The sequence below is a fragment of the Megascapheus bottae genome, chromosome 23 (assembly GCF_031878675.1).
Source record: "Megascapheus bottae isolate mThoBot1 chromosome 23, mThoBot2.hap1, whole genome shotgun sequence".
In the NCBI taxonomy this organism is placed as follows: domain Eukaryota; kingdom Metazoa; phylum Chordata; class Mammalia; order Rodentia; family Geomyidae; genus Megascapheus; species Megascapheus bottae.
In genome coordinates, this window is record NC_143531.1 from 3763379 (window position 1) to 3832255 (window position 68877).

Here is a 68877-nt window from a genome sequence, read left to right on the forward strand (position 1 = left end):
ATAAATGTATAAATCTAAAATAGGTATAAGATTCTTATATATAAATATAATGTTTTTCAAATATAAAAGTATTTATATATCTATATATAAGTTATAATAGCATGTATTTGTGTATTTATAAATTTTTATAAGTTTAATATATCAATATCTATTTTACTTTTATTTTAGTTATAACAATTTATATTATAAATATTTTCAAATATGAATATATTTATATAATAATTCTAACTATACAATGTAATATATAATCATATTTAGAAATATATACTTATATATACATCATATATATGCTATATATACAATGTAATATATTTATATAAAATATATTTTTGCATCTTTCTTCCTGTCTTTCTCCTTACTTCCTTTCTTTCTCTCCCACCTTTTCCCTCCCCCCCTCCCTCCATCCCTCCCTCCCTCCTTCCCTCCCCCCTTCTTTCTGTCTCTTTCTCTTGCTTTCACTTTTTTATACTGGAGCTTGAACCTAGGGCCTGAGCATTTTCCCTTATCTGCTTCCCTCAAGGCTGGTGCTCTACCACTTGAGCCATACTTTCACATCTTACATTTTCTGGTAAATAGGAGATAAAAAAAAATCTCTCTGCTGAATCTGCCCAGGCTTTTTTGGAACCCAGGTCCTCAGATCTCAGCTTCTTCAGACTTTAAGATTTCAGTCATGAGCATCTTGTTCTCTGCTAAAGTCCATTTCATTTCATTTCAGACATGGAAATTCACCTATGCAATATACAATTACAAGATAATAGAAAACCAAGGGCTAGGAGTTAAATGTTTGACACTGAATCCTACATTGGCTGTTGATTTTCATTTGTCCTTTCTGAGCTTGATGATATTATAGTTCGTAAATTATTGAAAAAAATGAAGGCAGTATAGTATCTTTGAGTACAAATTTATATATTGATTCATAAAATCCCTCATCTTCCAAAAACCATAGGGTAGACGTGGGCAGTTCTTCTTGATGGATGAATATACCACCTGGCCATCTTCCTATAATTTGTAGGATTGTATAATCGTTCCCATGACACATTTTTTAAAGGTGAGGTATGTGGTGATTTTGCAATCGTGATGGCTATATTTGCTGGTGGTCCAGTCCTTGCCACAGTTCTGGAAGCCTTTTGCTTTCATCTGGCAGCTGGCTACCACGGTGGTTAACAGATGACTTTTAAACAGCTGTCACAAATGAAAATAAATGGAAAACAAAAGCCACCCTCCCGTACTATGTACAGACAACTTGCCAGAAGTTGAAATTTATCTTTCTTGAAGACTTCTAACAAACTTTTTTTGGGGGGGGGGGGCAGTAGGAGTGGGTGGTTGTTTTACAATTCAATAGAAACTCATAAACTCAGACAAGCTGGCTTTATATTTCCCATGGGGTCAACTCCCTAACATTTGCTAGTGGAATAACAGCCATTATTTGTTTCCAGATGCATTCACAATGTGTTAATTGCCTGCAGGAACTGGCTTTTAAACTACAGACAAGTCTTCAAAATTTTCAACCCCAAGATTGCAGTATGAACCTTCTGAGGTACCATGCCGTCTTTATAATGTTTAACCACCCTTTGGTGCTTAAATTGCTATTAATATTAAATAGAAATAAAAGGAAATAAAATTCATGTGTCAATTTGAAGAAAATAAAAACCTTTACATATTGTCGGTGGACAAATAAATTAATACAACTCTTATAGGAAACATTATTGAGGCTCCTAAATACACACACACACACACACACACACACACACACACACAATCAAAAAAGTAGTGAGGCTGGGTGTTGGTAGCTAACATCTATAATCCTAGCAACTCAGAAAGCTGCGATCTGAGGATAACAGTTCAAAGTCAGCCAGGCAGGCAGGAAAGTCTGTGAGACTCTTATCTCCAATTAAGCATCAAAATGCCAGAAGTAGCTGTGGCAGGAATGCTTGTCTTGAACAAAAGCTCAGGGACAGTGCTTAGGCCCTGAGTTCAAACTTCAAGACCAGCACACATTGGAAAAATGTCCTATGTTCTAAGGACAGCCCTTCTCTACCTTGTTCTCTTTTCATTTTTACATGACTAATTTGGCTATTACCCTGGAAATTCTGGAACTAAACTCTAACTCCATTGGAGTTTTCTCCATTGGAGAAAAGCCTACAATAAATGGCTTTGTCAGAAGGAGAATCCTGGTGTCATTGGCAGGTTGTATCTATTTGGTAAGGTAGAGGAATTGTGCTAGATTGTATCTAGGCCTTTGTGGGAAATTCATTTCTGAACTATGGCGTACATATCTGCAGATATGTCAATGGACAACTTGAACAGTTCCTGTTGGGTTAGTTAGCTTCCTTTTTCCTTCTGAGTAGTTTTTCCCCGTCCTATGAATGTGCCTTCCCTGAAAGACTGCGCCAGTGTTTAGCCTCAGTGTTTGATTGAAACCAGGCAGAAAGCAGGTTTGTGGTCTCTTATCATGTAACAGGCAGGGCTGGAAAGTTTGAAACATGGCTTGTGATGAAAACATGCATTTAACAGGTGTGTTCCTGTACTGGTGATGGACATAGTTCTCTTGCCTAGAAAGTGTCTGATATTTGTGTCTTTTATATGTATGTATGTATATATACATATATAGATTCCCCATGGACAGCTCATAAATAGAAGAAACAAGAAACAGGATGAGAAGTTGATTATGTTCGCCAATCAGTGTGAAGATCCTGAAAGGTAACAACAACATTTGTAATTATAACCTACCTTGTTCTAATTGTAAAGCTCTACTTAGAGCCTTGTGGATTTCGCTCAAAGATAAATCCAGTTAGAACATAGGAGAATGCGTCTGGGCTGGCACTAGTGAGCGGCTCATTCCTATAACCCTAGCTACTCAAGGACTGAAATCTGGGGATTATTGGTTAAAGCCATCCACAGCAGGAAAGTCTATGAGGATCATCTCCAATTAACTAGCAAGAAGTCAAAATAGACCTGTGGCTCAAGTGGTAGAGTGATAAACTGAGCAGGAAAGCTCAGGGAAAACATCTAGGCATTGAGTTCAAGCCCCAAGCCTAGCACCAAAAAACAAAACAAAACAAAAAAGGCATGGATTTGGGTGAAGCCATAGATCATAGATAAGAAAATTATGTCTTGCTACAGTATGATGCTGTCCTTTCATTGCTATCTGAGGGGCAACAATTATGATAGGTTATGGGAATAATTAGATTTTTAAATTCTCTGGTGAATTTCCATTGACACGCTATGGTAGTTTGGATGATTTGTTTACATGTGTACAAAATTTCTTCTAGGAACCTGTTCAACCTTACCAATAAGATGGAGTAGCTACATCTGTTTCCTGATTTCTTGAATCCTCAGCTCAGATATGATGGGATGAAAAGTTTAGACTCCCTTATTTTAAAACGTCCTTGCATCAGCCCATTTTCCAACGTTGTCCTGTAGATTTAGCCTGTTCTTCGAGAGTGCTTTCCTGATTTTTGGTGGTTAATTGGAGATAAGAGTCTCACAAACTTTCCTGCTCAGGCTTGCTTCAAACTGTGATCCTCAAATCTCAGCCTCCTGAATACGTAGTATTGTAGACATGAACCACTGGCACCTGGACATTTTTTAGTATATTTTAAAATGGATTATGCATTCAGGAAATTTACCTACGAAGGAAAGCACTTATGGTTCATCGCAGTGAAGTGGAGATGATTGCAGAAGAAGAAAACAGGAGTGAGTTCTTCATGACCTGGTACCAATATACTGGCTTTCAGATATACTTAAGGAGCCCGACTTTCTTTACATTCAAATTGTCCACATAGCTTCGTGTAAAACAATGATGGACTTTAAGGGGATGAGACAATAGTTGTGAGTTTAGTTCCCGTGAGCAGCCTCTCTGCTCCAGCTGTGGTATTCAACAGCCTAACATCTGCTCATCATTAAAACGCCCTTAAAATTCCATTGACTTTTTGTTGTTGTTGTTGATTTTTTGTCTCTCATAAAGGAAAGAGAAGTGTAAAGGACATTTATGGGGTGACAGGCAGATGTTTAGTCACAGCGGGACAAGTGGATATGGTAATAGGAAATTAAAGTGATCTCTTTCGTGACATTGTCAGAATTTTATATATAGATATATGCATATAAATGTTATACATACATGCAAACATGCATACATATATAAAATGTAAATACATTATAAATATCATATATTTGTGCCCAAGGATGATACTTCTTCACTTGAGCCATAGCTCCAGTTAAAGCTTTTTGCTGATTTTTTGGAGGTAAGAGTCTTTGCTGTCAGGCTAGCTTTGTATTACAGTCCTCAGATCTCAGCCACTATAGCTCGGATTACAGGAACGAGCACCTGGTTTCTTTTTTGCTTGTTTTATCCTTACCATTCCTTCTCAAATATAAATGTAACTATTTTGGCAACTTTGAGTAAAGAGCCTTTGATATAATTACTATCTATAAGGCAGAGAGGTTAATTCTATTGTTTTGTTAGATGTGGGCGAAATCTCTTCTGAAGAGCTGAATCAGCATTAAAAAAAATAACACAGAACATCATACATCATCATAGTTGTTCCCCAAAGGTTCCTAATTTATTTACAAGACAAATTTGTCAGTTTTTCAGAAATTATATTTTTTGAAATGAATGAATATAAAAGTCCCAGTGGATCTTGGTCATCAGTCTCATTAAATTTCTTCTCTTTCTGAACTAAGAGGGTAATCTGTCAGCCTTGTGTTTATATGTAATACAATAAATAAAATTAATTTTTGTAAATGGAGAAGTTTAAAGAGACTAAAGACAAAAGTCTCTGGGAGAACAGCTCTCCTGGGTTGAACAAGGGCTTCCATTTTCTGCGGCTTATTAGCTTGTACAGGAGGCCCAAACAGAGAGTTGTGGTGTAGCTTTTGTCTCGTCTGATTTGAATAATTCATGCTTGCTTAAATTATTGGATTCAACATAACCATTTCTTGTAAAGTTATCATGAGCCTGACTGGTGGCTCACTACTCAGGAGCCTGAGATCTGAAGATCATGGTTTGAAGCCAGGCTGAGCAGATAATGGAAGAGAATCTTATCTTTAATTAACTAACAAAAAGCTGGAAATACAGATATGTCTTCAGTGGTAGACCACCAGCCTTGAGTGAAAAAGTTAAGGGAAAATGAGAGGAATTAGTTTAAGAGAGAGAGAGAGAGAGAGAGAGAGAGAGAGAGAGAGAGAGAGAGAGAGAGAGAGAGAGAGAGAGAGAGAGAGAGAGAGAGAGAGAGAGAGAGAAGAGAGAGAGGAAGAGAGAGAGGAAGAGAGAGAAGGGGGTGGGGCTGGAGGGAGGGAAAGAGGGGAGAAAAGAAGAAAGAGAGGGGAAATGTCAGCAATTTGGGGGAAATATTGCTGGGAAGCACATTCAATCAGGATTTCTCCAAGAACTGACATCATTTGTATATCATTTACTTGCACAGGACTCTTACTGCTTCTCTGTATTGAATTTTGTGTCTGGAGATGGGGAACTTTCTGGCTTTTCTCTCCACAAAGTGGCTTTCATGTAAACTGATGGGGGCCGATAGCTTGCTGGGAGGTCTGTGCCAGGCCTGAGCAGACCACAGACAGTGAGCAGTCAGAGAATGAGTGATGTCTGTTCTTTTGTGCATGTGGCGACTCTTAGAGTCATTCTGTTCTTGTGGAATCAGCTCCTCCAGTCTGATGGTTAAATTTGCAGTTCTTTTAGTGCCATCCACTTAAGTGTCTGTGGCATGATTGTGAGGCAGTTTCTAACCAAGTCACATGATAGGAGAGATTGCGTTAGTGAAATTGTGGTTTTCAGGGTAACTTGGCAAAACCAAATGAACGAATCTCTCTGATTCTCTGACAGGAAGTTATATGAGTGCACTGAGGAAATAATGGAAGGACTTGGGTTTGGAAACTTCAATTGGGCTTTAGCTACACTGAGTTAAATAGACTTTGCTCTGGAAGGCTCATCTTGGGGTACAATACTGCTGGGAATGTCTGTTCAATGTGAGTTTGAACGCCAGTCCTGGGGCTTGAACTCAGGGCTTAGGTGCTATCCCTGTAGGGATTATTTGTGTCTTGTTCTTGCTTTTGCTCAAAGCTAGCACTCTGCTACTTGAGCCACAGTTCCACTTTCTGCTTTTTGATAACTGATTGGAGGCAAGAGTCTCACATACTTTACTGCCTCAGACTGGCTTGGAACCATGATCTTCAGATTTCAGCCACAGAAGTAGTTAGGATTACAAGTATCAGCCACTGATGTCTGGCTTGAAATATATTTTTATTCCTTACTTTTAGCTATTTCTATTATTGTATAATTTCTATCTGACCTACAATTGGAGCTAGCACTTTGCCTACTAATATACTGCTCTATTAGGTAGGACTATAGTAACTTTAATCACACATTGTTTCTAAGCCACTTGAATTAGAATTGTTTTTCCCGGGGCCGGGAGTTTGGCCTAGTGGTTAAAGTGCTTGCGTAGCATGCATGAAGACCCGGGTTCGATTCCTTGGTACCACATACACAGAAAAAAGCCGGAAGCGGTGCTGAGGCTCAAGTGGTAGAGCCCTAGCCTTGAGAAAATCCAAGGACAGTGCTCAGGCCCTGAGTTTAAGCCCAGGACTGGCAAAAAAACAAAAAAAAAAGAATTGTTTTTCCCTTCACATCTCTGTACTTAGACATTTCTACTTTTTCTGTTCTTATGGCTAATGTTTTGTTATTTTCTTTATGTTGTCAAATCATTTTTTTTTGGCCAGTCCTGGGGGCTTGAACTCAGGGCCTGAGCACTCTCCTTGGGCTTTCTCAAGGCTAGAGTTCTACCTCTTGAGCCACAGCACCACTTCTGGCTTTTTTTCTATCTATGTGGTACTGAGGAATTGAACCTGGGTCTTTGTGTATACTAGGCAAGCACACCACCACTAGGCCAAACTACCAGCCTCAAATCATTTTTTTTTGTGGGTCTGTGTCGGTAAGTACTGGGACTTGGACTGAGGGTACCAGCTTCCTGGGTATCTGGGATTTCCCTTATGAACCTCTGCCTCCTAGCTCAGTTCAGTGTTTTTTATGTCACAGAAAATACTTTTATATATTTAAAAAAATAAAATTTATTTTAAAGATCAAACTATTTGCTTATCTTCATTGTTTTCAATTTTTTCTTCACTATATCAGTCTTTATTTGTTTTAGAATATATAGGAAGCTGTACCTTGATACACAAATATAAACATTACCAATATAATTTAAATTAGTTTCATACCACTATCCTGTCCTTATTGCAGTATTTGAAAATAACACTGTTGGGTGCTAATATCCATCATCAGACCTCATATTTGGGTAATGTTTGATGTAGAAAGTCCACATTTATATCTAAATTTAGAATAGGTAACAGGCTATATAGAAAAGCAAGCTTCATGATCGGTTTGGTTTTAGGTTTTTCGTTTTGATTTGGTTTTTGAGGCTATTTCTTTGTATTGACTGAGCAGCCCTGAAATTTCCCATCCTCTTATCTCAGCTTCCTGTGTGCTGGGCTGACAAGAATTCATCAATGCATGCACCTTGAGAATATGATTCTTATAATTCCATTATCTTCTTATCCGTTAGATGTTTCTTGGCTTCTTAGGGAAAGAGAGCTGATTCGGGTAGATGGGACTTATCTCTGAAGAGATCTGCTGGTTGGATAGGTGAGAGGATTTAGCTCCCCTCCTGCCTGTGTAGTATTTCTCTGATGATCACAAATTAACCTGCCACCACTCTATTTTTCAGCTGGCTTTTTCTTTCCCCTCGAAAGCAGTTATTATCTTCTTATTATAAAGATCAAAGCACAATTTATTTATGTCAGTTCTTTGTGTGGCAGCTCCAAAAGGTACTGGTTTGATGAAGATGGCTTTCATGTTTGCAAAGCCACTGAAAATATATTTTTGTGTGTGTGCACATGTGCCAGTCATGGAGCTTGAACTCAAGGTCTGGGCTCTGTTCCTGAGCTTCTTTGGCTCAAGGCTAGTGCTCTACCACTTGAGCCAGAGCTCCATTTCCAGCTTTTGGGGGTGGGGAGGATGTAGTTTAGTGAAGATGAGACTTTCATGGACTTTCCAGACCAAGCTGGATTTGAATTGCAATCCCTAGATCTCAGCCTCCTGAGTAGCTAGGAATACAGGAAGGAGCCACCAGGTCTTAATAGCGCTTATATTTCAACATTTATATAAAAATCATCTTTTGAACATAAAGGTCAACGTATAAACAGTGTTGGGTAGCTATGTGCCTTCAGGAGCTTGGTAAAGAAAAAGACCTTCAGCTCCTCCTCTGTTGTTTGGATTAATGCGCCACTTTCACTGACAGACTCTTACCAAAAAGTGACCTGGCTTTTACTCATTCAGTTTGTGACACTCCATCTGGGCTTGGTTCCTTCAAAATGATTCTCCTGTGTCATTTTCTTTGTTGTCTGTCAGTCTGTCTTTCAGGCTGACACTCCACCCCTTAGCCACACCTCGATTTCTGGCTATGTGTTGGTTCCTTGGAAGATAAGAGTCTCATAGACATTTCTGCCCACGCTGGCTTCTCTCTTCAGAGCTCGGCCACCTGATTAGATGGAATGACAGGTGTGGTCAGGCCCCTTGTGCTTGATCTTAGTTTTCCTCACAAAGCCTGTGAGAACTTGACATGGCCAGCAAGGCTGGAATTCCAGAAACCTGCTGGCTGAAAAGCTCTCCAGGGAAATGACAACAAATTAAACCAACACAAGCATGTTGAAGAGCGGGCGGGCGGGGAGGGGAGGGAGACAGGGGACCTGGTAGCTGGCAGAGGAACTACCCTGATCATTACATCAGTCGCTCTGGCAGAGTTGACCACAGATGTGTTAACACTAGAGCTTCCGTGGTGGAAGAGTTTTCCAGTCAGCAATTTGTTGATGGTTACAGACAGCAGTAGAAACCTGCTGGTGGGGGGGGGGGCAGGGCAGGTGTTTTGGGGTCCTTTTGGCTTCCAGACATTGCTAGGGACCTGGCACCTGCTAACTGCCAAAATGCTGTGTAAAGATGAGAGATGATACTCAGAAGCGTGGAAAGCCCCTCAGTGTGATAGGTACAGACTGGGTACCGTTTTGAGAAATCAAGTCTAAATAAAGACTATTGCAGGCCCTACTCTACAGGTTTTGAGAAATCTTGGACTGTCACTATGCCTCCCCCTCTCTTTCCTGCTGGTTCTGGGGCTTGAACTCAAGACCTAGGAGTCGTCCCTAAACACTTTTGCTCAAGGATAGCACTCTACCCCTTGATCCACAGCTCTATTTCCAGCTTTGGGGGTATTTAATTGGAGATAAGAGATCTCATGTACTTTCTTGCCCAGGTTGGCTTCAAGTCATCATTGTCAGATCTCAGCCCCTAAGTGGCTGAAATTACAGGCATGAGCCCACCAAGCGCCTAGGTGTTCCTCTTCTTAATTTAAGATTACACAAAAAGGAATTTGTGATTTTTTTTTGTAGGAGTCATCATTGTATAAGCAAGCCTTTCTGTGCTGGTCTTCCTAAAGACCATACTCAGCATCGTTCAGTGTGGGTAGCATTATCTGGGAAGATGAACAAGGCAAGAGGAAATCATTTCCTGTGCTGGCTTCATTTGGGGAGCAGTAAAGGAAACAAGTGAAAGTTGTCATTTTGCCTTAACGGGTGAACAGCTGAAATGTCACATGCCACTCCAATATCCCCGGGTCCAGGCTTTGCACCTCTGAAAGGAGATTTTGAGAAGGGCAAACATGTCCCAGAACTTAGCTGGCCTTCCTGCAGGAAGAGGGGTTTCTTTCTTCTGGGTGTGGGCAGCCCCCCTCAAGGGCTAGCTAACCAACACCAACAGCACCCCAACTTTTACCTTGTAAGCCAAATAATCTCCTAGTCAGCTTCTAGTCAGCTCTCCTAAGTGAGCAGTGATCAGGCTTTATTTCCTTCTCTTTGGATCTTCAGGTACCCAAAGGGACTGCCTACCTCTTAACACTCTGAACTGAGTGTGCCTGGCTCGACTCCTTTCTGGGAGAATTACCTCTAGCTCTTCAAGCTTCCTATACTTAATCCATCCCAGTTGAATATGGGGCAAACTTAGAAGATGGATATCAATTAGTTCAGTAATGTACTAAATCTACCAGTTCTCAGCATGTCATGAATTTGAATCATTTGTTCATTCATTCATTCATTTTTGTTGCTGTCTTAGAGCTTGAACTCAGGGCTTTGAGTTTTTGTTCAAGGCTAGTACTTTAACTTAGTACTTTAGTAGAACCACAGCTCTACTTCTAGTTTTTAGGTGATTCATTAGAGATGAGATTCTCATGGACCTTCCTACTTGATCTAGTTACAAATTGCTATCCTAAGATCCCAGCCTGGCTCACAAGTGGGAATCTTTAATCAATGGTTGCCTGTTGTCACTTTTTCTTCCAATAACTGATTCTTGCTCCAGCCTGGGATCACTGGAGTTGTTTTTCATGGTCCTCAACTTGTTATCTCTCAGCTACAAGAGTAGCAAAGTTCCATGCTTTAACTTCAAACTCACTACCTCCCTTAATTTAAGAATAAATTCTGCTCTGTTGATCACAGTCAGCTTTGTACATGCTTCATAAAGCTGAGCACATGATGGAAAACACAAGTTCAAGCCTTTGGCCCACTGCCCAGCTCTATGAGGACCCATAGCCTTCCTTTTCCACGGATTTTCTAGTTTCACTTTTGTTGTTGTAATTGTTGGTTTGGTGATTTCATTTAATCTTTTCTTCTTTTAGGAGGATGTATGTGTGTATGTGTGTGTGCGTGTGTGTGAGACCCAGATACCCTTTCAAAAGATCTCTTTAAAAGGTTCATAGGTTAAATACCAATCTTTATTGTTACCTTAATTATTTGCATTTATTTAAAATGTATTTACTTCAAGGCTTTATGGATGTGTTGTGGAATAATATACCAGATACTTGGGTAGAAACATAGCTTCAGGCCCAGAGTGTGGCCTAGTGGTAAAGTGCTTGGCTAATATGTATGAAGCCCTGGGTTTGATTCCTCACTCCCACATACACAGAAAAACCCGAAGTGCAGCAGCAGCTCAAGCAGTAGAGTGCTAGCCTTGAGAAAGCTCAACACTAGCAGGCCCTGAGTTCAAGCCCCATGCTCACCTTTGAGAAGTGATTCTTTTATTTCATAATTTCTATCTTCTGTTGTCTCTGAATATTTTTCCAAATAAATATGGTGAGTTATTTTAACTTTAGGCTAGGGCAATCAGTCTTCCCAATCTTCATAGGCAATGATTTAATCTGACATTCCATCACTTCAGATGGGGCCAGGAGCAGGATGAGTGAGGGCTATCACCAGCTCTATGAGACAGTCGCTTTGGCTGCCAAGTAGTCTAGCTTACCTCAGTCTTAAGCATTGCTCTTTAAGCCTGATCATCACTGTATTTCTACAAGTATCAGAATTATAATTGTGTCAATATGAGAAAGAAGATCTATAAGGGCAGAACAAATAATGACATATCAAATAATTTATTATATAATTCTTCTATGATAAGTTCTTATATAGTTAAATGATTGTCATGTGAAATCAATGCTTTAGCATTTTTATTTTATTTTCATTGCCAGTCCTAGAGTTGAACTCAGGGCCTGTACATTGTCCTTGAGTTTCCTTTGTTCAAGGCTAGTGCCCTGACATTGAACCACAGCTCCACGACTGACTTTTTGGTGGTTCATTAGGGATAAGAGTCTTACAAACTTTCCTGCCTGGGCTCCTTTGAACTGCAATCCCCCAGGTTACTCAGTCTCCTGAGTAACTAGGATTTTAGTTGTAAACTATCGTCTCCCAGCCAGCATTTTATAATAGATGAAAAGACTTTAATGTTTTTGACATTTCACTGTGGAGTAATCCATTTGGTATACTTAGAAATAAGTAGAAGTAATTGTTTTGATAACTTTTGCTTAAAAATGCTATGATGTATAAAAAGAATTTAAACCATAGAATGTTCTTCAATATCCAGAGTCAAAGCATTGCATTTTGAAGAAAACTATTTAATGGAAGCAAAAATTCTTTCTATGTACTTTGCTTTTATCTGGACTTCCATTTAACATTACAAGGAAACCAGTCTTATATAAAGAGGGTTTTAAAATATTTGTTGAATCAAATGAGGAAAAAAAATCCCTCTGCAACTTTTTCCTGTAGAAAGTGTTAGCACTGGCCTATATTTTCAAGGGCAAGTTTCTATAATATGAAGATTTCAGCTGAACCTGTTTGGTGATGATGAGAAATTGAAAGGAAGATGAATTGGTGGCTATTGGGCCCTGAAAAAATAAAAACACACAGGGGTGGGGACTTTGTTTATTCTCTATTTTTAGCATTTGAACTTTACATTTTACATTTTGTGGAGGAAGTTTTTCATACCATTTCTGGAATTCTGGGTGTAAAACAAATGGACAAAGTACTTGGTTCCCACACATGCTAGCTCTCTGCTTTGTTTTTGAAAACTAAAACATATTCTAAGTCATCTTATTGTCCTATTGTCTTATTGTCCTAATTTCGCAAATCTCCAGCAGCATTTAGGTTTGTCCTTGCTGCATAAGGAAATGATTTCTTCATTGACACTAAGTATCAAATTGGAATTTACCTTTTAATTTGTGTGTGTGTGTGTGTGTGTGTGTGTGTGTGTGTGTGTGTTGACAGTCCTGGGGCTTGAACTCCTGAGTTTTTTTCCTCAAGTCTAATGCTTCACTTCCTGCTTTCCCTCCCCACTGGTTTGGTGATTAATTGGGAAATAAATTTTAAGTTCTTTCCCACCTGGGATGTCTCCTCAGCTCTTGGCCTATTGAGTAGCTAGGACTACAGACATAAATTGGGGCAGCTCAGCTAGTTTAATATTTGTAAGGGGAATATTTTCTTTTGTTGTTTGTGCTTTGGGATTAATTTTTATTTTTGTCTTCATAATAATTATGCCAAGAGATTTCAATTCTACATGCCAGATTATAAGGACAGCACTTTTGCTTAACTTTTACCAAAGAGTTTTACAACGTGTACAAAGATTATTTTCCTTACTCACTTTGAAGAAAGTTACTACAGAATTGTTTTGTGTGCATTTCCTACAAAGTTGTCATCAAAATCCAAATATAAGGCCAGGCTTTGGTGGCTCACGACAGTAATCCTAGCTACTTTGGAGACTGAGATCTGAGGATCACAATTCAAAGCCAGCCTGGGTAGGAAAAGCCATAAGACTTTCATCTCCAATTAACCACCAAAAAAAAAAAAAGAAAAAATCCAGAAATGAAAGGTGTGACGCAAGTGGTAGAGCACTAGCCTTGAGCACAAAGCTCAGGAAAAGCACCAGACACTGAGTTTATGCCCTAGGACTGGTATACTCAAACATGCATGCGCACACACGTGCACACACACACAAACACACAGAGAAATGCCAAATGGCAATTGGCTGCCAGTTAATTTCTCTATTTCTACCCCACTTTTGCCAATAAGCCTAACAGAATTGGGATTAAAAAAAAAGGCTTTTATTTTTTGCCAGCCCTGGGGCTTGAACTCAGGACTTGGGCACTGTCCTTGAGCTTTCTCAAGGCTAGTACTCTACCATTTCAGCCACAAAACCACTTCCAGCTTTTTCTGTGTATATGGTACTGAGGAATGGAACCCAGGGCTTCATGTATGCTAGGCAAGCACTCTACTACTAGGCCACACTCCTGGCCTGAAAATATAGATTTGATTCAGTCTCTTGTGTTGACTTTTCATGACTTTTAATTCCTTTGCATCTGGGATGGATCTTCAGTCCTGCCCTAACATTTAAGGCCTGCCACTATAGAAGGCTGATATTTTGTAGTGTGTTTCTCAATTATTTTGGTTAATGTTTCCTTATAATTATATTTAGGTTTTGCATTTTAGCAGAAATACTACAAAAGCTAGCATGTGTGTGAATGTGTGTGTGTGTGTGTGTGTGTGTGTGTGTGTGTGTGTGTGCCAGTACTTGGGCTTGAACTTAAGGTTATATCTCTTTCTTGCCCAGGCTGGGTTTGAACCTTGGTCCTCAGATCTCAGCCTCCTGAGTAGCTAGGCTTATTAAGAGTGAGCCAACAGTAGCTGACTTAAACCTGTATTTCTATTGCTACTTAATTTACTTTTGAAAGTGTCTCCATATAGATTATCTCTTTGGGAACTTCCTGTTTTCTGAAACAAGAATATCCTGGCTCATCAATTTCATATCAATGGGAATAATGCAAAGGAAAAGGATGAGTATGGATCATTATAATCTTTGATAAAAATCCATTAAACATGACATTTTATACTTTTTCTGATCTCTGATGGCAAGATCCCTTTCATCTTTGTGATAAAATGCAAGTCACTTCAGGTCAGATCTTTTGAATTAGAGGTAAGAAGTGGTTCAAAAATATGCTAAGTGACATGATGTTCATTTGTTATTATACATAGTGTAACTCAGAGTATTTAATGAGATTCACTTCTGGAAAGCTTTAACAGTTCAGAAGGAGAATTATTTGTTGTGGTTTTTAGGATATCAAATAGCCCTTAGCAATTACAGTTTAAAACTATCTTTATTAATATAGAAGTACTGGTGTTATCTACTGAAAGTGCAACTTAGAGAAGATTAGTTTGGTTTATGTTGGAAGAGGAAATACAATACATTTTAAACTTGTTTTACATTTTAAAAGCAATGAGCTATAATTCCAATCCACATGCATGCTACCTGTTTTAATCATCTTTCACAATTCACCTCCACATCACTGAACTCAAAAGTCAAGATGAAGACTTCAAGGAATAGCAATAGCAGAAACGGATTTCCAGCTGAACTGAATACAGACTGCCCTCTAGAGGCTCCATTAAATCAGTGCAGCATTTCCTCCAGAAAAACCTGCCTAATTAGAGCCAGGTAGAAAAAGATGAGTGAAGCAGACAGCCCCACTGCTCCAATGTGCTCAGGTTTTTATTCTCCACCCATCATCCTGGCTCCCCCATAAGAGGTTTGGCGTGTACATGTGGCTTCAGATTAGTGATTTACCTTGCCCCCCAAATAAGGAACACAAACAGGCATCCAGATGGAATGCAGAAGATGGAATAACAGGGTTCTGGTTTAGAACCTTCTTTTCGATCTTCTGGATGTTCATGTCAAACATGCAAGCACAGTGTTAGAAACTTCTTTGAACTGTTAAGCTGCGTAGCCTTGGGTAACATTTTAGAATTATTGCTGGGTGTGGGTGGCTCACATCTGTATTTTTGGATCTGAGGAACATGGTTTGAGACCAGCCCAGGGAAGGAAACTCTGTGCTCTTATCTCCAGTAAAACTACCCCACCCCCGAAAAAAAGCCAGAAGTGGAGCTAACCTTGGGCAAAAGAAACTTAGAGACAGAATGAAGCCCCTGAGTTTAAGTCTCAGGACTGGCACACACACACACACACACACACACACACACACACACACACACACACAAAGAGAAAAGAAAAGAGAAGGAAAAGAAAAAGGAAGAAAAACAAGAATTATTTTTCTTGCCTGAGAAGTATGCTATTTCTTCATAAATTTTTATTGTAATTAATAGAAGGGTTGCATTATATTCACCAGACAGAAGGTGCATTACTTCACAAACATTGATACCCTTTCTCATATCTTGGCCCACATTTCCCTCCCCCCACCCCCACCGCTCAGTTGGTTTCCCCCTTCCCTATCTTATTTCAAATAACCAAATAAGCATATATACAATATATCAGATAGTAAGGTAAAATACTGGAACAATATGAGATAACCAAGGGACAGCAAAAGAGATGAGAAATAACATAGTACATTAAGGACAAGAGTCACTCATTATATGGCTTTTGTTTCTATATCCTGGAGGTCCTTCCATTTAGCATCATACTATGTGGCCTTGTGTATCTATGTTTTGCTCTATTGTAAATCTCTGCTAGGAGAGCCCAAGGTTTCTACTGATTATGACAAATGAGGGAAACCATTGAGCCTAAGTTCCTTTGAGTCTGGCTTACTTCACTTAATATGATTTTTTCTAAGTCTTTCCATTTCCTAACAAATGGGGCGATGTCGTTCTTTCTGACAGCAGCGTAGAATTCCATTGTGTATAAATACCACATCTTGTTGAGCCACTGATCAAATGAGGGGCATCTGGGTTGGTTCCATATCTTTGCTATGGTGAATAGTGCTGCAATGAACATTGTTGTGCTAGTGGATTTAGTATGCCCTTGTTTCTGGACATTTGGTAAATGCCAAGTAGTGGAATTGCTGGGTCATAGGGGAGCTCTATGTTTAATCTTTTGAGGAAACACCATACTGCTTTCCATAGTGGTTGAATGAGTTTGCACTCCCACCAACAGTGTAGTAGTGATCCCTCCTGGCCACATCCCCTCCAGCATCTGTTATTAGTTTTCCTGATCCTGGCCATTCTAACTGGAGTGAGGTAGAATCTTAGAGTTGTTTTGATTTGCATTTCTTTTATGACCAGAGATGTTGAGCATTTCTTCATGTGTCTGTAGGCCATCCTTATTTCTTCTTCAGAGAAGACTCTAAGTCTTTGGCCCATCTTTTAATGGGATGGTTGTTTCTTTGGAGATTAGTTTTGGAGTGATTCAATTTTTTGAGCTGTTGATATATTTTAGATATGAGGTTTTTGTCTGTTACATGGTTAGTGAAGATCTTCTCCCACTCTGAAGGCTTTCTGGTTAGTTTGCTAGCTGTGTCATTTGCCATACAAAGCTCTGCAGTTGAATGCAGTCTCACTTTTCCAGACTTTCTCTGATTTGTTGTGTTTCTTGGTCCTTATTTAAAAGTTTTGACCTGTGCCAAGGAGACCTAGTGTATCTTCTATTCAGAAGTATGCTATTTTAAAAGATTTCTTGGGCTGGGAGTGTGGCCTAGTGGTAGAGCGCTTGCCTAGCAGGCATGGAGCCCTGGGTTTGATTCCTTGGTATCATATACACAGAAAAAGCCAAAAGTGGTGCTGTGGCTAAAGTGGTAGAACTCTAGTCTTGAGAAAACTCAAGGACAGTGATTAGGCCCTGAATTTAATGTTGCCATTTAGTAGTATACACATCAGGATTTAATCATCACAAATATATATATATATATATATACAAGCATGAAGAGAGCCATTCTTTTTTGAGTAATTTGTTTCTACTCATAATAGTCAAAATCATGCTTAGATTACTATCAATAATAACAAAAATAAAATCCCAGACTTACTGCCTAAGGTCTTAAAGACTGAGTCACTGGAGATTGGTTATAATTTCTGGTCTCTGAACATCTGGAAACATTTCTAATAAAGGAGAACCTACTATCAATTCATTTCCTTCCCCCACATTTGAAAATATGCTTTGTTCTCTAAAGCATATCGTCAAATACATGGCCCAGACATACGATCAAACAGAAATGTGGCTTTGGCAGTGAACTGGAAGGAAGTGTAGACACAGAGGTGGGCAGACATGGGGCTTGTATTCTAAATTCTTATTCTGGCATTTCTGGGTGTCATTTCTGTACAGCTGAGCCTTGCTGCTCTGTCATGTAGGTACAGGAGATAAATTAAATGGGCTTTATTTCCAGGATAATGGTTAACTGGTTCGTCTACTGAATGCAATTACATTCTTCTGGAATTTACCCTTCTAGCCAATATTATTAGTGAAGTAATTGTGCCATGTAACCATGCAACCAAGTCTGCTGGTTTTGAATTACAACCTACCATGCTTTCCTAAGGTTAACAAGAAATAGGAAGGCTGACTCAAAGACCATTGACGGATATTGTGTATTTATAGGCAATTTACAGAAAAAATGGGTAGACCAGATGAAAACACCTCCCCTCCACACACACAATCTTTTTTCAGACAATCTTTTCCACCTAGCAAGATCCTATAAGCTAATGATGTGTAGGTGCTAATCAATTAATACCATTTAAATAATTTTATAATCCTCGGATGGCAAAGACAAGTTTTATGTTTGGGATCCTTTTCCAGAGATCCTGAACGGGACCCAATTTATAAACGCACCAATGGCCCAAATAAACCTGAAAACCGGCATTGCTTCTTACATCCTCTCTGGCCATTGATTTTGGATTGCATGGTAAATGGTTCATTTCCAGCATCCATGTAGGTAGAAACAGCTCACAGCCAGATTGAACCAAGAGAGATGCTATTATTTTTTAAATGATTGCCAAATTGATTTTTTTTTACCAATTATTGTACTGGTAAAAAGGAATTCAGCTTTTAATTTTTATTTTACTATTTTGCTGTGTTCTGGGGGTGAAGGATAGGGAAGGCTTCACCGCATTTCCTTTTCATTGTAACTATGCTGTGAGTAAGGGAATTAGTTTATCCTGCCATCTTCATCTCAGCTCCAACGGAGCCATACTGTCTCTACCTGTTGATATAAAAATCAGCTTGCCATGTAGTAATGAGGACACTTTAAGGAAAGGTTCTGGTAATGGTGTTTGAGTCACAGAGCGATTTGTGAATTTTTATAATTCCTGTATGGCAGGAAGCAAGGAAGACAAAGAGAGGAGGAAATAAGGAGAAGAGAGAAAGGGAGGAAGGGAGGGAGGGAAGAAGGAAAGGCTCATAAACTAAGCCATGAAGAGGGCTGGGGATATGGCTTATGTGGTAGCTACATGGTAGCTTGTCTGTCTAGCAAGTATGAAGCCCTGAGTTCAAATCCCAGTACAGAGAGAGAGAGAGAGAGAGAGAGAAAGAGAGAGAGAGAGAGAGAGAGAGAGAGAGAGAGTAAAGAACTTCATTAAGACACTATAGACCTTTATCTTTAGAGTCAGCAAATACAAAGCATACTCACTATTTGTTGTTTCTATGTATGTATGTATGTATGTATGTATGTATGTATGTATGTATGTACGTATGTATGTCTTGGGGCCTGAACCCTGAGCCTGGGTTTGTCCTTGAGCTCTTCAGCTCAAGGTAAGTGCCCTACCGCTTTGAGCCTCAGTGCCACTTCTAGTTTTCTGCTGGCTAATTGGCAATAAGAGTCTCATGGACTTTTATGCCCCAGCTGGTTTTGAACCACAGTCCTCAGATCTCAGCCTCCTGAGTGGCTAGTACCATGTTATTTGTGTTTAATTTGACGGGACGGGTGATGGGGCCCCTGAATCCCATCCACTGGCTGGACAGCACCATAAGAATGTCTGTGATGTCTCATTCCTGTGCCTCCCCTTCCATGACTCTCCTCATGTCTGCCTGCAGGGATTGGCTATGGGACAGTTCCACGAGTCAATTGTTTTCTTTAAAACTGGAGTAGAAATGCCGGTCATATTGGAAGCCCTAAATTATTCAGACATATCAGAGCTTTCTGGGACCTGCTACAGGAACAACTCTTAAAGATCATTGGAAGCAGGCTGGGGGTGTGACCTAGTGGTAGAGTGCTCACTTGGCATGCATGAAGTCCTGGGTTCAATTCTGCGATACCACATACATTGAAAAATCCAGAAGTGGTGTTGTGACTCAAGTGGCAGAATACTAGCCTTGAGCAAAAAGTGTCCAAGCACAGTGGACAGGCCCTGAGTTCAAGCCCCAGAACTGGCAAAAAGTCACTGGAAGCCCAACATAAGACCAGTGTGAGAAGTCACAGACTTCAGAGCGAATCTTATCACAAATCAGGACCTTGGGAAGAAGACATGGGTATTGGGAGGAGACTTATGCTTCATGGGTGTCAAGTTTGTGTCTTAAAAAAAAAAAGAATAATGAACCAGGTGTCAGTGACTCACGCCTGTAATCCTAGCCATTCTGCAGTCTGAGGTCTGAGGATGGTGGTTCAAAGCCAGCCTGGGTAGGAAAGAATATGAAACTTTTATCTCCAACTAACCACCCTAAAAAGCCAGAAGTGGAGCTATGGCTCAAGGGATAGAACATTAACCTTGAGAGCAACAGAGCTCAGAGACAGGGCCCAGGCTTTGAGTTCAAGCCCCAGGACACACATACACACACACACACACACACACACACACACACACACACACACACACACACACACTGACTAGCATTAGAATTCCCACCTATCAGTTGAGCTCTCCAAGGTTAAATATATCCCAAATAAAATAAATGGGAGAATCAGCTAGGATTTGTTCCATTTGTGCTTAAAAACTGGGAAGATTGTTGTTTCACTCAACTGAAAACTTCAGGTCATCGTGTTACATTAACAACACAATGATGTTGGATGTAATTATTGAGTCATCTGAGAAGAAAATTAGAGTTGATCTACTTAGTTCTGCTATTCAATTGCAAGAATCGTGAGCTCTATAGGGAAGAAATAAGCCTGGATAAATTCTCTTATCATTCTAATCATTCTCTTATAAAAATAAGTGTAGGGAAAATTACAACTCATGACACATAATGAATTTTACAAATTAAAAACAATCTGAAAGATCTGTTAAGCATGTCACAAAACCCAAGTAGCTGACATTGCAGTCTTTTATCCAAAGCACTACTAATCATAACTATCTTCTAAACCAAACTGAAATTTGGGTTTTTAAAATTTTATTTTTCCTTTCTATTCAACAGTATACTAAACTTATGGATCTTAGTTTCCAAATTCATTGATTATAGTGTTCAGTAAATATGCAGAGTCTTAGAATAATAACAACCAGTTAAAGATCACATATGTATGTGTGTATATGTATATATATATATGAATACACACACACACACACACACACACACACACACACACACACACACACTAACAGCCAGGCACTGGTGGCTCACATCTATAATCTTAGCTATTTAGGAGGCTGAGAACTGGGGATTGAGGTTTGAAGGCGGGCTGGGCAACCAAGTCTATGAGATGCTTATCTTCAAGAAACTAGGGTCTACCAGGAGCTACTGACAAAGGATTCGTGGATTGGGCAGATAGCCTGAGCATCCACCGTTACACAGACCTACGATTCGGCTTTCCTCTCTCCATGTTTAATCTCTATAACTTAGAGAACCAGTCCTCTGAGAGCTCTTCTCTGGCCCAACAGCTTATTTTCAAAGAGTGAAACAAAAGAGACAGAAACATGCAAGCAAAAATATTCAAAGGAATATAGCAATTAATGTATTTTAGAGTTATTTACTTTTTGTGCGTGCCAATCCTAGGGCTTGAACTCAGAGCCCAGGCACTATTCCTGAGCTTTGTTTCTCAAAGCTACTACCTCTTGAGCTACATACAGCTCCACTTGCAGGTTTTAGGTAGCTAATGGAGATCACAGTCTCACAAACTTTTTTTTTTGCTTGGGCTGACTTGAATAGAAATCTCAGATCTCAGCCTCCCAAGTTTCTAGGATTATAGGTGTGAGCCATCAGTGCCTGGGGTTGGATTTTAGCCTAAGAGGAAGGTCTATTTTGATATTTGGGGCTCTTAGTAATTTGCTGGGTATAACTCACTGTGGTTCTCAGCTCAGTGAATCACTTGAACTAGGTTTTCAAGGTGGCTTTCTGATATTCTTTGGTTAATAGTTCCACTTGTTGGCAGGAAATTGCTTAGGAATTTGTCCTCAGATTACTTAAGATATACAGGGGAAAGATGACCTTTTGTGTCCATTGAATGGAGGAAAATATAAAGCACCTGGCTTAGAGGAGCTGTTCAATTCTTGTCATTGTTGTCAAACTAACAACCCCTAATCTTTCCTATATATGACTGTATCATTTTGTATGAAGTGTGCTAGTCAGTGGAAATTAAACTCTTGCACCATACCTTCACCACATGCTCTTATGACTTAGCCTAAAGAAAAGAAAATTCGGGATTTGGGCAATTCCCGAGAGGTAGGAAAGAAAACAGACCAAACTTAGTATATTCTCAAATATTTTTCCTTCGTGCCTTGGAACCATGATCCTCAGATCTGTCTCTTTAGTAGCTAGGATTACAGGTGTGAGCCAGCAGCACCCTGGAATCATGTGCAAGTACCTTTGTCACGTGTGACTTTCGCATATCCTTCTGCGCAGGTGTGAAAGCATGGAGCTGGATAATAAGATTCGGGATCTCATTGGGAGAAATTCGCCCCCTGACCTAAAAGCGGTCACATCAAGTCACGGAAATTTCTCTTCTCCAAAGGTACACACAAAACATTTTAAAAAAATACATTCTTTCTATTTCATTTCACTATGTCCTTGACAGCCTGTTCGCCCCCAAATAATGGATGGAGATGGTTCTCCAGTTGTGTGCCAGAAATCCTGGGTTTACTCGATGACTGGGAAGAAAAGTGCAGGCTGCATTGAAATAATATTCCTCATTTAAATCTCACTTCTTCCTGAAAGGCTGTATGTATGTCTGTATGGATGGATGGATCAATCAATCGATGGATGTATTTTCTTTGTGCTGGTACTGGGACTTCAGCTCCAGGTTTTTGTATTCTGGCTTTTTTCCCCCTGAAGGCTGGTGCTCTACCACTTAACCCAGACCTTCCATTCTAGCTTTTTCCTAACTAATTGGAGATAAGGATTTCTGCTGGGCTGCCTTCAAATCATGATCATCAGAGCTGGGCCTCCTGAGTCTGGATGCTGTCTTTGCAACACCTAAGACTTGCCCTCCTCCATCTGAATAGTCCTCCATGTCTTCGCCAAATGTCCTCCAAAAGTATCTTCAAATATTTGACATATTGAGTGAACACATCTCAGTTTTCTGATGGCCTCTGTGCTGAATTATTAACTACACAATAGCATCCTATAGAAGAAATTCCTACACGCAGAGCAGAACAAAAAGCATGCTCTTGCTGTATGGTTAACAACTGAAAAGAGAGAAAGAAAATGTCTATTTCAATGAGACAAGGGTCAGCCAGTGCTACAGAGCGTCTTCAGTCTCCCCTAATTGAAGGCAGGATAAGAATGATTTTTCTCTTGCAGAAGCTAGAATGAACTTTGTTAAGTCTTCATGAGATGGGAAGGGTGTGGCTGAACAAAAGAAATACAATTTCATGAAAAAAGTGTGAGAAATATGCCCAGTTCCCTTTTCTTTTTCTCAACTAGCATTGCCAAGAATAAGTAAATAGGGAAAATTACCAAAAGAGAAGTGAATAGACTGAATCACTACTTGAGGAAATGAAAAGCAATCAGTGTGTGTGTGTGTGTGTGTGTGTGTGTGTGTGTGTGTGTGTGTGTGTGTGCGCCAACCTCCAGTCTTGAATTATGGACCTGGGTGCTGTCCCTGAGCTCTTTTTGCTCAAGTCTGGTGCTCTACCATGCAAGCCATAGCACCACTTTCAGTTTTTCTCTCTTTTTTTTTTTTTTGGTGGGGGCTTTAATTTATTGGAGGTCTCACAGATTTTCCTGCCCAGGCTGGCTTTGAACTATGATCCTCTGATCTCAGCCTCCTGAGTAGCTAGGATTACCAGTGTGAGCCACAGGTTCTGGCTGTGGGAAAACATTATTGATGAACTTATGTGGGAATAAAGCTTTAACACCCTGAGAGAGAAGTAGCATTTGGTGAGCAGAGTCATTGAAAGTCTTGCAGGCAAGGGGAAAAGGATTGTTTTAGAATAAAATGCAAAGGAAAGGGATAACGGGCTGAAATGCCCTTCCTAGGTTAACAGATGGGTTTCTAGGAATTCTAATATTACAGTAAGGAAACTGGGAGGAACAGAGCCAGATACAGCGTCACTTCTTTTACCTGTGACTCCTGCACTGCTGGGATTACAGACACACCCGTCCCGCTTATTCTTTTAGAAGAGTCCCCGTTCATGTTTTAGCTGGCTAGTCTTGAAATGTGATCCTTCCTATCTCTGCCTCCCAGCAAGCTGGGGTGTCAGGCATGAGCTACTATGCTGTGCCCAGGATTGGTTTTTAGACAGGTAGATAAATACATTAATTATAAAGCAGATGCTAAGTTGGCAAGTAACATAGGTGCCCAGAGTTCAGGAGTCTTGGGTTCAGAATGTGTTCTTTTCTAAGCACTAGTGAATTGGTTAAGTGCTTTAATCATCACGACTTACTAAGTATTTTCACTATTACTTTGGCTAATATCTATTGTCATTCCCCATCTCTCCCATTTAGTACAGAATATAAATCTCCAGGTTTTGGTGGTTTTAACTGGAATATCTTTTGTCATGCTGTTCCTTCAGTCAAGGGCTGTATTCAGTTGCCCCATGTGAACCTATGACATGAGGTCAAAAGGTCAAAAGGCCAGGCTTCCGTGGCTCAGGCCTGTAATCCTAGCTACTCAGGAGGCTGAGATCTGAGGATCAAGGTTCAAAGCCATCCATGGCACAAAAGGACCTGAGACTCTTATCTCCAACTAACCTCTAGAAAATGGGAAGTGGGGCTTGGCTACTGGGTAAGGTGGTAGCCTTGAGGTGAAGAGCTCAGGGACAGTGTCTAGACAGAGTTCTAGTCCTATGACCCCCCCCAAAAAAGTCAAAAGTCTGATCAAAAAGGTCAGAAAAGGTCAAAGGTCATAGTCTGATGCCAGTGTTTCACACCTGTAATCCCAGCTACTCAGAGGCTGAGATCTCAGGATTATAATTCAAAGCCCTCCGAGGCAGAAAAGTCTCTGAGAGACTCTCATCTTCAAATAACCATCAAAAAAAGCCAAAAGTGGGGGCTGGGAGTTTGGCTTAGTGGTAAGAATGCTTGCCTAGCATGCATGAAGACCCAGGTTCGATTCCTCAGCACCCCACATACATAGAAAAAGCCAGAAGTGGTGGTGTGGCTCAAGTGGTAGAGTGCTAGCCTTGAGAAAGCCCAAGGACAATGCCCAGGCCCTGAGCTCAAGCCACAGGACTGGCAAAAAAAAAAGCCAAGAGTGGAGCTTTGGAGCAAAACTGTTTAGGGTCAGTGCACAAGCCCTGAGCAAGCCCCAGACCTGCATAAAATGAAATTAGAAAAAATAAAGTCACATACATAGATTCAGGAAGATTTTCAAAAGGTCATTAAGGAAAAGTCTTTTCCCCTTTCCTTTCCTTTCTCTCTGTGTCTTTCTCTCTCTCTCTTGTTCTCTCTTTCTTTCTTCTTTATACCAAGACTTTTCCAGAATCTCATGATATTGCTTGGCTTTTTCCTACACAGCTAGCACTCTAGCACTTGTGCTATACCTCCAGTCTGGCTTTTTTGCTGTTTAAATAAAGTCTCGTGGGCTTTTCTGCCTAAGCTGGTTTTGAACTTTGATCTTCTAGATCTCAGTCTCCTGAGTGATTACCCAAGCCCTGTTAAATCCCATTGCTTCCTACCTAGACTGATTTAGAAAGAATTGCTATCAATTAAAATAGTATTTATAGACCAGTGATTCTTATTCCTTTGCTCCTTTCATATTTCTATTAGGGCTTTCCCCCCTGTGTCTACATGTATTTTAGCTACTTCAGAAATAAGGAACCATCAGAATTACCTCTGTTTCTCTGAGTGTTATCTCTGTTTCATGAAACTTCTCCTGAAATATGCAACACCTGGTGCTATGGGGCAAACAGGACACACAGATCATAAGATGATCAATTCCCCGGTGCTCTACTGAATGAAGGGTTCATTTTTTTGTCTAACCTAATTAGCAGTCCTCCAATAAACAAATATTAGTTGTGTGTGTATGTGTGTGCATGCGTGCACACGAGCGTGTGTGCGCACGTACAGGGGGTTCAATTCAGAATCCTGACCCTAAGCATTTTTGCTCAAGGCTAGCACTTTACCACTTGAGTCACAGCTTTGCTTTCAGCTTTTTGGTGGTTCATTGGAAATAAGAGTCATGGACTTTCCTGACTGAGCTGGTTTCAGGCTGTGACCTCCAGGTCTTAATCCCCTGAGCAGTTAGGATTACAGGTATGAGCCACTGGTAAGAAAATGTTTTTTCAAACCATATGTGGTTATATCTACTAGATTTTTTGTGACCTAATGCAAAAATAAGCCTAGTGAACTTTGAAGTCTACGTAGCTACTGTGTGTGTGTGTGTGTGTGTGTGTGTGTGTGTGTGTGTGCATGTGTCGAAAGAAAATGATCTTTACATTAGGGTTTTTTCTTTCCTTTCTGATGAGCAGATGTTAGTGCTATTAAAGTATTAGTCTCCAGGAAATCTCTCTCCTGAAATCAAAGCACATAGGAGTCATACTTCCTGTACGAACTCTGAATGAATGGCTTGATTCCCATTGTATTTCTGGAGTTTTGACCCAGAGCAATGTACTCACTCCTTTTCCCTCATGCTTATTTCCAAGACAGATTATGAAACAAGCAGGACATTCACTCCCACACTAGCTGAAGCTCTATAAATTCAACATCTACTGTAGCTAGACAGAAAATAAACCATGGTGTGCAGTGGTTGTATAACAAGCAGCACTGTGAGAGGGTACTGTGAATACAGACAAGTATACAGGAAACAAGAAGCACACAGGTGCTGGGATTGGAGATATGGCTCAAAGTGATAGAGCACCAGGAAAACATAAGACACCAATTTTGAACCAAAGAAAAAGAAAAGATAAAAAAAACCTACGGATGTGTTGTTGGTGGAAAAGGACAAGATGAGGCCAGAGGACTTATTTGGGTTTTGCAGGTCACTAGGAGAGTGGAAGGCTCAAGAAAGGATATTCAAGAGCTGTGGATGTCTACAGAATTCAGAGGACAGCTGGACAGGAAAGAGTAAGGGAAATAAGAAGAAGGAAGTTTAGATCTTGGGTGCAGCTCGCTTGAAAAGGGCTTTAGGCTTTATCTGACATACATGTAGTTATCCCCTTGAAAAATTCCAGTTAAGTGATGAGTTATAAATTCTTTTTCCTTTCAGTGAGACATTCTTCATTTGTATTTTTGTATCTTTCACTTAAATCCAGCAATTATGGCTCATTCGTCTAGTGCCAAGTATCTGTCATTTTCATGTCCTGCCTTTTTAATATGCCATGACCTTAAGCTGTTATAAAAAGATAGCAACTAGCCATTAAAGCAAAAAAAAAACCCTTTAATTTCCAATGTCTTCATGAAAACTCTGATCTTTATTAGTAAAAGAAAGATAATCTTCAATTTGACAATCAAATTTAACCCTTCCACCATTCCAGAGGATGAGAATTACAGTGACTTAAAAAACTTTTTGCAATAAATTCTTTTCTCTTTTAGTTCTGTAAAGCTACGTAGAATGTATAGAATTCTACATGACTTGTTCAATTCGATACACCCAAATGTACATTTAGAAGATCTTGTCAGAAAGTCATGATTTAAGGAAATGAATAGTGGTGCTGACAGAAAAAAATCAACAATTCCATACTGTTCTGGGAAAGACAATAAATAACATGGCAGGTAGGCTTGTGAGGAACGGCTTGTTTGCACAGAACTTCTCGGGTAATAACTTCCTTCTGCTGGGAGAGAAACTGCCAGTAAAGAGCGAATGACAATTTACATACAGAGCTAGTTGGCTCTGCCCAGGTCTTAGTCATCACCTGCCTTCTTGAGACATCCCAGGAAACCCCTAATGGGAAGAGAATAAAAGCTAAAATCATAGTTTCTGTTCTTCACTTTATTCTGTGTAGTGAACAGCCAGTGTTACTTCTGTTCACTTCGAGTCAAAAAATAAATCATTGTTGCTGTTTTCTATCAGGGAGTTGACAGTGGGGTGTGTGTGTGTGTGTGTGTGTGTGTGTGTGTGTGTGTGTGTGTGTGTGTAGTTAATCAAATGTTGAATGTTTGAACTCACCCTAAAAGAAATCCTTGGGTGATTTTTTCTTTCCTCCTCCTCCTCCTCCCTTTTTTTTTTGTTCTGCAAGACTCCTGGAAAACCATCTTCCATGTCTGCCCAGGACACACCTGGAATAAAGGGAAGAAGCTCTACAGAAAATGCAGAGGTAAGATCACATTTCTGGAGTCCCACAAATCAGATCCAACTTTGCTATGCTTTCCAATGATTAATTGTGTCACACCAAGAGAGGGAAAAACATAATTTGCTTTCTTTAAGATCCCCTGTATATTTTTAACCAATATGAATCGACATATGAAAAGTGTCTGGGCAACTGTCACATTATTTTCAGTTCACTGGGCTATGTTTCTTCTTTTACAAGATGATAGGATTAAATCTGTCCAAAACCCTCCAGATCTCCAGTTCTCCATGTACAATATTTTGATTTTGATTTTAATCCAGAGGAGTTTGGTTTCATGTAAAGTCTAAAAACAACACTATTTTGATGTGAGTAGAAATAGAAAATAATCATGAATCTACAGTAAAATTTATATTCACAATCAAGTCTATAGTTTTTGTTCAGTTACTGAAACAATATTATTTGAATGGATAAATTACTTTCTTAATTTTTTAAAAGAGAAAAGCAATATACACTGAAAAACTAAAAGATGATATTTCTTAAGAAATAACTATAAGGAATTGTTATTATTATTATTATTATTATTATTATTATTATTCTGTAACCAGTTCCTTACTAGAATTCGATTACTAAGGGGTTTTTTTGGCAGTCAATGGGGCTTGAATTCTGGGCCTAGGTGCAATTTGTGAGCTCTTCAGCTCAAGGCTGGTACTCTACCACTTGAGCTACAGGGCAACTTCGTTTTACTGGTGGTTAATTACAGATAAGAGTTTCAAGGACCTTCATGCCCAGGAGCTGGCTGTGAATTCTGATCTTCAGATCTCAACCTCCTGAGTAGCTAGGATTACAGGCATGAGCCATCCTCTCCGGGCTTAAATAATTTTTTATTCAAAATGAAGAAAATGAAAAGTTCCCTCAAACACAAAGACTTTTGGATTTGGTTCATTTTATTTCATTTTAATATATATGTAAGATATATAAACCTTGGTAAAATACTGATTAATTTACAAAAAAAAATATCTCTGATGATACATCAAAAGCCATTCCTAAGCCAGAAGTTGGTGGCTCACACCTATAATCCTAGCTGTTCAAAAGGCTGAGATCTGAATCCAGCCTGGGGAAGGGAAACAAGTGAAACTCTTCAGTTCACCACCAAAAAGCCAGAAATGAAGCTGTGGCTCAATTGATAGAGTTCTCTAGCCTTGAGCAAAAAACAAAAAGCTCAAGGACAGCACCCATGCCCGCAGTTCAAGCTTCAGAGTGAGGAGGGAGGGACGAGGGAGGGAGAGATGGGGGTGAAGGGAGAAATTCTATTGGTAAAATACAACATAGCTATCAGTTACATTTTGATGCCATGCTTGGTACTTAGCCAAACCATTCCCTTGAGACTAAAAGTAAAAGCAACTACAATCATTCTTAGTTTATTGTTCTACAGAGATTCATTTTTTAATTGATATGTGTGCCAGTCTTGTGGCTTAAATTCAAGACTGGGCACTGTCCCTGTGCTTTGCATACAAAGTAGTATTCTACCACTCGAGTCATAGCTCCGCTTCTAGCATTTTGGTGGTCAATTTGAGATAAGAGGACCAAGACATGAGGAAAGGTATCAATGTTTGTGAAGTAATGCACATTCTATCTGGTGAATATAATGTAACCCTTCTATTAATTACAATAAAAAATATACGAAAAAAAAGAGAGAGTCTCATGGACTTTCCTGCCCAGTCTGCTTTCGAATTGAGATCCTCAGATCTCAGCTTCCTGAATAGCTAGGATAACAGGCATTAAATTCACTTTCTTGAGTGTAATACAACCTGGCTCTAAATAGAAAACAAAGTTAAGAAAAGTGTTTTAATAGGTAGTCATATCTTAAAATACCATCAATAAGTGGAAATAAGATAAAAATACAGGTTTATAAGTAATTTCTTTCTTTTTATTTGTTTTTAAATTTTATTCCAATTCTTGTTTTACAAAAAGGATTAGTGAAATTAATTGTTCATGAAATTCTATGCTAATTGTATAGATGCCTTCATCATTTGAAAATGATTTTGGTAATCAACTTGTAAGAAGGGTGATTCTTAAATAGGGTCCAGAGCTGGTGCATTAACACGGAACTGAGAAGCCCTTGTGGAGTGAGGATGGTAGCTGGAAGATTCAGGTTGTTTTGTGAGTTTATTTGTTTCTTTTAGTGCTGAGGATCAAAAGAGGATTTGGTATTTGCAACAAACATACTCTACCATGGACAGCAAATTCCCCAGCCAGCAAATCAGACACTTTCTTAAGTCATCCTGTAGTGGTTGGCTACACAGGACTGAAGACAATGGTTTCTCTTATTTTATTTTATTTTTTTTGTGCCAGTCCTGGGGCTTGAATTCAGGGCTTTATCTTTCTTCCTGAGCTTTTACTTTTGCTCAAGACTAGTGCTCTACCACTTGAACCACAGCTATACTTAGAGCTTTTTTTTTTGAGTGATTTATTGGAGATAAAAGTTTCATTGACTCTTCTGTCTGGACCTGCTACAAATGATGATCCTCAGATCTCAGCCTCCTGAGTAGCTAGGAATGCAGGTGTGAGCAAATGCCTGGCTCTTGTTTATTTTTTATTTTCTGTGTGTGTGTGTGTGTGTGTGTGTGTGTGTGTGTGTGTGTGTGTGTGTGTATGCTGGGGCTTCAATTTAAGGTCTGGGTGCTGTATTCTCAGTATTTATTTATTAATTTATTTAGTTGGTCATGAGGCCTGGACTTAAAGCTGTCCCTGAGTTTTTCTGCTCAAGACTAGCACTCAACTACTTTGAGCTACAGTTCCACTTCTGGTTTTCTGGTGGTTTATTGAAGAGCAGGGTCTTTTCTGCCCAGGCTGGCTTTGAACAGTGGTCCTTAGTTCTCAGCATCCAGAGTAGCTAGGATTACAGGTGTGAGAAGCTTCGGCTTCAGCATTTTTGCTTAAAGCCGGCACTCTACCACTTAAGCCACACCTTTACTTCTGTTTTTTGTTATTGTTGTTGTTGTTTTGGTTTTTGCGGGTTAACTGCAGTCTAATTTGCCTACCAGGCTGTCTTTGAATCTTGGTCCTCAAATCTCAACCTCAGGATTAATTAAGATTACAGGTGTGACCACCTGGCTAGGCTCCCTATTTCTTGTGGAGATTGTTAAATCTCAGTCATTTCTCTTTGTTTTTGTTAAAGTATGCTCAATCATCAAGAAGAAAAAACTTGCCGAATTCTCTAGAGCAGAAGATACAGTGCTTGGAAAAACAGAGAAAAGAGGTAATTTAGAAATATTAGTCACCACCATTTCATGTGTTTTAGGTTAATGCTAGAGAGTAAAGTAAGTGTCTCACATTTCTCTCCCTAAGCATAGACTTCATTATTTTGAGAGAAAATCCCTTTTAAAAATCCTTGTGTAATCATGGATGGAAATACTGACAGTGTCGTAAATCTGTCAACTATAATCCTAACTTTCCCAAAACTTGATTGTGTTCTCCAAGAAACCCTGTGATTCTGAGTCCTATGCATCTTGCAGATTGACCCACTGCTTAACCTTCACATTGGGAATAAACAGAAACTGAATTTTACTGGCTTAATTTTTCTGAGTGTTCTGAATGTTCTTTGTGCTCTGGACGATAGCAGGTGAAAGAATAACAATAATATCACTCCACATCCCATCCTTTATTCAATTCCTTTTCAAACTGTATTCTTTGTCAGTTCTAGGGCTTGAACTCAGGGTCTTAACACTGTCCTTGGGCTTTCTCAAGGCTAGAGCTCTACTACTTGAGCCACAGCACCATTTCTGTTTTGTTTTGTTTTGTTTTGTTTTTTAACACATGTGGTACTGAGGAATCAAACCCTGGTCTTCGTACATGCTAGGCAAGCACTCCGCCACTAGGCCAAACTTCTGGCCCCATGCAATTCCTTTTCTAACCTGCTCTTAAGGATTGTGTCTTTCACATTGTCTTCTGTGAAACTTCTGCTCTATTTGACCCTGCATGAACTACAGAGCTTTCGGGAAAACTACTGCACTATGCAGAGCCATAATCATGCATAGAAATGCAATCCCTAGAAGTTATCTTTATGTAATAATATTGGGTAGCCTTCTACTAAAAAATCCGTTTCTTAATAACTGCACTCTATGCTTCTACAATTAGGTACAGTTTTCTTGCTCTGTGTGATTTTTTCCTAGGTGTCTGGCCCTTACTAGGAAGAGTTAGAATTTCCATTTATGTTGGAAACTGTGAGTTTCTCTTTAGAAGAGAACTAACGCAGAGATCCTAGTGTTGTTTCTTTCTTCTGAATAGTGGATAGTTCAAAAATGCTTAAAATGTCTTGTCTGAACTTACCTGTTTGCAGAGGAGAGCCTAAATATTCCTAAATATTCATAAGTATTTGTTTTGTGTCCAAGCTATAATTCTTTGAAAAATCTATATTTTCCCAAGGGTGAAATTATCTTTTCATTGGGTCTATATTACTAATAATGTGTTCATCTTAATTGAATTTATTTTCATTTTGTTGAAGTACTTGTGAAAAAGAGTTTCAATTCAACATGTCAATTTACGAGTACAATTGCTCTTGATCAATGTCACCCTTCCACCACTCTCCCCCAACTCTCCCAACCCCATCCTTCCCCTCAAGTCACTGGCTCCATTTTCACATCTGTACATTGAATATTGTGATTATATTTATCCATCATAAGGAATTAACTTCTTAAGGCACATTATTTGAAGTGACTGTCTAGATTTTAATAGAAATCATTTGGGAAATATCTCCTATTCATGAATACATTTCTTTTTTAAAAAAAATAACACTACTTGCAATACTTTTTTAAAACCAAATTCTGGTATTTTAAAATTATACCAAGAAGATTAAAATTCAAATAGCCAAGAAAAGTTGCTAGTTCCTATCAGGCTGACATGTACTATCCCTAAGACTTAGTAGTTTTTCACATGTGAACCAGCGTCTTGACACTGAGATTTCATGTAATTAAATCATCTCCAACCCATCCGGATTTGCAGGAAGGAGTGTCTTCTTCACCAAGGGCTTCCAGAACCACAGGAATCTCAAACACTGATTTCATGTTGACCACATGTACAGATGGCCCCAAATCCTTTGTTGATTCCTTTGTTGTTTAACCATTTCAGCTCCTGGAAGTTAACCATCAGTGGGATAAACAATTTAGGAATATGAAAGAGCTTTATGAGAGAAAGGTAAGCTCCTCTACTCCATCTTGGTGGAGACTCACCTGGCTTTCAGCTCCAAAGCGATTTTGTTGGTAGCTAGTCATACCTAAATGAGGGAGAGTGGTGCTGAGTGATCACTGCCTTACCCTTTACCCAACATTTATGAACAGTAGCCAGGAACCTACAGTTCACACCTGTTGTCCTAGCTATTCAGGAGGCTGAGATCTGAGGATCACTGCTGGAAGTTAGCCTGGGCAGAAAAATCAGTGAGACTCTCATCTCTAATAAACTATCCACCACCGCCCCCAAAAAGCCAGAAGTAGAGTTGTGGTTCAAGAGGAAAAGAAGTTTCAGGACAGTGCCCAGGCCTTGAGTTCAAGCCCCAGGATTAGCACTTTCCCCTCCAAAAAAGGTTTAGTGTGTCAGGAAATTGTTCTGAGCATGTCTAAAGGAAGGTATTAAAAACTGCCTGTGGCAATGTTTCATGAATTATGCCCATTTCCCTTCTCACCAGTGCTTCTTTCCCCTGTGTTGTGAGAAGCCATAAATACGCAGAGCTTTGCCTGAGATTGGGAGAGGGTACAATATGTGCTGCTTTCTTCAAGGCTGGATCGCTAATGTCTGACATTGGCTAGCATTAGGTATTTTCCATAGAGAATGAAATAAACACCTGCAGTACATACCTATTATCCCAGCACTCAGCAGGGATAATAAGTATGTACTGCAGGTGTTTATTTCAGACAGGAGAATTTAATATTCTAGACCAGCCTAGATGACAGAGGGAAACACTGTCTCCTGTCTACAAAAACAAACAGATGAAAGAACAAAATCTCCCCCCTCTCTTGAACACTCATGTGTGTGTGCGCACACACACACACACACACACACACACGCTAAAAGTGTGAGATGCTTTCTCTAGAAAGCATTGCTCTGTCAAGAAGCTTTTTCTTTCTCCTCCTCCTCCTGTTCCTCTTCCTCCTCCCCTCCCTTCCCCCTCCCCCTTCCTCCCCCATCTTCCCCTCCCTCCTCTTTTCCTCTTCCTCCTCCTCCTCTTCCTCCCCTCCACTCAAGACTCAGCCCCCACCACTTGAGCCACAGTTCCGCTGCCAGCTTTGTAGTGGTCAGTTGAACCTAAGAGTCTCCCCACCTGACTTCCCTGCCCGGGCTGGCTTTGAACTGTGATCCTCAAATCAGAGCTTGGAGCTGGGATTACAGATGGGAGCCACTCAGCGCCCAGTTTTTAAATGCATGCACGCCAAGCTCCTGAGCTTTTCCTAGGGGAGTGTCCGGAAGGGGGGGGTCCCCCAAGGCAGATTCCTCCCCCCCCACAGGAAACCGAGGTGCGGCTTCCAGAGCCTCAGCTATGTTCATCCCTGATGTGGTGATTTCCCCAGGTGGCAGAGCTGAGGATGAAGCTGGCGGCCTCTGAGAAACTCCTGGGCACGTTGGAGAGGCAACACCCCCACACTCTGCAAAAGGGGGGCCCGCAGGAGGCTCCACAGCCTGACCTACAGCCCAGCCTGAGGCCTCAGATAAAGGTGAGTGGGGCCCGGGGCCCAGGAGAATCAGGGCCGGGGAATGCAGTGTTCAAATGCACCCCTGACCAACATCCCCTAGCCTGGTGAATGGATCAGCAACTCCCCCCAAAAGGGCCTCAAATAAGATGGGGCTAGTTCTCTGGAGCAGATGTCGATGGGGGGGGTGCTCAGCACTCTTCCTCCTGGTGAATGAGTAGGCAGGAGAAGCCACCCAGAGATGTGCTGTACTTCCACGGGTTTTCAGCATGCAATGCCAATGGGTATCTTAACCCTAATTATGCAGTGGCTCTTCAGGTTCCAGGACCCCCATCTCTAGCTGCCTCTCACATTGCTGGAATTAGAACCCAGGGCCTTACACCTGCTAGTCCAGAGGGCCTATGCGGAGCTACGTCTTCAGCCACAGCTCCAATTCTGGCTTTGTGTGTGTGTGTGTGTGTGTGTGTGTGTGTGTGTGTGTGTGTGTGTGTGTGTGTGTGTGTTCATTGAACTTAAGAGTATCATGGATTTTCCTGCCCTGGGCTAGCTTCAAACCCTGAGCTCTTTTTTCGGTGCAAGTTTGGGTGCTCTACCACTTGAGCCACAGCTCTAGTTCTGACTTATTTATTTATTTACTTAGTTAGTTAGTTTTAGCTGTTCATTGGAGATAAAAAAAAATCTCACCAACCTTTTTGCCTGGACTGGTTTCAAACAACAGTCCTTAGATCTCAGCCTCTTGAATAGCTAGGAGAATAAGTGTGAACCGCACTGGGGTCTGATATGCCAGATGATAAGACAGGTTTGTGAGTGTGTGCCAGTCATGGGGCTTGAACTCAGGGCCTGGGCACTGTCCCTGATTTTTTTTTTCTTTCAAAACTAGTGCTTTATCACTTGAGCCATAGCTCCACTTCTGGCTTCTTTTTAGGGGAGGAAGGGTGTTTAGTTGGAGATAAGATTCGCAGAGACTTTTCTACCAAGGCTGGCTTTGAACTGTGATCCTCAGATCTCAGGATTATAGGCACCAGCCAGTGGCTTCCAGCTCTAAGGCAGACTCTTTATTCTTCCTGTTTTTGCTTTCAGCTATTGCATTTCATGGGTCCCATAGAAAAATATGGAGCTCCAATGACCTCTCTTTTACTTAGGCATAGTAAGAAAATATAAGTAGAAGTATTCTCAGGGTGAGTTACCACCCATATCATAAGGCACTGACACTATTTTGAAATACGCACAAATCTTCAGGTGATGACCAGAAATAGGGGGGATAGCAGTCCAGAATTTCCTACCCTGCTGAGTGTCAGTGTCATAGTGATCCTGAAAATAATTCTTGTTTAAATGCAACATCTAGATCAAGTTCTTTGTCTCTATGATCTCAACGAATGAGTCCGCAGACACAGAGGGAGAAGCCCTATAGCTAGAAGTCCTGAAGGAGGATTGTTCAGGGTGAAGAAAGGGTCTCCAGGAGAAAGAGCTTTGTGATTCTCAAGATCATTGGACAGCCTGTAGCCATAGCAGACCCCAGACCCAATCAGAGCAGGTTGGCCAAGCTCTCCATGGGTCCTTTCTCTCCTTTGATTGGCTGCCTGTTCTGCCACACACCTCTGGAGTCCAATCAGTTTCAGGGACAATAGGCCATGATGGGATGCCAGTGGCACAGATGTATCACTGCCAGGGGTTTGCACACAGATTACTCTAGGCTATGGAGTGAGATGCAGAACCTACTTCTGATTACACAGCCAGGCTCTTTTTTCTGCATTCCATAGTCAATCAGGAGAGCTGGATTTAGCACTCTTTCTGTCCTGTATGAACCAATTCCATTTCCAATTACTGCCTGCACTGTAATTTTCCTTTCATGCCGTTGGGGACCATTTCCTAGTTGAAATATTTTTTTCTTCAATTATGCTAAAGTAGCAAAGGTTCTTTTACTAAGTATAAAATCCATTGTGTTTAGATAAGCGTCCATAGGAATGTTTCAGATTTGTTGCCCAGATTTGTTGTGATGTAATCATTGTACTGGGAAATATTTATCATTAACTACCACTTACACATATATTTCATTCGAAGTTGCCTACTTCGACTGAATTCTCATTACAAATCCAATTTCTTCCACAAAGACTTTACTATCTGCTATATAAAATTAAGGGGTAACATATTTTCTTGCCTGCTCCTTTATTTGGCCACTACAAATGGATATTGGGGAATCTTGATTTCTTTTTTTCTGGGGTTTCTGAAGTTCTTACAAATAACACTGAAGTTCTAACAAGTACCACTAAGTTTTGATAAAGGACAACTACTTCAGCCCTAATGCCTTTCTCCACCCAAAGAGAATTGCTCAATTAAGATGTTAGGAGAAAATCGTGCAGTTCTGTTTTTGTTGTAGGATGTGAAAACTGTCTGTCAGAAACAGTGGATTGAGCACAATTTCTACCTCATCTTTGACTTGATTGATTTTGATCTTTTTTATTTTCTTGCTCTTCGGAAGGAAAATGAAAGACTAAACGAGGAATTGCAAGAACTAAAGAATGAGAATAAGCTTTTGAGAGAAAAAAACATGTTGGTAAATAAGAAGAAAGAACATTATGAGAGTGAAATTCAACGCCTCAACAAGGTATCAGAACAAACTGAGTGTGGGGACCAGGATTAGAGCTTCTGGTAGGATGTCCTGTAGTCTAGCAATGCGAGATTCACAGCTCAAACTAAGCAAGATAGTGTCTGTGCCTTGCAAATCACTACTATCTGTAGGATGGTGTTTAGAAAATTCATGATCTGGCAATGGATCACTACACAAAAAAAGAGAAATTACAGAAAAATTATGGACAGTAAGATCTACCTTTCTTTTCTCATTCTCCTTTTCCCGCCCTTCCCCCTTGCACCCTTTCTCCCTCCCTTTCTTCCTTTCTTCCCTACGTATAGACACAAGGAAAGACTTGCTATTTAGAACATTCAAAGGCTTCTGTATTTTCTCATGTCAATTTCTGTGGTATCTGCATTTATAGTTAGCAGAACCTTTAAAAGGAATTGATAAACAGCAATTTTATAATTTATTAATCCCAAAAATCTCAATGAAAAAAGTTAGCTTGAGTGAAATGTCATTTTCTCAAAGAGTTTTCTGGCTTTCCTAACTAAAAATGCATATTCTATTCTACTACATATGAGTACATAGAACCTCATTAGAACTTAATATGCAATATATTTTATTCATTATCTGATCTGTTTTGTCTTTGTCTTAATAGCAAGCTCTCTGAAGGTGGGGTTTGTCCATTCTAGAAACTTCCATTTACACTGTAGGCATAGTATCTAAAGCCCACAATACATGAAGGAGCTCATAAAAATGTTTCCAAAAATCAGGAAAAATAGTGGGGTATCAGAGACTCATGCCTGTAACCCGAGTTTTGATAAAGGACAATTACTTTTGTCCTAATGCTATTCTCCACCCAAATAGCATTGCTCAAATAAGATGTTAGGAGAAAATCTTGCAACTCTATTTTGTTATATGGTGGAGGTGTGAAAACTTCTGCCAGGAACAGTGGATTGAGCACTATTTCTACTTCATCTTTGACTTCATTGAGTTTGGTCTTTTTTTCTTGTTCTTCTGAAGGAAAGTGAAAAGGAACACAGTTCAAAGCCAGCCTGGGCAGGGAAGCCTGTCAGATTCTTCAATAAAACTACTCCCCCCACCTCAAGAAAAAAATAAAAGCAGGAAGCAGAGCACTACCCATGAGCAAAAGTGCTAGAACACAAGCCAAGAGGAAAAGAAGCTCAGGGATCTCAACACCCAATCCCTGAATTTATCTCAGAATAAAATTGAAAAAAAATAGTAGTAAGATATGAAAGAGGACTTTTTCAGATGCGTGAATACCTGATGAAGTATAAGATATTGTTGTTCTTGAATTTTTACAATTAAATACTTTTTCCTCTTTTACTCCTGTGATAAATGGACGTTACTGACAGTGCCACTCTGGGTGGCAGAACACATGCCAGCACTCCGGAAATGGAATTTGGAACTTAACTCATTGGCATATGATGTCTGTCCATTGAGCCATTCATTCACTTACTTATTTGAAATAGATACATGTGGCAGAAGTAATTAACATATGGTTTTCAGAAATTCATGATACTATGTGTACCCAATCAATTTAATTATTTTGATGAAATGCAAAGGATTTTCTTGTTGTTGTTGCTGTTGTTACCAAAATTACTTTGGGGCTGGGAGTTTGGCTTAGTGGTAGACTGCTTGCCTGGCATGCACGAAGACCAGGTTCGATTCCTCAGTACCACATACATAGAAAAAGCCAGAAATGGTGCTGTGGCTCAAGTGGCAGAGTGCTAGCCTTGAGGAAAAAGCCCAAGACCATGAGTTCAAGCTCCAGGACTGGTTAAAAAAAATTAGTTTGTGCTGGTCCTAGGGCTTACACTCAGGGCCAGGACACAGTTCCTGAACATTTTTGCTCAAGACTTGTGCTCTACCACTTGAACCACAGCTTGACATGCCTCTTTTATTGGGATAGTAGACTAGAGATAAGAGTCATAGGGACTTCTCTGCCTTAAAACTATAATCCTCAGATCTCAGCCTCCTGATTAGCTAGGATTACAGGCATGAACCCAGCCCAAAGGTTTTTGTCTACATGAAATTCTTTACAGAGAACCCAGAGGTTTAGCTAGAGTGAGAAGATGTGCTTTCGGCAGGTCAGCTAGAGACACCGGGGTTCAGTCGACTTGCCTGACAGCTCACCACTGTGGCATGCGTATCTGTGTAGGATGTTGGTACTGACAAGAAATGAGTATTCTAGAACAGGTTACAGGATTCTCTTCAAGGAAGTTGGAAAACCCCTAGGTGGGATAAACTTTTGCTAGGCTTACCTTTCACTTATGACTCATTGGAAACATTTTGGAATAGGATAAAAGGCAGGCCAGGAAATGAAAATAACCAGATCTACAAAAATATCCTAGTTATAGGTATAGGATATGGAGGTATAAGATATACTATCACCATTGTTCATCTGAGTCAACCCATCCTAGATTCTTACACCATAATTCACACAATGGAAGCATGTGAACTCTTCTGACATTTCCTGGAACTATGGATTCAAATAGTAGAGCTCCTGCCTCTCATGCCTGGGTCTCTCAATTTGAGCTTCAGCATCCTCAGAAAAATCTGCTAAATCATTTAACAATTTTTAGTGTTTTTTTCCCCTTCTGTACCAGTGTTGGGTCTTGAATTCAGAGCCTTACACTCTGGGCTTTGTTTTTCCACTCAAGGCTGGAGCTTTACCAGATGAGCAACAGGCCCACTTGCAACTTTTTACTATTTCATGGGAGATAAGAGTCTTGGGGATTTTTTTTTTCTGCCAGGGCTGACTTTGAATTTCTCTCCTCAGATCTAAAACTCCCGAGTAGCTAGAATTACAGTTGCTTGGCTTGTTTCTTTCCATTCTTTCTGGAGGAAGAAAGCAGTTTTTAGTTCTCTTGCAATACCCTGGACAATGAAAGTCATGGCAAGCTAGGCAGCAGGTGTAGAATCTGAGAACATGGATCAGGAATTGGTAGGCCTTCCAGGAACCACTCTTACTCCACCCGCAAACCTTGTTCCCTGCTCTGCCTTTATGACCCGATGCTTGCCCATGCAGAAGCAGGAAGTGTCTGTAGGCATCAGTGAGGCTACCAGGGTACCTTGAGAAACACACAGGAAGCGAGTTCTCAGAGCTCTGAAAACCAATTTTCTATTTGTGCAGAAGATTTACTTGACTAATGAGTACATTATTAAAAGGGCCCATATGAGGAGACGTCTAGTGTGACATTGTGAACTCCTTTTTAGTGAGCTCCTAGTCAGATAAAGGGCTTCAAATAATAGACAAGGCCTTTCACACTAAACCAACGTGAACTACACATGAACAGCACAAAGGAGTGAGGGAGGGTGATCATCTTGTCAATATATAGTTTACTCTTGTTTTCTTTCCTTCTCATCTCAGGATAGTACACATTACAAAACCCAGTGGATTTTGGATTATTTTTTTTCTTGCTATCATCCTGGAGCTTGAACTCAGGGCCTGGGTGTCACCTCAGCTTTTTTGTTCAAAATTAGCATTCTACCATTTGAGCCACAGTTCCACGTCAGGCTTTTTTGTTTTGTTTTGTACTTAATGGTAGATAAGAATTTCATGGCTTTTCCTGCTCTAGATGACTTTGAACTACAGTGGTCAGATTGCAGTTTCCTTAGCATTTAGGATTACAGGTGTGAAACAACCGCCCAGCTGATAGTGGCTATTTTAACAGAAGGTAAATGGCTGTTACAGGCCTTGGCATGCTTTGATGAAGGAAAACAGAAGAAGAGCATGACTTGAAGTCCGTGAGACAGCAGTGATCATTTGTCTGTGAATCCACAGACAAATGTCTGTGTCCTTGGAGACTAACGTGATCATCAGAAAAGCATTTTGAGCTAGACTCCAGTGGCTCACATCCGTAGTTCTAACTACTCAGGAAGCTGAGATCTGAGAATCAAGATTTGAAATCAGCTGGCACAAGAACATCTGTGAGATTCTTACTCCAATTAAGTACCAAAAAATCCAAAAGTGGAACTGTGGCTCAAGTGGTAGAGCATGAACCTTGAGTAAAAGAAGCTCAGAGACAGCCTCCAGGTTCTAAGTTCAAGCCCCAGCGCTGGACCAAAAAGGAAAATAGATATATTTATTTTTCACAGTTCAGTAGATTGTCTGCTTTGACCAAAGGCAGACGACATCCGTGATATTCAGATGTTAGGAGCAACGCATCAGCTCCCAAGATTCTGAGCCAGGACACATGAATGTGGGGTCCAAGGATGCTAGTTTTATTTTTTCCTTTTTGGTGGTTGTGCCACATCAAACATGCACTCAAACTGCTGAGGACTGAATAACAGAAATAGCATCGGAGGGCTGGGCGAGGGAGACAGAGTCTGAGAAGACACACATACAGAGAACTCAGGACAACCCGCAGCCTTCCCAGCGAAATGCTGCCTCATGGGTGCAGTGGCAGTCGCAGCAGTAGTGGAGAGGAATTCCTAAGGGGTGGCAAATCTCCAGCCAACAGTGTGCTTATCCTTACACCACAGGTTCTGCAGGATGTCTTGAGAACCGAAGCTTCTTCATTTCCCTGGGATTGCTCCAGACTGGGAAAAGTGGAATGCAGCCACTCAGAGTTGAGAATAGAAATGGAAGTTCTCAAACAGCAGGTGAGCAGTGACCAAGGGGAGAGCAGGCATGCCCCTCCCTCCCCCCCCTCTCTCTCTCTCTTTCTGTTGCTCTCTGTCTCTCCCCCTCCCTCCCTCCCTCCCTCCCCCTTACTCCCTCCCTCCCTCCCTCCCTGTCTCTCTCTCTCTCTCTCTCCCCCCCCATCCCCCGCCACAGGCTGGCCTCAAACTGTGGTCCCCTATCTGTACCTCTTGAAGGCAGGATTATAAAGCATGAGCTACTGGTTCTAGGCACAAAGATTTTTTGTACTTATGTGGAAATACTGAGTGACAGAATTATTATTGTTGTTACTCATGAAATTGCCCTGACTTCAATAGGAAATAGCCTATGTCTAAAATCTAAACAATTCGGCATACTGGATGATAGTTTGTTTTGCTCTCATCATCCCATTTGAATATGCTTCATAACTTCCAGGATCGTGTGGAGTGCTTAAAAGTAAACCAATGAGGAGAAGAAGGGTAGCATTTAGATTGTTGAAATTCTGGTCAAATTCTCTACCCCTAAATTACTGTGGATGCCAGCCAAGATTCCTTTGGGGACTGCTCTGCTTATGTTCACTACTTGAATCATTTGTTGTTGTTCACACATAATGAACTCCACATGTGAGACAGTCCCCCCATCCATGGAGAAGCAGACAGGCTTTAGCTCATGAATGAAATAGAGCTCGGAAGGTATTTGTGTTCTGTTCAGTCTCCACAGAGGGCACCAGATCCATTTCCTTAAAGCTGGGAGGTCTCTGTCACTTATTTCTGCACCCATATTTTGAACAAACATGTTACTAATCAGCCACTTAGAGTAGGCATGTCACCAAGTGCTATGTGGAACAGTCAAGCTTTACATTTACAAAGAAACAGTGAAAATCGTGGGCCCTAACTGAATAAAGGAGCCACATTGCTAGAGTGTTTAATTCTGATAAGATAAGGGCTTCACACTGGGCATGCGCATGCACCTGCTAATCGCTTACAAGGCATAAGTCTAGCTGCATCTCGAATTAATCCTCAATGTGTGCACTCTCACTCTCTCTCTCTCTATATATATACACATATATACACATGCACACATGTATATGCATATAATACATATATGCGCACATATATACACGCATATATAGTTAGCATCGAGGACATATATACATATCTATACCATATATAAACATATACATATATGTATATATACTGTATATATACATATACATGTATATACTATACATGCACACATATATGCATTTTGTGTATATGCCACATATGTATGTGCATGTGTGTATATTTACATATATCTATATATACATGTAGGTATATATACATGCATACATATGCCTACATGCAGTTTCTTTGAAATATCTAGTTTTAAAAAGATTGTTTAAATAAAAAAATTAAAGAAGTGCCGCAAATTTTAAGTATACACATATATCCCAAGATATGCAGGCAGTGTTGTTCTCTCTCCCTATGGCATTTTGCTCTGTCATTACTGATTTAAAGTCAGTATTCCTCTATTCTCGGGGGAGATGTTTGGTGGTGCTAGTACTGGGGCTTGAACTCAAATGGGGCTTGCGATCTTGTTTAGCTATTTTGTTCAAGGCTGGGGCTCTATTTGAGCCACCCTTCCACTTCTTGCCTTTTGATGGCAATTGGAGATAAGAGTCTTATGGACTTTTCTGCCTGTGCAGGCTGGCTTCGAACAATGATCTTTAGATCTCAGCCTTCTGAGTGGATAGGATTGCAGGTGTGAGCCTCTAGCACCTGGTGCAGCAAAATGTGTTGAAGTGTCTAACATATGCTAGTATCAAAAAAATCGAGCTACCAAGATTTAGTATCAGTATTTAAGTCACAGGCTTATGGGAATTCTGTTTAGTTCTCTCCGTTTTCGTTGTTTTCATAGATTGACCCACTTATCTCCAGGCTATCAATCTACACTGCCAATTGTAAGCCACAATGGATTTTAGTGTTTAGTCACTTTTCTAGAATGCATGGAATGCCTCTGATGAAATATTCCACGAAGTGTCTGTCAGTGGTGTATCTTTTTAAAGATAACACTTTTAGGTACCTTTCAAAATCCTGCCCAGATACCACAAAAGCCTTTGGTTTCTATCTTGTGTTCAACTTGTGAGTTGTATTTGGAAACTGCATTGTATGGCCCTGCTGCGGGCGAGGTACTTGCTGTCACACAGGAACAGTTAGGTGTAGAGCCTCACCGAGTGGGGTGGGCAGGGCAGGCTTCATCCCCAGTGGAGAAGGCTTCAGAGATAATGGTTGGAAGGCATGTTTGAAATGTGCATATGTCTTTACTTTGGGATTCCTGATGGATTGTCAAGAAGGAAAATTCAAGAACTGCCACTCTAAAAACAAATCCTATATTCACATCTAGGGCCAGAAGCGTGGCCTAGGGGTAGAGTGCCTGTCTTGCATGCATGAAGCCTTGCATTCGATTCCTAGGTACAACGTACACAGAAAAAGCTAGAAGTGGTGCTGTGGCTCAAGTGGTAGAGCACTAGCCTTAAGAAAGCTCAAGGACAGTGCCAGGCCCTGAGTTCAAGCCCCAGAACTGGAACATATACATATATATAATATATATTTATGAATAATGTATCTATCTCTTCATCCTGTGATGTAGAAATACTCATCAACTCAGGGTACTGATTGATGCCTCTGATTAAAGAAATCTAGATGGTCCTTTATTCTCTCCGGTGCCTCTTCCTCCCGTGCCTTGCCCCTCTGCCCCATCTCTCTCTTGTTTTTTTCTTTTGTGCCAGTCCTGGGACTTGAACTCTGGGACTAGATGTGGTCTCTGAATGATTTTTCTCAAGGCTAGTGCTCTAACATTGCAGCCACAGCTCCACTTCCAGTTTTTTTTTTAATTTTAATTTTAGTTTTTGTGGTTAATTTGAGATCAAAGTCTCATGGACTTTTCTGCCTGCGCTGGATTTGAACCTTGATCCTCAGATCCTCCCAAGTAGCTAGGATTCCAGGAGTGAGCCACCAGCACCTGGCTACAGACAATATTTTCTTTGAAATCACTCAAGTGCCAAAGAGAATGTAAGCTAACAGTAACAACAAGCTGTTATTATTTTTAGGTACAAATATATGAAGAAGACTTCAGAAAGGAGCGATCGGATCGAGAAAGACTTAATCAAGAGAAAGAAGAACTCCAGCAAATTAATCAAACCTCTCAATCCCTACTGAACAGGCTGAATTCTCAGGTAGAGGTCAAAACAAATCTTTGCTAAACACATGTGGCTTCTGCTTTTGTTTTCTCATTTTTTTCTTCTTCTTCAAATTCAAGCCTTTTGGAATCCTGTTAGTGAACACTGAATATTTTTTTGAGAGGTTAGCACCTGGGGTGAAATCATTTTCAAACAATTTTGTAGTGAGATGAAAATGTCTGGGAATTTCTTTGAACTTAAGTACATTAAAGAAGTTCTCCCAAGAAATAAGATTCAAAGGTCTTTCACAAAATTGAATTCTTGTGATCTTTTTTTTTTCCTCCTAATATTTAACTTGGTAAAAAGGGAGCTGAGCTACCTACTTCTCAAACACAGTAAAGTGGTTTCTAAATTCTTGTCATTTGCTTTGAAGGGCAGCACTGGAATGTTCCAGCCTTCCAAATAACACACAGCTTTCTACCTTTTCTGAATATATCTAGTAAAACTGAGAGTTCGGTTCAGTGAGATTTCACATTCAATGTAACTAGAGCATGTGCAGGGGAACTAAGTGTAATGAAATTGAATGTACTGAGTGTAGGCAAACCCAGATTAAACGCAATTGAGTGCATTAGAAGTCCACTCAGTAAGTTACCACGATGGGTAAATTCTGATGTTAATGAAGGAAAATGAAGCTAACATAATTTTGACTTATAAAAATGAAATAAACCTCAGCATTTTTGATTTGCAAAATCATGTTATGCCTTTTACTAAAGAGGAAATTGCTGTGAGACATGCTGTGGTACTCAATACTTTTAGGCTTCAGAGACATTTTAGACTATTAAACATCTTCCTCCTAATATACAGTAGATTGAATTAACTTCAATTTTTTCTGATACTTTTTCCGTAGTTAACTTGAAATTAAACATCCTGAAGATTTATTGACAGAACTATATCCCCTAAGAAATTAGAAAGGAGAAAAAAAAGGATTTTAAAAAGAAATTAGAAGGAATTGAAATATAATTAAACAATTTTCTGAAAATAATTCATGCAATCTAATAAAAATGCAACAATGGCTGGAAACTGTTCTGATTCTTCTTGTTGAAGAAATTATTCTCAATTTTTACTTCTTACATGAAAATAATCTTCCTTAATTGGTTTTAAGTTGTGAGAGCACAAATTATTTTACATCCTGCCATAGTTTAAATGTATAAGTTGATGTCTAGGATTGGTAATACATTTGACACTATAGAATTCTTAGTCCAGCCAAGAGCATAAATCCATTGACTTAACATTTTAGAATATCACCAACAATAATTTTCATGTTTGGGGAATCTATAAAGTAATTATTGATTTAAAACAATAAAACAAATTTATTTTCACAGACATTTGTTTATAAGATATGGATCCATTTAAATACCAGATCTGAGTGGAAACTTAAAACTATAAAAATTGCTTCTGATATCCCAGCTAGGTGTTGGTGGCTCGCACCTATAATCTTAGCTATTTAGGAGTCTGAGATTTGAAGTTTCAGGTTCAAAGCCAGCTCAGGCAGGAAAGTTTACAAAGGCTCTTATCTCCAATTGACTAGCAAAAAGCCAGAATACGAGCTACGGATCAAGTGGTAGAGTACTAGTCTAAGCAAAATGCTCAAGGACAACACAAGGCTCTGAGTTCAAGTCTCAAGATGGGCACATATAACACACACATACACACACACACACACACACACACACACACACACACACACACACTCCAGCCTAACCAATTATTTTTCAAAAGTCTAATTCACTGCAGTGAAATAATGGTAGAATTCACAGAAAGACAGAATGGATAATTCTGTGATCTTTGTTTACTGTACTAATAGTATAATAAACCTTATGATTTAAGAACGAACAGGAGCATACTATCTGCCATTGAAATGAACTTTTTTCTGGCCCTGGGCCAGAATTCAGGACCTGGGTACAGTCCCTGAGCTCTTCAGCTCAAGGCCAGTGCTCTACCACTTTGACCCACAGTACTACTTTTGGTTTTCTGGTAGCTCATTGGCGATAAGAGTCTCACACACTTTTGTGCCCAGGATGGCTTTGAACCATGATCCTCGGATTTCAGCCTCCTGAGTAGCTAGGATTTCAAGTGTGACTAACCAGCACCTGGCCAAAGATCTTTTTATGTGAAATCATTCCAAGCCTACTAAGATCCCTGGGTATATTCATCCTATTTCTGAGGGCATTAAGCCAATAACAATAGTAAAATCTGCAATGTAGTCATACAGAGGTCCTGAGCATTCTTAGCATCCATAGAACAGGAGAATAGTCACAGACCAGACCTTGAACTCCCTTCTCTCATTTTCATCTACTATTGCCCTTGAGTTATTTGACATTTTCATGCTTCACTTTCCTTGTCTGTAAAGTGAGAAAGTTGGACTCATTGATCGATAAAATGTTTCCCATACCTCTTAAACTTCAACCTCTGGATAAACAGGCAAATGTAGATGTTTTTATTGGCATGGCTATCCCAGTGGCTGACCCTTGGTCAATGAGTAGGTCATGGACAGCTGGTGTGAGCAAGTTTGAAATCTTTCTACTGAATAATGCTTTTGTTTTATATTTTTGTAGATAAAAGCCTGTCAGATGGAGAAAGAAAAACTAGAAAAGCAACTAAAGCAGGTATGTTGATTTTTCTCTAAGCTCTCTTGGCCTAGTGGAAACACCCCCTACTGTCCACATTTCTACCCTAATACAGAATATGTCCTGGTCCGAAAGGAAATATATTCCATCAAGCTTTGTTATGTCATGCATGGCTGACTAAAATGTCAGTGGTGAGATAATGCTTACCAACCACCAAGGTCTTTCAACCAGAACACTCTGGAAAACACCTAATTTTCAGAGCTCACAACTACTATGGCAAGCCTTAGAATGTGTTCACTCAAATAGAGACTCCTTCATGGACCTACCAACTCCTGGGAAATACATTTTCTTTTTTTTTTTCTTTCCTCGTGTTTTTAGACACCACTTGTATTTCATCATTATTATTTGTTGTTTTGTATTAAGTAGTTGTACAAAAGAATTGCCAGTCAACAAAACAGTTTATGATTACAGTGCATCTTGATCAACACCATTCCTTTTTACGTTTTCCCTCAAGAAAATAACATTTTGCTTTTGTTTTTCTTGCAACATATAGTGAAAAAGTGTCCCCAATATGTTATATCTCTCTAAAAAAATAGAATCTTCCTTGGGCACTGAAACACTCTCTATGCAAATGAATGCTTCTCTTACTTCCTAATTTACTACCTAGAGTTTCCTTATGTCTCCAGCTGCTGCTGAAGTAAACTTATTTTTTTCATATATTTTTATTGTAATTAATAGAAGGGTTACATTATATTCACCAGATAGAAGGTGCATTACTTCACAAATATTGATACCCTTTCTCATGTCTTGGTCTTCATTTTCCTCCTCCCCATCCCCGCCCCTCATCTTGTTTTTCCCCCTCCCCTATCCTAGTTCAAAGAACCAAATAAACATATACACAATATATTAGATAACAAGGTAAAATACTGTAACAATATGAATAATCAAAGGACAGCAAAAGAGATGAGAGATAACAGAGTATATTAAGGACAATAATGGCTCGTTATATGGCTTTTTTTTCTATATCCTGGAGGTCTTTTCATTTAGCGTCATACTAAAGTAAACTTATTTTTATGATTCACTGGATGGCTTGTCTTCAGTGAGGACCATCTATAATGATAACTCAGAAACAGATGCCGGTGCCAGTGGCTCATACTTGTAATCTTATCTACTGAGGAAGTGAAGATCTGGCAGGAAAGCTCATGAAACTGATCTCCAATTTATCACCAGAGAGCTAAAGTGGAACTTTGACTCAAGTGGTAGAGTTCTAGCTTTGAACAAAAACAAACGAAAAGAAAGCTCAGGGACAGTGTCCAAGCCCTGAGTTCAAAGCGCGCACACACACACACACACACACACACACACACACACACACAGAACACATAGTTTCTTGAATGTGTTTCTGATTTTGTCAAAATGGAGAAATATATGTAGTGTCAACTTAGGCAAGACTTGGCTTGGGGAATCTTCTCAGAGGGGTTTGGAGGCTGCTGTGATTTACTATTTTAAGTTAGAATTGCTTCAGATGAAACCTGTGTCCTTTTAACCAGTGTCTTCACTACTCTTGAACTAACTGCCCATCTTTTCCCCAGAGGCATTTCTGTGAGTGTGGTGTGGTTTCCTATCTGACAAATTCTTGGGGACCAACACACTCTGAGGCTTCAAGAGAGCCACACAAGCACCCCGTAAGTAAGAGTCCATCTTTCGCCAAGAAAGTGCTGGGGAGTCTCCTTTGGTAGAAACTTCAGGCATCTCTGGAAGTTTGGCATATTGTTGTCCACTGAAAGATCCTCATTTCTGTACCTCAGTCCTCCGAAGAGCGAAGTTCAAGTAGTCAAGTTCAAGTTCTTGAGATTGAATCTGAAGTACATGTCCATGTCAAGAAATTAGTTTATAAAGATGGCATATTCTTTGAATAGCCATGACATTTTATTTTTATTTTTTGCCAGTCCTGGGGCTTGAACTCAGGGACTGAGCACTGTCCTTGGGCTTTCTCAAGGCTAGAGTTTTACCACTTGAGCCACAGCACTATTTCCAGCTTTTCTATGTATGTGGTACCAAGGAATCAAACTTGGGTCTTCATGTGTGCTAGGCAAGCACTCTACCTCTAGGCCAAGCTCCTGGACCAACCATGGGATTTTAGATGAGTCATTTTCATGAGTTACACCTGTCTCTAATCTAAGATTATTTTTCCATATAAAGCAAAGCAAAGTATGTATAACAAGAAAAAATAGTTTCTTCACTTGGAAACTTATATTGGATTGCTACCAATTTTTTTGCTACTTATGTGCAAAATAGTATTTGACATTTTGCAACTGAAAGGATTTAATTTTTAACAAAATTAAAATGGATCCAAACTGAGTGCTGATGGATTATTCTAGCTCTTTAGAAGGCTGAAATTTGAGGATCCAGGTTCGAAGCCAAGCCTGAGTCTGTGAGACTTTTTTCCCCAGTGAACCTCCAACAACACCAAAAAATGGAGCTGTGGCTCGAGTGATACAATGCTAGTTTTGAGCAAAAACAAAAATCTCAGGCACAGCACCCAAGCCCTGAGTCCAAGCCCTAGGAAAGTCAAACACACACACACACACACACACACACACACACACACACACACACACACACACACACACACACACATACACACACACATAATCTAAGGGGGAAGGGGGAATAACCCACTGAAGCCAGCCATAGCTCTCTAACCACACAAAATGAAGTGAACTCTTTGTGAGTAGAATTCGACAGTTGAGCTGGAAAGTCAGGCCCTAAACACCCCCTCTTTGCTTCCCAAGAACAATATTTCTCTACTTCTGCTCCACCTCATGGGAAGCTAGCTGCTCTGCTTTGTCTATACAGACAACATTTTTATTCAAGGAAAAAGTATGCATTTTTCTATATTTCAGATTTGCTTGGATAATTTTTCTCCTTAGTTTTTATAAACTGTGACCTTAATTATGCCAAAAATCAGATTTATTATTAACTGAGATTTCCCTAGCAGAATACTTAATAAAAGCATACTGCTATTACACATTTGTAACCTAAAGGCTTTTCCTGAGGAAGGAGACACTGTGTTTCTGGGTGGTAGAAGGGTATAGTGGTTTAATGAGCATATATTACTTGGCCTGGTAGCACATAGTATTCTGCTGATAAATTTGATTTAATTTTTTCCTGTTTTGGCTTTACACTGCTTCAATCTGCTTTCTCTCCTCCATATCCTTTCTCCTTTGCCTGTATTTTCTTGCTCTACAGTCTACCACAAACACTTCTGGAAATCTTTAATCACACATTTCTTTTCTTTCCCCCAAGGATAGAAACCTAAAGTAGGATTTTGAGAAATGCCAGGAGAAGGAAATTTATAGAGTAGTTAACTTCTACATGGTAGAGAACTGGAGAAAATTTTTGTGAAAGGTTAACTATAAAACTAAGGAATCATTCAGTTTCCTCTAGAAGGAAAGATGGCTGTTTTTGGTCAGATCTTAATTAATGAAAAGGAGAAGGAATTCATTGGCTGTGGCTTGTTAAACTGCCTTGTCAGTTAGAAGAGACCAGGAACTTCACATAAAGTCATTACCAAATAAAGATCTATATATCTGAATCCTCTTTCATGGGTTCCATTTTCAAGCTGTGTTGCTCCAAGCTGGATCTCAAAACTCAGAGCTAATTCAAAAATATGTCATGTTTCTTATTTACATCAAAGCCCGAATTAAATCATATCTAGCAGTGTTGGTAAAAATCACCATATATTTTCCCTTCTTTGGGTTGCTCTGTGGAATACAAAACCAGGGTCCATATCGCTTACCCTATGTTATCTGAGACCGAGACCTCTACAAACAAATGAGAAGTTTACAAAAACAGAGATGATCTCATTTTTTCTTCTAGCTCTTTCATAGGCCACAAGGAGCCAAAAACCTAGGTATCTGGGGTGTGTGTGTGTGTGTGTGTGTGTGTGTGTGTGTGTGTGTGTGTGTGTTTTAGTCCTGGGGCTTGAACTCAGGGCTGGGACACTGTCCCTGAGTTTTTGTGCTCAAGGTATGAATTCTACCACTTAAGTTAAAGCTCTACTTATGGCTTTTTGATGGTTAATCAGAGACAAAAGTCTCATGGACTTTCCTGTCCAGGCTGGCTTCAAACTGTGATCCTCAGATCTCAGCCTCCTGAGTAGCTAGGATTTCGATGCAAGCCACAGGCCACAGACATCTAGCTATTCTTTGGTGGTATAAACCTAAGAGGAGACAAATCTAGTTCCAGGAGACAAATCTAGTACCTTTTGTCTAAAGTCTGAGCAATTTAAAGTCTGGCATGTGGGAAAAAACAACAACAACAACCAAAAACGTAGCACAGAGCAGAGATTGGGCTTGTCTGTCTCACATTTCATCTCTCTTATTCCTCTAATAGCTTCCATTTCTTCCTTGATCATCTAGCAGACGGGAAATATGAATTCTTTTGTTTCTTGGCCTTCTCACTGTCCCTGGTGAGGGTTGTAAAGAGAGTGTGTGTTGATGGTGGATTGCTCTGTTTTATGTATGGACTATGATGAACTTTGCAAAAGTATATATTCTCTTGTAAGACTCAGCTGTTTCCAAAAGAAGGAAAAGGAAAGAAGAACACAGACTATCACCCCAAATTACAGAATTCTAGCCAAGCACAGAGAGAATGCAGGGGCTGAGATGAGGAGGGAGGGAAGGAGGGAAGCGGATGGGCAGGATGGAGAAACTACTCTCCAGTCGTTGGTTGTATAACATTCCCTGGTCCACTTTGCTTTGTTTGAAGCCCATGCTGTTGTAATCACATTTGATTTTTCCACACAGCCAGACTGCTGCCAGTGGTGTGCTGCCGGACAGCTTCCGCCAGATGTTCCACACCAGGCCCACGGTAAGGCCACAGCTGGACTGCGCATTCCTCCACGCTGACAGATGCGTGGGGTCTTTAGGGGGATGTGTACTCAACACGCGTTCATTTGTACTCAGGGAGGGTTTACCACAGGGCTGCGGTGTATATCCAACTCTGACATGACGCGCCTGGGCTGCTAACTTGAACTCTTGAAGGCCTAGATGACTATCCCAGCACAGACATGTGTGAATTGCCATCCTGGTTTCTGTTCCCGTTCCAGCCCCAGTGTCAGGATTCCATTGGGGGATCAGAAAGGAGAACCTGCAACAGAGCTGTGAGGCTCACAGCAAAAGGACTACACAGCCTGGACAAAGCCCAGATGTGGATCCGCCTCTCCAGGATGAGCCTTCAGGCAGATGTGTTCAAGGCAGTTGGCAGGCAGACAGAGGCAGGGGGAGTGCAGCAATAAGTTCCCTTAGGAGAAGGTTCCAAGACAGAGCTCTCAGTGCCGGCCAGCTACCTCACCATCATGCTGGGAAATAAACCCTGAAAATGTCCTGTAACATAGTCACAATTGATACTACCTTGTAATCTTGTTTGGCTTTGGGTTTCCCTTCTCCTCCTTCATTCCAGAAATGGCTAGATTTTCTACTTGCTTTCACAGTCTCACCAGGTCACCCAGGAGTGGGCTATAGAAGCTAAGTCGTGTAATTCCAATCCCACTTCTGCTCTCATGCGGAATCACAAGTCAGAGCCTGTGGCAGGTGGCTCACACCTGTAATCCTAGCTACTCAGGAAGCTGTGAGAGTGCTAGCCTTTAGCAAAAAAAGCTGAATGACAATGCCCAGGCCCTGAGTTCTAGCCCCACAACAACAACAACAACAACAACAGTCAGAAATGAAGCCCACATCTTCAATCCTAGCCATTCAGGAGGCTGAGATAGTGGATCATGGTTCAAGCCAGCCTGGACAGAAAAGTCTGAGACTCTTACTTCCAACTACCAAAAATGCTAGAAGTAGAACTGTGGCTCAAGTAGCAGAGTATCAGCCTTGAGTACAGCCCAGGGACAGCATCCAGGCCCTGAGTTCAAACTCTAGCACACACACACACACACACACACACACACACACACACACACACACACACAAATACATGAATATTTTATGTTTAAAGTCTCCAGTGACAAACAACCTGCAACTCTATTCTGTTAATTTCTAAAGATCTGAATCTATCTAGAACCCCCATAAAGAGCTGTATTCAAATTTCAATCATACTGTCTCATTTAACTCAGAACTGAGCCCATGTATATTTCCTGGCTTGTTCGTTTGTTGGTTTGGGAGTATAGCAGGGCTTGAACCGGAGGCTTCACATTCGCAAGGTCCTGCCCCTCCCCACTACTTTCTTCTCGGATTTCTCAGATACAGCGTGTGCTTTTATCTGGGGTTCGGTGGGTTGGTTGGTATCCCTCCCACCTCTGCTTCCCTGATAGGCCACCATACCCAGTCTCATTTTAGTTTCTATTTTTGGCAATACTGTGCTTTGAATTCAGAGCCTGATGCTTGCTTGGCTGGCACTCTATCATCTGAGCCTTAATTCCAGCCCGGTTATATTGCTGGGCATATTGAATTTTGTGTCTTGTGTACTTATCTATCCAAGCTGACCACAGACAGCGATTGGCCCGTAGCTAAGATTCCAGGTATGAGCTACTGGCACCTGGCTCCAAATTTAGATTTCTTTTTCGTTTTCATTGTTCTTGTAAACATGATGTACAGAGGGTTTAGAGTTACATGAATCAGGTGATAGGTGCATTTCTTTTTAAACAGAGTTACCTCTTCTCTCCTTTGCTCCTAGTTTTTCTCTTGCAACCCTTTTCTCCCACAAGTTGTATGGTTCATTTTCAACAGAGTCCAGCGAGGACCACTGCTGCAGTTATTCATCCTTTGTGCCTCCGTTTCTCTGCCTCCCCCACTTACCCTCCCAAAGACAGGTCAATGAATAAACAAGACAAAAGGAAAAGAAAACAAATAGCCACAACAACAACAACAAAAACTCTTCAAATTTATATTTTTTAATGCAAGGAATCCGTTAGGGAGGTGGCATGTCATTTTGTGGTTTAAGAGCATTTCAGATCTGAAGTGTGAGTCATGGTAGCCTCCTGGAGTTGTATAGGACACAGTCTGGGCAGCTGTCCATGGAAGCTCTGTGAGTGACAGAGGCCATAGGAAACCAGTGGCATTGTGATTCAACACCAACCCAAACTTTTAGAGTATCAAACCAAGAATTGGACAGAAAGCATAGAAGCAATGAGAGAGACACAGGCTCATAGACATGAAAGTCAAGGAAGGAAACAGGAAGACGAAGCCATGGCATGTGTGCAAGCTGAAGAAGCAAGCTAACCTTCCTTCCTCAGAAGGTCTGATTTCAGGCTGATTTGAGCTTAGGGAAAGGTTTCAGAAGAATACGTTCCATGAGAAGGGTCCTTTGCAATGGATACTTTGAGCGACATGTGATGGTCACATAAGAGACTTCTAGTGCTCTGGTGCCTTTTCACAATGCGTACTGTTATACTGATATGAATTCTAATCTGTGCATACATGTGAGGTCTTCACTAGGAATCTGTCCTAAAAGTTCACCTAAGGACAGTCGAGTGGAGAACTGTGCCTGTGTGACCAAGGGGAATTCTGTTTTGCTGAACAAGCACCCCCGTGATTGGAATGAGGCCTCATTTAGCCTACAAGACATTTTATCACTACTTTTTGGTGCTTATGATGGGTGGGCAGTTAAGAGGAGTTTGGGGAGTCCTCTGTCAGGGGAAAATGGGGGGAAGGTCTCAATGACTATAGCATACTCTTTTTTATTTATCTGTCTCTGCAGCACAGAGAAGAAATTGAATGAGGATACCAGGTGTTATTGGAAAGCCTGTAGACTCCTATTTTTTCTCTACTTTACTGTACCAGTAGCTTCAGTGAAGTTCTTGAGGCTGTTAGGATGGTGTGGTTTTATTAGAAAGGCACAATATCAATATTAACCAGTGTGATTGTTGCATAATGTCGGGGTTTGCCAAATCCATTGTTGTATAATAGCTGCATTACACCCACTAATTATTTCCTATTTTGTGTTGGTTTGGAATATATATTGGTTTTTCTCCTTGAGTTGGAAGTTAGTCACTAGAAAACACAATTACTTGGTAGGAAATTCAGTCATGTCATAGCGTCATTTAAACATCACTGCTAATTCTCTTAAACCAATGTTACAGAAGTTAATAATTACATAAAATAGAGATGAATTGAGATGATCTTCAGAAACTAAGTAAAATTTGCAAAAATGAAAATTTGTGGTCAGCACATGAGACCTATTCACTTTTGTAAGCCTAGGAAAATACTTTCTTGAGATACATAAATTATTGCATAAGAGTCTACAAATACAAAATTAAAATAAAATCCATGCCATGTAGGAACTTGAGTAGCTTTACAAAGATTTTTTAGCCAAGTGCTGGTGGCTCACACTTTTAATCCTAGTAATTCAGGAGTTTGAGATCATGGTTTAAAGCCAGCCCAGGCAGAAAAGGCTATGGGGCTCTTTCTCTCCAATTAACCAAAAAGCCAGAAGTGGTTCAAGTGATAGAGTACCATCTTTGTGCAAAAATGCTCAGGGCTGGCACCCAGGCCTCCAGTTCAAGCCCCGGGACCTGTTCAAACAAACAAACAAATAAATAGAAAACAATTGTTTATTAACAAAAATGCTGTAAAATAATTTTTATGTATAGGGAAATGGAGGCTTGGGACATTTATTAATATACTTAGATCACTCAGTAAAATTTTAGTGCTGGCATTAGATTGTTGGATGCATATTTTGAATCCCACTTCACCAAATCCTTGAAAAACCTAATCCTCTCACTCTCATAAACATGTCAACCACGGTAAATATAAGAACCAGAATGAGGACTCTAGGTTGAATGATGATCTGAGAAGTGTTTGTTAATTCTGTCCTCCATTGATTTCATAGCTTTTGTCCACTGCTTTGCTCACCTGACAGAGCATCCTTAGTGAGTGTGTAATGTGTAATGGATGGTTCAATCCCTTCCCCAACAACCCTGTAGAAGCCTGGCAGGACTGTGCTCTGTGAGAAGCCCATCCTCCCATCTCTACACCCACTTAGCTTTATGTGCAGTAAAATGACTGAGGTTGGGTAGAGGCCTACACAGAAAGAAATCTTTTACAACATGGAAAGAAATCTTCTTGCTCAGCTCGGTGGCTCACGCCTGTAATCCTAGCTACTCTGGAGGCTGAGATCTGAGGATCAAGGTTCAAAGCCAACCCGAGCACAAAAGACCTTGAGACTATTATCTCCAATGAATCGCTAGAAAACAGTAAGTGGGGCTGTGTCTCAAGGGGTAGGGCGGTAGCCTTGAGCTGAAGAGATCAGGGACAGAGCCCAGGCCCAGAGTTTAAGCTCCATGACAAGAAGGAAAGAAAGAAAGAAAGAAAGAAAGAAAGAAAGAAAGAAAGAAAGAAAGAAAGAAAGAAAGAAAGAAAGAAAGAAAGAAAATCTCCTATTGGGGGGTTCCTTTTGCTCCTTTTCTACTCTATGAACCCTGGTATTTGGTAGCTCAAATCAGGCCTTAGTTGGCAAGAATTCTGAAATTGTTTTCTTCAAATGACTATAATTAGCACAGTTCAAATCAGTATTATCATCACACCAGAAACATGTGATGTATTTTTCCCCAGAGAACACATACATGTCATTTCATCAATGTCAAAATGAAAAATGACTTCCCTGTTTCTAGACTATGAACTGCTACAGTTTGGTTAACCTTAAACATGTTTCTTATTTTCTGAAAGGTCAAGAAGCTGTCTTCTCTGACTGAATTACATGCCAGTCACTTTAGTATATTTCAATGTTTTCATATGCTACAGAGTCAAACTTTGTTAAGTAAGACTGAGCATTATTCTTACATATTGGGAAGAGCATGAAATATGGGCCTATGAAATTAGGTTTTGAGTAAACAGAATTATTGTTTTCTACTACAGGAGTCAAAGCCTAAATATCATTGGCCTTTAGTGAGATATAATAATGATGAATTGATTTCAAATTGATAGAATTTGATTTAAAGGTTCTATAAAATAGTATCAAAAATTGAGATGTGTTAAAAAAGCAGAAACTTGAGGTTGGGTACCAGAGGTTGAGGCCCCAAAAGATAACAAAACTTTTCCAATTATGCTCAGCGCTTTATTGGCTAGAGTGTATTGTCACCCATAAGTAAGATGAACTCTAATATATATTAAGCACAATAGTCATAAAATTTGCACACATATTTTCAAGTAAATTCGGATGATTCTGTTCTAAATCCAGTATCTTGTGAGTGTGTGTGTGTGTGTGTGTGTGTGTGTGTGTCTGTGTGTCTGTGTATCTGTGTGTGTGTATCAGTCATGGTGTTTGGTCTGGAGTCTGTCCCTGAGCATTTCTGCTCAAGGTTGGCATTCTACTACTTGAACCACAATTTCAATTTTACCTTTTCCCCACTTTGGTGGAGGTCAGTTGGAGATAAGAGCCTCACAGACTTTTCTGTCTTTGTTGGCTTCAAATCTCAGTCCTTTCTTTTGCCATAGGTGAGTCCTTTACTTTTTATCTTCTTGGGATATTCATTTCTGGCATTCTAGTCCCACAAAAATACATCCCAAATTGTTTAGTCTTCATGATAAGAACTGTGGTCTTTTTAATGGTTTTGACAGTACAGAAAGTGACATGCGTATGCTACCATGTGCATCCCCAATACCACATTGTAATGAGCACTTTTGGACTCATCTAGCTGGTTATCTCAGACCGATTCTAACAGCAATAGGAATTACTTTCACAAGCAAATGCCCAAACCACTGGACCACCAGCAAGGATGAGAATTAGGATGGAAAACATTCCTCTTCAGGCATGGTAAGAACTAGGCCACAACTAGTTTCACAAAATGGAAAGCATATTTCAATGCTTAAAATAATAACCCTCCATTCCCTGTTTCTTGATGTCTCATGTAAGCCTGTGGGGAGTTCATGAATACAATCTCCCCCCCCATTTTTTTTGCCAGCCTAGAAATTTACGTCAGCCCTAAGTCAGAAGAAGAGAAGTACAAATTTAAATCTTAATCTGAAACCTTATTCTGCTGTTTTTCATAGGCTTCTCCTCAGAAGAGCAAGTCCATCAGTAGAAGCTTCCTCCCATAGAGGACAGGCAATGAAGGGCTTGCAGATGGCCTTCCTCCTTCCTGTGTTCCCACTATGGCTTGTTTCTGCCATGACTGGCCATCTTCTACTCCTCTACCTGTGTCTGGCATTCCACTCAGCAGGAAAGGCCACTGGCAACTGAGATCCTGATTGGTCAGAGGAGCCCCGTTACTGTCCAATCAGATATAATTTCCAGATATAATTCCCCCCCCTTGAATCTTTCTCTGGTCTATTACTCTTGTATTTGTACAGTGCTCAGTATCTACAATCAGCCACAGCCTGGTTCAGATTGTACCAGGTCTGAACTTCCAAAGAACCTTTGTTTCTACAGCTGAAGAAGGACAAGAAGCTTTACATGAGTCTGATATAAATGAAGCACATATCAAGCTCCCTTCTGCTTACTGCTATAATGGAGAAGTTTCTGAAGGACAATAGTTCCTCACACGTGCTTGATGGGAGCAAACTAAAAGCCAAGCAGAAAGAATGTCCTGGAAGAAATAATCATGTGAACTGCATGTATGTGTGTGTGTGTGTGTGTGTGTGTGTGTGTGTGTGTGTGTGTGTGGTGGTAGGGCGAGGGGGTGATTGTCAGGTTCAGTTCTTGCCATAGGACTTTTCATGTGAAGCTGCAAATGGCACATTCAATGTATGCACTATTTCCACCATCAGGAATATAAACTGACGTAACACCAAAAAAAAAAAAAAAGAGAGAGAAGTTATTACAGGCCGGGAGTGTGGTCTAGTGGTAGAGTGCTTGCCTACCACGAAGCCCTCTGTTCAATTCCAGGGTACCACATATACAGAAAAAAGCCAGAAGTGGTGCTGTGGCTCAAGTGCTAAAGCACTAGCCTTGAGAAAGCCCAAGGACAGGATCCAGGCCCTGAGTTCAAGCCCCAGGACTGCCAAAAAAGAGAATAAAAAGTAGAGATTATTAAACATTGTTTTCTGCATGACAGAAATTAGAGAAAGTGGTTATTCGTGAGGAACGTTAGAGATGCCATGCTTAAGCCAAGGGTAGATCAAATGCTACAAAGGTAATGATCATGCATCAGCCAAGAGTGTGGAAGGGTTTGTTTCAAGAGGATGGAACTGGCTAGAAGGAGCAAGGCCAGAAGGATGCTCACAAGATAGGAGATCCCATCCCTGAAGGAGCATGCCCACTGGTGGAGGACAGAGGAGCCAGCCTAGTCACTGAGAGACTGCAAGGGCAAAGGCTTTTCCATAGAAACCAGAAAAATCCAACCAGAGTACAGTGTTGGAGCTGACTCCAAAAAGCTCGTCCTGACTCCGGAAGAAGGCCCTGCTAACGAAGGTATTTGGACACACTTTAAAAAAGACAATATTCATAAATACCTAAAAAATTGCCCTAACAGCTAGACTTACACCTGTAATCCTAGCTACTCAGAAGGCTGAGATCTCAGCATCACAGTTCAAAGGCAGCTCAGGCAGGAAACTCTGTGAGAGTCATCTCCAATTAAACACCAAACAGCCAGAAATTAGAGCGGTGGCTCAAAGGACTAGAGCGCAAAAGCTCAGAGACAGTGCTCAAGCTCCGAGTTCAAATCCTAGCACTGGCAAAATAAAAAAAAAATAAGTAAATAAATCGCCATGTCAATTTCTCAGCTAAACGTAAAATTAACCTACAAAGAAACAATACAAAATAACAATCAATCCTGAACAGCCCAGTGTATAAGAAGCTAATGGATGATCATTTGTGAATTTTAGGCATTGCATTTTTCTATTTTATTTATTCTTCAGTCCTCTTTTAACTAATATATTGATATTAAAATGTATTACATTTTTGTGGAAAGGGCTTTAAAAATGTGTTAGCTATCCATAAAGCAATTACAATACAGCAGTGAAAAATGTGTGAAGCCTCTCTGTGACCACGTCACTACACCTTCTTACTCCAGGAATGTGTATTCTGTCGACCAAAACTTGACACATCATTTTCTTCCTTTTCTAAAACATTAGATGGCAGTACCAAGTGCTTCCAGCAGGTGCCAGCACTGAGCACAGCCTATGGGAATGTAAAAATTCTTCAAGGCTAGTAAAGCTAACCAGTAAGTTTTGGTCTCTTAAACAAAACTTTCCTGGGGCTAAACAGTGTAATGTATCTGCAATTCAAAGAACAGTCTATTTTACCTCCTAGTCAAAAAGCCCCCACCACCCACCAATGTACCAGGATGGCAGTGAGGACAAATCAATGTTACTTAGACCCAGTTATCCTTATTCCACTATCTCCTGTCCTTGCTCAGATGCCTTCTTTCTCTGAGGACCAATGTCATAATAGTTCAGATGTCCAGCTGAACTTTGGCCTCACCCTAGTTTAGAGAATCACACTTGCAATGATCCTGTTCTTTAAATCACCATCTAATTAGTTGTACACAGGGGTTTCTGTTCAACATGTCAGTTTATGCGTGCAATGCATCTTGGTTAGCGTCAACCCCTGCATCCTTCTCCTCTGTCCCTCCCCTCTTCTCTCCCCCAAGTCACCTGATTCCATTTGCGTATGTGTACGTTGAATATGATGACTGTGTTAAGCCACCATCCTCTGCCATTCATCTGTCCCCTGCTCATATTGTTGAACTGTAAATTTTACCCTTGGACTCCTCTTTTTGTTTATGTGTATATGCATACGATCCTATATATATTTTCATATATGCTTATAATTTAGATCTAACTTTCACATATGAGATAAAACATGAATCCTTTGTCTCTGAGCCCCATAACAGTGACCCAAAGTGGCTTCAGAACTGTCAAGTGAGTGTAGGAACTGAGGCCTATCAGGACTTGCTTGTATCATGGCTGGGCCTGCTTGTCTATGTGGCAGCCTGGCTGGATACACAATGGAGGAAGAGTGAGGGCTCAGGGATTTGCTAGACCATGCTGTGAAAGACCAATCACAGACCACAGACGATAGGATCTTGCTATTCCAGGGTTCACCTGGAAAGCCATCTCAGATGTCTTTAGACATGCTTTAAAGGTGAGCAATGATTATCGTGCCTAATGGGACTTAGGCATTCAAACAAGTACTACATGCATGCCTCCATGGGACTTCTGGTTGCAGGGAGTTTTACTCTTTCTGAGATCTTCTAATTGCAAGGTCTCGTTTACTTTTAGCTCAATGTCTTGAAGCCTTCCTGGCTCCTTAGTTTGTGGTTTGGAGGTATTCTTGGTGCTATTCCTCGGCTAGTACTTTGGTTTGGCTGAAACAAGGTAACAGTGATGGCTTGCATCCTGAAGCATTCTGCCTGGATGATGAATGCTGTCCTGATTCCTCTGTTCAATGTTTCCCACACAAAACAGAATCGTGCACAAATTCCTAAGCTTGACAAAAAAAGTTGAAAGTTGCTCAACCATTTGAATAAATAATCTGAAAAATAAACATTTCATTGGACTAGAGTTGAAGTGAAAGTAGACAGGAAATATACATGGATGTTTGGACACAATTCTTCCCCCAAAGACCAAACACTAAGAATACTAAAATCTTGGAAATGAATTGGCATCAGACTATGGAAACTTCGGGCACTGACCAAGGATAGGACGAAAGCTACTACACATGCCAAACATATGGCAAGAAGTCTGGTGGAGGAGAAAAATACTGAAGAGTCAATGAAGTGCTAGGGTTGATCATAGATATTCTGAAGAGTCGGCTGTCTTGCTTTGAAGAACTAAACACATACTGTTGTTGCCATTGCTAGCTCCAAACTCCTTCATCCTCCAATTCTTGCTCCAGGTTCAATCCTGCTTGGGCTGAAATAGTTTCAAGAGATAATACAGTCTAAAAGGAGACTAAAATCTATACACAATTCCATCACCTCTCCTCCTGAAGGTATTCCAGAAATAATGACAACCAAGATTTGAATAGCATCTTCTTGTGCTCACTTTCCAAGAACACCCTTTCTGAAAGCCAAGCAATTCTCCATATTTGGGGAAAACACCCCAAAATACTCAGGAAACCCAAAGGACAAAAAATATTGCCAGGTTCCAGGAGAGTGCTTAAAAGAACATTAGCTTGATTGACAAGAGGAGGGGCTAGAGTCAGTCCTTCCTAAGCCAATCATCTGGGCTTTATGATTTCTTAGTCCCACCCCATAGACAGAGCAGACAATGGCACCATCAAAATGCTGACCTCATGGGTGGGAGAAGGGCTAATTGAGGTCCCTTTGTGCACACAAACTCCATTGTTTTTAGCTTTTTTGCATTTATGTGGGTGCATTCAAGACACAGCAGGTGAGTTTAGCATATAACTAGAAAGAGAACAAATAGATTTTTTTTTAAAAAAAAATTTCTCCCAGTAAGACTGGAGTCCTAGGAAAGGGTCCTACAGAGACCATGCCACATTGATCTCCAAGTCTTTATGCTACCATCTGGATTCTTTTCTCTGGATAGTCTTAACTAACCCATCAGGGCCTTCTCTCTCATACACCAGTCCATGTGGGAACAACAAAGGAAGTCGATTGTGCTGGTTCTCTGTATGAGCCCCCATGCTAGGCTTGTTAGCAGAGCCTGTTCCTTCACCCAGCCTGCCTGCCTCCCCTTTCCCAGTCAGGAGTCTTCATTTAAGTCTCTTTTAATGAGAGGAGCTGAGAGCCACCTCAATAGGCCCAACCTTTCTCTTAAAGGAACTTAAAGGGTAGGCTCCACCCTCTGACCACAACTACACCCTACAGGATTCTTAATAAGACTCTCAAGTGTTTTGTATGTGTGAGTGTGTGTGTGTGTGTGTGTGTGTGGTGGGGGGGTGCTGGTAGTTATTCAGTGCCTACATTTTTTTTTTACAGAAGCAATAGTGTTTTGTTTTTCAGAACAGCACTGTTATGTGAAACTTCCTCTATTTGATAGAGGACTTGTCACCTTCTGCTGGCCCAAATTAGCTTGCCAGTGGAGAGTCACATCTGAATATGCCAAGCCACAGTAATGAGTAATGTTGACTAATGAAGCGCTGAACCCTCCCTGACAAATACTGGAGATCCCTTCACTGAGATGAACGTAGAACATTGAAGTCTTGAACCATTCATCATTTCATTGAGTGAAGCGTGTTTATGTGGAGGAGGTATGTTTGGTAGTTCCAAAAAAACAAAAAAAAAAAGAAAAAAAGGAAGCCCTGAGACTAGGACCTATTTCTGTGTCCAGTGGTGTTGGGGGTTTCTTTGAGGCTAAAGAAGCCATTTAACCTAGAAGTGTTTAAATAATTGCTTAAATAATGGATGGGTGAGGGGCAGCTTGCTGAATCTTTTGATTTCGGAAGGGTCCATATGGGTTCCACACCTTGTGGAAGGACGGCACAGGGAAGTCTGTTCTTTCTTGTCTCTCTGTCCTTGTTTCCAATCTTCAAAGGCAGACTGATCTTGTCCCCAGGTATCTGTGACATATATCCCGCTCTGATTCATTGCAGAGCACACTTGGACACCCAATTTACCATTAGGGGATCTTGCTAGTATTTCATGGCAATGTTAATCTATTTCCTGTTGCCCAACACCCTCCATTTATGTGCCTTTACCCAACAAGCCTTGTCCAGCTAGATTAGGATCCACTTTCTCCCACTGAGGAAGGGAGTGGTTTTGAAATGCTGACGTATCTTTTCTTACATTTTGCCTATGAAAGCTTTGGTAAGCAATCTAGGCAAAATTATCAGCAACTCTTAGAAAGAGAGAGACACATACATGAATTCAATGTCTTCTACCAGAATACTTTGTGAATTAAAAACTGTGATTTTTTTTTTTTTTTTAGCCAGGCACTAGTGGCATGAGCCACCAGTATCATGGTTCAAAGCCAGGATGAGCAGGAAAATGCTCGAGATGCTCATCTCCAAGTGACCAACAGAAATAGAACTGAGAGTCAAGTGGTAGAGAGCTAGCCTTGAGGACAAAAGTTCAACAATAACATTCAGACCCTGAATTCAAGCCCCAGGACTGGTACCCCCCCAACACACAAAAACACTCAGATACACAGACACACACACAAACACTCAGACACACACACATACACCACACACACATTTAGCATTTGAACATTTAGCGTTTTAGTATTTGAACAGTTTAAAAACCCATGCCCAGAAAAAAAAGTTCCATATTTGCCTGAAATAACGTGACAGTTTCTTTCCTTTGATTGTTCTGCTTTCTTTTAGCTTTATTTTGAAATAAAATTAAAATATTTAAGCCAGCGTGTGTGTGTGTGTGTGTGTGTGTGTGTGTGTGTGTGTGTGTGTTTATGCATTCTGGCCCTGAGGCTTGAACTCAGTGCTTGGGTGCTGGCCCCAAGCATTTTTACTCAAGGCTAGTGCTCTACCACTTGAAACACAGCTCCACTTATGGCTTTTTTGGTGTTCAACTGGAGACCAGAGTGTCATGTACTTTCCTGCTAGGGCAGGCTTTCAACCAGGATCCTTAGATTTTAGCCACCTATGAGCCCAGTTACAACCCAGAAGCACACACATAAGCTAGATCCATTCTGCAGTTCCGGGGCAGCTCCTCCAGTCCAGGAGTTTGGCAGGTGTGTATCTATAAGGCACAGGCTGTGCTTGTGAACTCAACGCCACAGGGATCACAGGGAATGTGCAAACACAACACCAGCAAAGGAAACCTATGCAGCTTCAATAACCAACTTTCCTCCAAATAGAAATCCACAGATTTCCTAGAAAATAATTTAAATTAACTTTCGGAGAAGCTCAGTAAGCTAAAACGAAAATCCAGAAAGACAGATAAATTATGTCAGAAAGCAATAACTGAGCAAAATAAAAACAAACTACAAATAACACAAGGAAACAAAGCAAAAAATTGGGGGAGACCACAATGAATGCAATGAAAAGTGCAACAGAGAGCTCCAATAGAAAACTTGATCAAGCAGAAAAGGAAACTTGCAAACTCAGAGAAATGTTACATAAAAATAACTAGTAAGGAGTGCAAGAAAGTACAGAACACTGATGCAAATTTTGAGGTACCATCATAATATGTAATATAATGTATATTATACATAAAATATATAATATATATCATGTAACATATAATCATATACAATATATTATACACTTATGTCATATATTTATATACAATATATAAATTATTATATCTATATCGATATATTTATATTATATATTATATACCAATATATAACATACACTGTATATACTGTATACACATTATATATTATATTACATGCTATATGTCAATATATGATATAGTACATACACATTTCATGTATATCATATGCTACATATATGTATTTGTGTGTATTTTGTTATTTGCATATATTTGATATTTTGATAGGTAAGAGAGAAAAAGATGAAAATACTGAAAAAAAGTAATGGCTGAAGTTTCTCCAAATCTGTCAACATGACATCTACATATATAGAGTTTAAAAATCCCAAAGTAGGATCAACACAATAATTGTACTCAGAATATATTTGAAAAAAAGAATTGTAGCAGCAGGAATTGCTGGCTCCACAGCAGTGGGGGGCGGGGGGAGGGCAGCTGCATTAATTAAAGAGAATGCAGATTTCGGCTCCCTTGCATCACAGGTCATGGATCTGCACCAAATGCATGAACCTATAGATAGTTTAACAGATTCCCTCAACTCATTGGCGGAAGTAGTGTTACAAAACAGAAGAGGGCTTTTAGAAAAAGGTAGACTGTGCATGGCACTGGGACAAGATAGTTGTTTTGGGGCAAACCACACCAGAATCATCAAAAAGAGCCTGGCAACACTTAAAAAAAGATAGGACGAATGTGAAAAAAAAAAAAGGCGTAAAGAATCACAGGGCTGGTATGAGTCGTTTCTTAATTGGTCCCCACGATTTCAGCTATGGCAGACCCTCTGGTTTTTATCCTCTTAATGTTAATATTTGGCCCTTGTGCTATAAATGTATTAATGTCATTTGTGCAAAGATGAATTGGAGCGCTAAAACTGATGGTGATGAGAACCCAATATAATTCTATCCCAGTGGAGGAACTGAGTCAATGACTCAAGAACAGGTCTAATTGGGGATTGAACTCGGAAATGGGGCCCGAAAAATTAAGCTGAGTAAGGATCTGTCTATGCATAACCTCATTGTAAAACTTTATTTCATCTTGTGGGCTTCTGGATTCCATCTTGTCTCACCAGGTGATGGTGGCCTTTAGGTAATGCTTAAGCTATGAAAAATACCTTTAGTAATCTAACCCCCTCCAGATCCAGGCAAGCCAGATTCCTGGAAAGGAGGAAACATACCCTGCCTTTTGCACACCTAAGAGAAATAAATTTAAATAAATTTTAAAAAAAGAATTCTGAAAGCAGTAAGGGAAAAGCAACTAATCACAAAAAAAGAGTCCTCCATATGTTTATCTGTGAGCTTTTCAACAGAAAATTTGCAGGCCAGCAGATGGTAGATTAATACACTCAAATTTCTGAAAGATGAAAACCACCAATCAAGGATATTGAAAGGTAAGGACTTTCTCAGACAAATGAAAGCAGATGTAGGTCATCACTAGACTTGTCTTTCTAGAAATAAAAAGGGATTTCTTCAAACTAAGCTAAAAGGGTACTCGTTAGTAACGTGACAACATAGGAAAATAGAAACTTTCTTAGTAAAAGTTCAATTCAGATCAAATCAAATTCAGAATCCTCCCACTATGGCCTATAAAGTAACTTTATCTCCAGTATAAAAATTGAGACACTATGGGCCGGGAACTTGATTTAGTGGTAGAGTGCTTGCCTGGCATGCACGAAGACCCAGGTTCGATTTCTCGGTACAACATATACATAGAAAAAAAAAGGCAGAAATGGTGCTGAGGCTCAAATGGTAGAGATCTAGCCTTGAGAAAGCCCAAGGACAGTGGTTAAGCCCTGACTTCAAGGCCCAGGACTGGCAAAATAATTAAGAGACAAAGGTATTAAAGAAAAAGAAAATATATATATATATATATGTGTGTGTGTGTGTGTGTGTGTGTGTGTATAATTTGATGGTATACATACAGAAAGATGTAAATTGTGGCATCAGTAATATAATTATAACTAGAAGATGTCTTATATTAACGTCTGATGATAAGGAAAAAAGAAACTCAAAAAGATTAAAAGGTTTGGGTTGAAGTCCTAGTATCAGCACACACACACACACACACACACACACACACACACACACACACACACGAGCAGGTACACATACACAGTATCTAAAAAACCACATTTGTGAAAACTAGGTATGGTGTCACACACCTGTAATCCTCTCTGCTGATAAACTGAGTTTCAACTGAGTTGAAGGCCAGGCTGAGTTAAACAGAAAGCTCAGGGTCTCTCTGGGCTATGTAGTAAGACTCTCTCAAAAAGTAAAACCTATCACAAAAAGAAAATAATCATAGATTGGTTAAAGTAAATCAAAATAAATCCAATAGGAAATAGAAAATTAATGAAGAAGGAATGCAAGAAAACTTAGTTGGCCTGTTCAGTATGTCAATAAATTTAACATATGATAAGTTAAAATAACCCATGAAAAGATGTGACACAAGGCTCGGAAAGTGATTTAGTGGTAGAGTGCTTGCCTAGCATGCATGAAGCCCTGGGTTCTCTTCCTCAGTGCTGCATAAATAGAAAAAGCCAGAAAGCTGTAGTTAAGTGGCAGAGCGCTAGCCTTGAGCACAGAGAGGCTCAGGGACAATGCCCAGATTCTGAGTTCAAGCCCCATGGCTGGAAAAATAAGTGATATAAAATAGGATAGAGGACAGGAAATTGTATAGAACACAAAGGAAACACACATTCTTTATTCATTATCTTCTCATAGCTGGGAGTGAAATACAGAGAAGAAGAGAAGATTCCTTGTGGTAAATGGAGCTGAGGTTCATGGATGGATGTGGAGAAGGCAGGATGGATGTGGAGAAGGAGGATGTGAGGAAGATGTCACATTTGCTTCCCACTCAGACAGGGACAGAGAGAGGAGAATAAAATATGAACCAGGGGGATCCTTGAAAGTCACATCCCCATTTCCTCCAACTATACCCCATCTCCTCAAGTTTCTAGAACTTTCCAAATAACACCATCAGCTGAAGACAAAGCAGCAAATGAGCTAGGGAGAGGATTGCAAATTTAAACCATGACACCCCACCCACCCCTGTCCCTTAAGGCTTATGGCCACCTCATAATTTCATATGCCTTGATTCCATCTCCAAGAGTTCTCAAAGTCTTCCAAATTCTAACATCAACAAGTGGGATTTTCTTCATTGCTGTTTTCTTTTCTTCCTGCCTTGTTGTCTTGTTTGTTTATCTGTCTTTGGGAAGAGTGCAGAACTACAGGAACAGAAGGTGAATAAATGCAGCAGTGGTCCACGCTAGACTACGTGGGAAATGAATGATACAACTTTTGGGTGGAGACAGGAGGGAAAAACTGGAAGAGAGCAAGGGAAGGGTGACCTTGCCCCAAAAGAGTGACATTTCCCCAAAAGAACTGCACTTACTCATGACCTGACTTACGCTTACTTAACATAAGCCATCGTACATCACCTTTATAATAACAATAAAAGAAATTTT

At 40.2% G+C, this 68877-nt stretch overlaps 1 protein-coding gene across 1 annotated transcript; it reads left to right on the top strand.

Annotated features, from left to right (window-relative positions):
* The first annotated feature begins 27618 nt into the window (after positions 1–27618).
* Tnip3 (TNFAIP3 interacting protein 3) lies at positions 27619–52708 on the top strand. Its single transcript, XM_090356531.1, has 11 exons — positions 27619–27693; positions 30845–30925; positions 32794–32859; positions 34227–34370; positions 36826–36951; positions 41428–41547; positions 44637–44762; positions 47321–47371; positions 48925–49017; positions 52144–52207; positions 52446–52708. The coding sequence occupies exons 1-11, from the start codon at positions 27637–27639 to the stop codon at positions 52706–52708; spliced, it is 1191 nt and encodes a 396-aa protein (XP_090212657.1). The 5' UTR covers positions 27619–27636.
* The last annotated feature ends 16169 nt before the right edge of the window (positions 52709–68877 follow it).

Coding starts and splice junctions, on each gene's coding strand:
- Tnip3 (XM_090356531.1), top strand. CDS start 27,637: ATGTCTGCCCAGGACACACCTGGAATAAAGGGAAGAAGCTCTACAGAA. Junction 27,694..30,844: donor GCTCTACAGAAAATGCAGAG/GTAAGATCACAT, acceptor TTTTTGTTAAAG/TATGCTCAATCATCAAGAAG. Junction 36,952..41,427: donor AAATTCAACGCCTCAACAAG/GTATCAGAACAA, acceptor CTTACACCACAG/GTTCTGCAGGATGTCTTGAG.